The sequence below is a fragment of the Anabrus simplex genome, chromosome 2 (assembly GCF_040414725.1).
Source record: "Anabrus simplex isolate iqAnaSimp1 chromosome 2, ASM4041472v1, whole genome shotgun sequence".
NCBI lineage: Eukaryota > Metazoa > Arthropoda > Insecta > Orthoptera > Tettigoniidae > Anabrus > Anabrus simplex.
Genome location: NC_090266.1, coordinates 1,128,975,688 through 1,129,047,776, shown reverse-complemented (window position 1 = coordinate 1,129,047,776; position 72,089 = coordinate 1,128,975,688).

Sequence of the window (72,089 nt, the reverse complement as noted above, 5' to 3'; positions counted from 1 at the left end):
TGTATGGTTAAATCAAGAAAGTATTCGACAAGATGGAATTTCTTTCATGCAACGTAAATATCATTATTTCGCACACTGATAACATTTTTAAATTCACCGAAGTATGTGGCAGAAGATCGGCGTAGATAGATTATCTAGAAAACAATTGAATCATTAGTGTATTAATTATTTCATTGTAACAGACAGAGGTGCATAAGAGGCCATAGAGAATTACTGAGGTGCTTGTTTCCTTCACAGAGCTATTAAACCTATTAAAACCCTCTTATCGTCGCCACTAACAAAAAAAACATAGAAGCAAAGGGAAAGACCTCAAACATTTGACAGATTTCTCTCATGTTATATCCGAAATGGATAACTTGCCTATTCGGTCGGATATAGTCTTGGCCATTCCAATAACATGAGTACGGGACAATACGTGCACCGGTTATAGATTTGAGAAAATTGCTGCCAAATGTTTTCTGAAAGCTACAGTGAAATTCGCAATAGAAGAAATAATTGTATAAAAATATCGAAGTATACCGATATTTTGAGGGTTCTAGGAAAATTTTCATGGTAGTGTAACAGTAAGCCTGCCCAGCCTTCTCTCCCGCATTCATTTCATTCCACGCTCGCCACTCCAATCATCCCTTATGTGGACTTGCCCGCGCCCGCTCCTCGTCGGAAAAATTCTCCTCAGTTATTCGTGGTATGCACAATTTTTCATTCTAATAACGATACTGACCCACTGGATATGACTAATCCAGCAATGGAGCGTCGAATATCCCCCTTCCTCATTTTTTAATTATTCTGATCATCTGCTTTCATATGGCGAAATGTTCTTCATTACGAGATCTTGCTCAAATAACCAACAAAATGCGAAAGCCTTTTTAAATTCTCTTCTAGGATATTATACGGTCAGGACCATATGGTTATGGAGTAATATCTGCTACTTTCTGATTCTTCTGGTTTTTGTTCATTTATAGTAACTTTGGTATTCGTATCACTGTTATGCGCGGAAGTGAGAGAGTTTCGTAAAGGCAGTAATTTTCATTTCCTAGTCGTAAACCGGCTTCATTTTGGGAGAATATCTACGCTGCACGAGCAATACAGTGTATCTGGCAATGCTCGGCTTATCAATTATTTTCATTAAGACTGGTAACGCCTCCCAGCTACATGTTAAGAACAAAATATATGTAGTTAGTAAAACTGTAAGAATAAAAGTTGGGTAATTAAAAACTTCAATAGGAGAGAAGCATATTGAATTTTTGATAACCGGGTGAGTTGGCTATGCGGTTAGGGGCGCGCAGCGGTGAGCTTGCATTCGGGGGATAGTGAGTTCGAACTCCATTGTCGGCGGCCCCGAAGATGTTTTTCCGCACTTTCCCATTTTCACACCAGACAAATGCTGGGACTGTACCATGATTAAGGCTACGGCTATTTCCTCTCAACTCCAACGTATTTCGTGTCCCATCGTCGCCATAAGACCTATCTGTGCCGATGAGACGTAAGGCAGATTCTAAAAAAAAAAGTTGATGAAGACATTTAATTACTTTCCATTTTATTTTAACGTTGTTGAATATGCTTCAAATATAACGGGTACAATATCATTTACAATATACAACTTCATTTGGTTGATATGAAAATGTTTTATTGGCAATCAATTGAATGATATGACTGATATACCGTGCGTTCATATCAAAGCTTCCCTCGTTGAATAAATGTCATTTCTTTTGGTACCTGATTGATGAAGAACAAGTCATCTTTCAAGCGGAAGTTCAAAACCACTGCTAACTGTATTTTTCCTACCAATAGGTGGCCGTATTTTACGGCCGGATGCCCCTGCTGATACTAAACCCATGTCGAGGGAAGTACTGACTACTGCGCGTTTCTATGGCAGATAGCAGTGTGATGTATTATGTGTATATAAAATGATTATGTATGAATGTATTGCATCCGATAGCCTAATATTTAAAATTATGCAGTATGTATGTATGTAAACTGTGTGAGAGCGTGTGAATCTCTGTTGTATGTACAAGGATATAAATACACTACTGCACTTAAACTGCATCACTAAGAAAGATAAGCACAAGACATTTAATGGGAGAAAGTGAAATAATTGCACTTACGGAACATACTTAAATAGGAATTTCGTGGAGCGACCTTACGCAGCAATAACTCCTGCTATATGTTGCCCCATAGAAAATACATCATACTCTGGGAGTTGGTAAGTATGTCATGTAAACATACATTTGTGCAGTACAGAACAGTAAGGTTCATTTTCCTTTACGCACGCGCAGAGGAAAACGAACTCAACGAAAATTGTTCTGATGGACTGTATATCAATACGCGGCTGGAAGGCGTCACCACTCTTAAGGGAAATAATGGATAGGAAGAGCATTGTCACATTCGTGGTTTTGGCATAGCAGCGACGATATTAGATAACTTCTTGGCAGTCACATGAAGCTAAAGTGGGAAACTAAAGTTTCAAATCACTTTCCTACTCGAGTATGTGACATATGGATAAGTGCACCCCCTTGGACCAGTCCTAAATTCGTGCTACTGAGCTCGATAGCTGCAGTCGCTTAAGTGCGGCCAGTATCCAGTATCCGGGAGATAGTAGGTTCGAACCCCACTGTCGGCAGCCCTGAAGATGTTTTTCCGTGGTTTCCCATTTTCACACCAGGCAAACGCTGGGGCTGTACCTTAATTAAGACCACGGCCGCTTCCTTCCCACTCCTAGCTCTTTCCTGTCCCATCGTCGCCGTAAGACCTATCTGTGTCGGTGCGACGTAAAACAACTAGCAAAAAAAACATCGTGCAAGGTCAGGCACTCGAACGTGGGAATACGGCTGTCATCTATGCTGGAGATGGAAGTTAGAGAGCTTGCTGAGTTTCCTGACTGCAACTGCAAACTCATGTCCCCAATTAGGCCATCGCCATGGACAAATGTGATTACTTTTCTTTTGTTTTTCGGTAACTCTGTGGTATGTTGCACTCAGACTGATACGTGGTTGCTATCACCGTGCGAGTTGGCTATGAGGTTTTGGTCCCCTAGCTGTGAGCTTGCATTCAAGATATGGTGGCTTCGATTCCCACCGTCGGCAGCCCTAAAGGTGGATTTCCGTGGTTTCTCATTTTTACACAAGGCAAATGCTGGGGAACCTTAATGACCACTACCTTCGAAGTTCTAGCCATTTCCTTTCCTTGCGTCGCCGAAATTATTCGATGTTTCATTGAGGCGTTAAATCACAAACTAATAATAATAATACGAATAATAATTGTACCGGGAGGTACACATCAACGCCGCGCATTCAAAATAAGCGCCTTAATGAACTCCTCTATCGAACAAAGTGGAAACTAATACAACAGGAACTTAGAACTTTACTCAGAACATTTCAGCACTAAAAAATTGAGTAATTTTGTTATTGTGAAGTTTCCTAAACTGACTGAATTTCTCCTTGTTTTGTTTGCCATTCATCAAGAAGGTGGACGTTTTTCCACAGATGACACCACTAAGAAACTATGATCATGCACCCTGGTGCAAAGTGAAAGAACTTATAATTTAAAGAAGTTTTGTATTACTAGGTTTTTGTAACTGATTGATGTTCATTTATTTTTGGGTTGGCAATATTTCCTTATTATTTCCGCCAGTTTTGAATATAGCCAATCACTCATTTCTGTAATTAATTTTCCACCTATCACAGGCTTCTTGTTCGATTCTGAATGTTACGTTTGAAATCTACCAATAAAATTGAGAGGGTGTGGCTACTTTAGTCTTCTATGACCTCGAACCTTCCCTGAGGGTTTATAAACTGCTGATTTTCACGTTTCCTGGCCAATTGATCGTCGTCTTACTGAGTGTGTGTGCTTAAGCAGGAGGTGGGCGCCCTCTTTCGTCTGCAACCAGAACATCTATAAGGTAATGGCCACATAAATTTATCCTTTCTTGCTACCTCCGCAGTTTAATCCGAGGGAAAGGTCCGACTCTTTAGTATGTAACAACTTTTCTAAAATGTAACTTTCTTCCGGCTAACGTAAAAACTTCATAAAATCTTTAACAATAAACCGGCGATAGAGAGTGAAGTACCCTCTCGAGCTTCCCTTCTTCTTGGTTTGGGGTGACTACGTTTTTCTATAACTGTTTTTCCTCCTGTAATGTGTTAATGTAATTTCTATACGAGTCACCTCAATAGTTTGTGAATAGCCCCTGTTTCATCGGCCTAGAGCCCTTTAGGTTTTTAAGTGTTCATTACTTTGGAGCGCAGTGTGCCTCCATTCACTTTGGTTTCGGGCCATTTACTTAACCTGTTCTTTTCCGCAAAGGCCCTGTAGTTTGGGTACGAGATACCCCTGTTTCAAATTGTAAGTTGGGCCATGGAAGGCCAGAGACTGTAAGATTTTTGGGGTTGTCTCGAGGAGACTGAAAGAAACCGAAGAGCCTGTTAGCTCTTTTTCAAGTTTTGTAATTGTAAAAGTGTGCCTCTGGAAGGCTCGATATTGTAATTTTGGGAGCAAGTGCTCGTGAATTGGGGGATTTCTGCCCTTGAATAATTTGTGCGCTTTTGTAAATTTGAGCTAGGAGCTTAGGAAATGTAAAGCGAGGTGCTTCAATCCCAGGATCTGTTACGACTGCTTATCTTGTCTTTTCCTAGACTTGTATTAAGATTATCACTGTACCTGATGTTTCATTGTTATGAAAAATTGTTAAGTTTGAAGTTCTGAAAATATCACCTTCAGTTTAAGTTTTAAAAATAATTTTAATATTGCAGTTAGACCCATTCAAGTCCGCACCTTCTTTCATCACCTCTGCGTTCCACAGATACCTTGGAATAATAATAATAATAATAATAATAATAATAATAATAATAATAATAATAATAATAATAATAATAATAATAATAAAAGTGTACAACAAGAATCCACTTTCCACCAAGGCCAAACTCCGACACAACAACACTGTTGTTCTCCCAGAGGCACTCTACGCAATTGAAACATCATCATTAAACATCAACATTAGAGACATTGAGAAAATGGAACGACAGATACTGAGGAAAATATTCGGACGCAAGTCTGAAGATGGCATTTTGATGCGGAAGAGCTCGAAGGAACTCTATTCATTGACTAAGCGATTCGCTTCACTTCCACGCAAAAGACGTATGAAATTCTAGCCAGCATTTGGCACGAATGGATGACTCACTACTGACCAAGAAAATCTTTTTCGTTATCAATGGAACACGACAAACCAAAGTCCGCTGGCTAGTAGACTCCCAAAAAGATCTCACAGAAGTCGACATTGACCGACTGGAAACCACAAGGTCTTCCTATAGACAAAAAAGATCAACACCCACAAGTTTGCGCCCAAGAAACTGACGGCAAGAAATTTGAAAATAAAAATAAAAAACTGCGTTGACACAAGAAAGAAGAAGTTTCGGGAAGATGAGAAGAATAAGAAGATCAAGAATACCAATACTAAATAATGGTTCTACGTGCTCCTTAAGGAGCCGAACGCACGTATATAATAATAATAATAATAATAATAATAATAATAATAATAATAATAATAATAATAATAATAATAATAATAATAATAATTCTATCACTTCACATCCTGCAGGCTATGCTTTGTCAAATGTTCCTTCTTTCCTTTTGAAGCTGTAAGTTGAATTGTATCTACAAATTGAGCACATAATATCATGTGAATGAACATGGATGTAAAATGCAACTTAAATGAATTCATTGTGTCTAACGCACAAGCTCATTATAACATACCTGTAAAACACACATTATTAAACAAGGAATAGAAATATAATGCAATACTTATATTGAACTTGTGTGTTCGACAGACTGGTAAGCTTTTAAGTTTCATTAAACTGAGTCGACACTGGAAAGTAAGGCTTCCTTCATAACAAATAAACAAAGTGTTTAGTAGCTCACTGTGTGGAACGGCCACGTGAATTGACTGGTCGTACAAACACCATAGCTTTTGCATTATTTCTATACACGAACACCCTGCATCTTCATTATAAACGCCGGGAACGGCCACAGCCCATTGTATTGCAATGGCTTTGATATTGCTCTGCACTATGCTCCGTAAATCAACTTGGCTGCGGCCGTTTTGTGTGTGTGTATACCTGATCTATACTAGCACGTAGACAACGATCGTGGGCACACTGTATTTCCTCACTAGTACTAGTTGGTCAAATGATCTGTACCCTGAAGATGGATTTCCATGGTTTCGCATTTTCACTCTAGGCAAATCAAGGCCACGATCGATTCCTTCCCACTTCGAACCCTTTCGCTGGCGTTTGGTCACAGGGCTTCCGCGTTCGATTCCCGGCAGGGTCGGTAATTTTAACCATCATTGGTTAATTTCCCTGGCACGTGGGCTGGGTGTGTGTGTTGTCTTCATCATCATTTCATCCTCATCACGACGCGCAGGTCGCCTACATGGGGGTAAAATCAAAATACCTGTACCTGGCGAGCCGAACCCGTCCTGGGATCTTCCGGCACTAAACGCCACACGATATTTCATTTCAGTAAGACCTATCTGTGTCGGTGCGACGTAAAGCAAATCATAAGGAAAGAAAAAGTCACTAGCAGCTCGTGGGCTGAGCCATTAAGTGAAGCTCTTTTGGAAGCAGGGATTCTGTGAGAATCCTCTCCCCCATCCACTAAATTCACATAAATAAATAAATAAATAAATAAATAAATAAATAAATAAATAAATAAATAAATAAATAAATAAATATGTGTGCGGTGTAGTGGTTAGTGTGATTAGCTGCCACCCCCGGAAGCCCAGGTTTGATTCCCGGCTCTGCCACGAAATTTGAAAAGTGGTACGAGGGCTGGAACTGGGTCCATTCAGCCTTTGGAGGTCAACTGAGTAGAAGGTGGTTGAGTTCGATTTCCTGCTCAGCCATCCTGGAAGTAGTTTTCCATGGCTTCCCAATTCTTCTCCAGGCAAATGCCGGAATGGTACCTAACTTAAGGTTACGACCGCTTCCTTCCCCCTTCCTTGTCTATCCCTTCCAACCTTTCCATCCCTCCACGAGGCCCCTATTCAGCATTACAGGTGAGGCCACCTGAGCGAGTTACTGGTCCTCCTCCCAAGTTGTATCGCAGACCAAAAGTCTCACGCTACAGGACACTGCCCTTCAGGCGGTAGAGGTGGATCCTTCACTGAGTTCGAGAGGAAAATCAACCCTGGATGTTAAATGGATTAAGAAAGATATAAATGAAAATAAATAAATAAATAAATAAATAAATAAATAAATAAATAAATAAATAAATAAATAAATAAATAAATAAATAAATAAATACTTCTTCTTCTTCTACCACTTTTCCTACACTACTGGTGCGAACTGTGTTGCACATACGTATTTGGCCTTGTTTTACGGCCGGATGCCCTTCCTGACTCCAAACTTATATGGAAGGGTGTAATCACTATTGCGTGTTTCTGTGGTGGTTGGTAGTGTAGTGTGTTGTCTGAATATGAAGAAGAAGGTTTTGGAACAAACATAAACACTCAGTCCCCAAGCCAGAAGAATTAATCAAACACGATCAAAATCCCCGACGCGGCCGGGAATCGAACCGGGGACCCTACGAACCGAAGGCCTCAACGCTGACCATTCAGCCAATGGGTCGGATAAATGAATACATAAATAAATAAAGTTCAACATTGTTTGAAATTACTCGTTATACAGTCAAGTGCAACGTTACAATGGTATCAGTGTAAAACACGACATACTGCATCATTTTATAGGTTCATTACACGAACACGTCATATTAATATTAAAATGTCACTTATAACAAGACACTAATTAATTTGAACCGGTCTTTCTTTTAACTTCTCTGCACAATATGACATTTTAACATACACTGTACTTGTAAATACTACCGTAACACTCTGCTCGAAGACAATAACGGACTTAAAGTACCGGTACTGCGGGTTCAATGAGATATTTACAACGGGGAAGGAGACAAGACACGGCTTAAAATGTAACCGCTGCTCCCTTCTTGGCCGTGTCAATGAACGACACTGCGATATGCTTCTGAATCACCTAGGAAAGTCTGGAAATAGAGAGGCACTTCGACCTGAACGTCGCTTTAGCCGAGCATAAACTCGTAAACATACACCTATCCACCGCGGCTTTGGAAGGAGCTTCAGCATGCAGGCCGAAGACAAGATAGGTATGAAATAAGAACAGTTTTAGCAGTACAACAGTAAATATGCTAGTAGTATCCCAACCCGCCATAGGGACTGCACAACGAAGAATACTAAGTTGAAATGGGGTTGAAAGTGTAAAAATTACGCTAATTTAGTATTTAAATATGTATATAAGTAGGAGATGCAGCACATCAACCCTTTAAACGTCTGTGGCTAAATATTTAGTCACCTGAAATTTCCTTGAGTGGTAAAATTTTATTTTTTATTAGAATAGCATTATTTGTAGCAGGGGTAACTGTTGGTTGGAAGTAATTTGATTTTGTATTTTTTTTTGCGTGTGTAAACGCTTTCAAACGAATTTCAGAACCTGATGGTTTAACATTTAGCCACTGTTCATTTCTACTGACAACAGTCTGGGGGCTAAATATGTGCACTATTAGCCACTAGCCTCACATGGATTTTTGACAATAGTTAAAATTCATTATACATATATGAAATTATGAATATCGGGATAAAATATAGCAATCACTCCAGAAACACTCAATGTAATAGCAACAAACTAAGAATATACACAAAATGTGATACTGCTGGATATGCAAGAACTCATTGTCTAAATATTTAGTCATTTTCGTCCTAAATGGCAGCACAATGCAAGAAATAACACACAGAACAGAAAGTGGCCAAATATTAAGCCACTGAACGTCTGCAGACACCACAAAATTCAATAAGGCTCATTATCAATGGCTTCTGTCAAGCGTATTCAAATTTATTGAAGAGTCTAGATATTTAACCACTGTTCATGTACGCAAATTAAACATAAAATAGCATCCGGGAGACAGTGGGTTCGAGCACCACTGTCGGCAACCCTGAGGATGGTTTTCCGTGGTTTCCCATTTTCACACCAGGCGAATGCTGGGGCTGTACCTTAATTAAGTCCACGCCACTTGATTCCCATTCCTAGGCCATTCCTGTCCCATCGTCGCCATGAGAGCTATCTGTGTCGGTGCGACGTAAAGCAAATAGAAAAAAAAAACATAAAATTATGTGAGCGTTAAAGGTTTAACGTCATTCCAGCGGTCTCCACTGCAAATAATTATTTAATTACTCTGCGTGAACTTTTTTTTTTTTACAATTGGATTTACGTCGCACCAACACAGATAGGTCTTACGGCGATGATGGGATAGGAATGGGCTAGGAGTGGGAAAGAATTGCCGTGCCTTTAATCAAGTTGCAGCCCCAGCATTTGCCTGGTGTGAAAAATGGAAAACAACGGAAAACTATTTTCAGGGCTGCCGACAGTGGGGTTCCAATCCACTGGCTTCCGAATCCAAGCTTACAGCAGCGCGCCCCTAACCGCACGGCCAACTCGCTCGGTCCGAGTGAACTAATGGAGTTCTTAACACTTTTAATGCTGGTTCTGTTCCAGTATAATTTAATGGCAGCAGAAAGTTGTGATAATCTATGTTTTGAATTATTTTTCTCAGTGATCTTAAAGTCCGCCCCTGTGGTGTAGTGGTTAGCGTGATTAGCTGCCACCCCCGGCGGCCCGGATTCGATTCCCGGCTCTGCCACGAAATGTCAAAAGTGGTATGAGGGCTGGAACGGGATCCACTCAGCCTCGGGAGGTCAACTGAGTAGAGGTGGGTTCGATTCCCACCTCAGCCATCCTGGAAGTGGTTTTCCGTGGTTTCCCACTTCTCCTCCAGGTGAATGCCGGGATGGTACCTAACATAAGGCCACGGCCGCTTCCTTCCCTCTTCCTTGCCTATCCCTTCCAATCTTCCCATCCCTCCACAAGGCCCCTGTTCAGCATAGCACGTGAGGCCGCCTGGGCGAGGTACTGGTCATTCTCCCCAGTTGTATCCCCGACCAAGAGTCTGAAGCACCAGGACACTGCCCTTGAGGCGGTAGAGGTGGGATCCCTCGCTGTATCCGATTGAAAAGCCGACCCTGGAGGGTAAACAGCAGATGATGATGATGATGATGATGATGATGATGATCTTAAAGCCCATTACACTCTTCATAAATTTACAATTGAAATAAATTAGTTCTACACATTTATCTATGCCTTTGCTGGCATAACCTAGTGATTACAGTGCACTACGTCTTCTGGTATAGGCTAGAGCAATTTTGTTACTTTCATAGATCTGTCTCTGTCTTATCCTTGGCTTTGGCAATATGAAAGTGACTGAGGTATGAGCGATGCTAGTAATGCCAATCCTTATGCAGCCAGTCCCTACTATGAATGGTGTGAAAATGTTACTCATAGGGTCGGTTGGTGTGTGCATTTCAGTGGGCTTGGCAGACTAATATGTAACTGCAACTTCTGGCTCGGTGAGGAAAGCAACGGGAAACTACCTCACTCATTTCCCTAGTACGCCTCTTCAGTGATGCCTAGGCCATCTATGACAGCTGATGGCAGAGATGTTGAGGATCCCACCAGCCGCATCGCTGACGGACTGAACATAGATATATACACACACTTATCTACTTGACGCATCAGAGAACGCTCTAAAAATGGAAATGGCGTATGGCTTTTAGTGCCGGGAGTGTCCGAGGACTGTTCGGCGCGTCAGGTCCAGGTCTTTTGATATGACTCCCGTAGCCGACGTGCGCGTCGTGATGAGGATGAATTGATGATGAAGACGAGACATAAACCCAGTCCCCGTGTCAGTGGAATTAACTAATTATGGTTAAAATTCCCGACCCTGCCTGGAATGTAACCCAGGACCCCTGTGACCGAAGGCCAGCACGCTAACGTTTAGCCATGGAGGGGAATAATCATCACAAGGTGATTCGTGGATAAAGTTTTCGTGTTGGTCTATAATTCGTCGCTGTTCAGCCAAAAAGTCATATCTCACAATGTTCTTCCTACCCGTTATTTTCCTTAAGACTGGTCACGCCTTCCAATCACATATGGATATGCAGTCCATCAGAACAATTTTCGTTGTGTTCATTTTCGTATACTAATGTGTAGAGAAAAATGAACCTTAAGTACATAATACTTTAGGAGTGCGTAAATAAGCCATGCAAACATACATTCCTAGAGTGCGATACGGTAAGCTTCATTCCTTTACAGGAAAGTATAGGAATATGAACACAACGAATATTGTTCTGATGTTCTAAATATCCGCATGTAGCTGGAAGGCGTGACCAGTCTTAAGGAAAATAATGGACAGAAAAAGCATTGTGAGAATTGACCTTTTGCCCGAATAGTGAAGAAATCGTTTCTATCTCCATCTATCTTGATGAAGAATAAAAATATCGTGAATTATGCCTTACTTCTAGAATTGCTTTAAGTTGTTCTCATACGAGCAGATGGTTAAATAAGCAGCTAATCATTCCTCAGTAGCTGTAGTTTGCGATAATGTGTACGCCGTACATAATATTTTAGTGAATCTAGTACCGTTTTTTTCTTTTTTTTTTTTTTTTTTTTTGCTTTTTAATTAATTTGTGTGAGAAATAGTCAATGACACCGGACTCATCGCAATATTTGCTAGAAACACAAATGGAAGTGTACGATGATAAATCTTTCAACTATGGCCGACTGTGGAATTCTAAGTTAGCACTCTCCTGAAGATAAACACACCAACCACTGTACCGTTGGTGAAGAAACCAAACCTCGAATGTCACAATGATCTTCCTATCCATTATGCTCCTTAAGACTGGTCACGCCTCCCAGCCATATATGGACATGCAGTCAATCAGAGCAATGTTCGTTGTGTTCATTTTCCTCTGTGAAAGTTTTAAGGAAAATTAACCTTCAATAGATTATACTGCAGGCGTGAGTAAATTCGTCGCGCAAACATACATTCCTACAGAACGGTACGGTAGGGTTCATTTTACTTTACACGTAAAATAATGGTAGGAAGAGCACTGTGACATATGAGTTTTGGTTTCTTCAACACATAAGTAAGTAAGTAAGTAAGTAAGTAAGTAAGTAAGTAAGTAAGTAAGTAAGTAAGTAAGTAAGTAATACCTAATACATTTTAACGTCCTTGCATTGAAAGAACAGTAACGATGTCATTGGATTTACATCCCACTGACTACTTATTTCACGGATTTCGGAGACTCTGAGGTCCCGGAATTTAGTTACGCAGGGGTTCTTTAACGTGCCAGTAAATCTACCGACACGGGGTTGATGTTGATGTATTTGAGCCAGGATTGATCCTGCCATGTTCAACTCAGAAGGTCAGAGCTCATCCTACCGTCCGAGCCACTCAGCCCGACTATATTGAGTGATTCCAGTCTGCACAACGATGAAAATGAAAATACAAATCCGCAGCCTGTTTTCAGTCATTCGACCAGGTCAGGAATGGAATTGATGAAGCCCTCATCTAGCAGCGAGGATCGGAACTGTGCCGGCTGCCGCAGCCAGTCGCACTCCTCTGGTGCAATGATTAATGAATAACAGATGAAATGAAATGTATTGGGGAGTGTTGCTGGAATGATAGATGACAGAAAAACCGGAGTACCCGGAGAAGAACCTGTCCCGCCTTCACTTTGTCCAGCACAAATCTCACATGGTGTGATCGAGATTTGAACCACGGAACCCAGCGGTCTACATAACGATATCCTTGTTTAATTTTGGAGATGAATCACTAAATAAGGTTCCTAACAGGACGAATATAACCATTCTTCTGGTTCAATGTTCGAAACGTTCTTGTGGAATACACCGCGTTACACAGAGCCATGCTGCAGACATTCACGAACGGCTAGCCACAAGGAAGAGGATCAGAAGATAATGAAAATGAGGCCTTGTGGGTTTTGGTCTCGGCAAGTCTTTCTCCTCGAGACTTTCAGCTATCTCCTTCCTCTATACTGTCCCCACAAAATTCCTTCGAAAACCAATAAGTGCAGATTAAGCATCCATTTGAAAGAGCTAATGGTAAAACTAGTTTACTCTGAACTGATACCCACTGTGTTCCAGCTGAGTTATTCACTATGAATTCCTCAAATTCCGTGGCTGAGTTAACTTTTAAGCCATGAAACACTGAAAATATGAAAAGCATAGTCATGAGCAAACTTAATTATAAATATTTCATCAAGGATATAAAAAATATAGGGATAATTAAAATAAATTGACTGAGAGAGTTGGCTACTCGGTATTTTTAACGTAGGTGCTGGCTTGCGTTCGGGAGATATTGGATTCGAGCCCTGCTGTCGACAACCCCGAAGAACTTTTCCGCGGTTTCTCATTTTCACACCAGGCTGCAACTTAATTGAGGCTTTAGTCACATCCTTCCCATTCCTAGACCTGTCCAATCCCATTGTTCCCATAAGACCTGTGTGTGTCAGTGAGACGTAAAATAAATAGTGGAGTGAATTTGAGAAAGTTGGAAATTTATACACAGGCCTATGATAATCTAGTAATTCGTTGTCATCCTGCTGTTAGAATTGCGGGTTCATTTCCAGCTAGTCAATGTCAATTGAGAATGTTTAAATGCGACCTCTTCGTATCGTTCGTTTGCAATACGTTGAAGGACTGCTGCGAATAAAAATTTGAACACCCCGGCGTCTCGGAGCAAATGATGGCATGTCAAATAACTAGCTTAGTATCAATGTTGATTTTTACGTCCCATTATCTATTGTTAAGGTTTTTGGAGTTGGCGAAGTGCTGGAATTTGTTCCGCAGAAGTTCTTTTACGTGCTGGTGAATCTGCCGATACGAAACTGGGGTTTTTGAGTTCTTTCAAATACAACAGGACTGATCCGGGTTCGATCTCACCACCTTGACCTCAAAAGACCAGTGCTGTACCGCCTGAGCTATTCATTCCGGCCCTTGTATGTATATGTAACTGACTGGGAAGGAAAAAATTCAATGTCCTATATTTCAGGCACTTTTGAGCACTCGCATTAATTTGAAGTGTTAAAATTGGAAGGCTAAATAGGTAATATCTAACTCACTTCTCCTTTGAACATGTTCTCTACTGAGACAGAACCACAAAATCAACGTTTGATTAACGCCTCAATTCAGTAGGTAGGAAGCTGTTAATTTGACCATAAAGTTTTTGACTTTCTTTTGCATGGAAATTGTACAAATGTTTCCTACGCATTTAACAAGCGTATAAATTCACGTATTTGTTTTATACGACAACAGTTTGTAATGCCATCCGCTAAAAAACGATTGGCTTGGTAGCGAGGAAGTAATGTTACTAGTATTTGACGACGTCCAAATTACAAATTATTCTCGTTTTTTTCTTTCCGAGAATTCTAAAGAGAACTTAAATACCTTGGTTAATGCTACATGAGGTGTTACAGCTGTCACGTGGAAGATGGAGGGGCAGTCCATACTGACCCTACGCTACGTATTATTTTGGTAGACCATATGGCACACACTAAAATCATGTGAGTAACGTATGACACGTAATATTTAACACCTCGCGATGAATATTAGGCTGGGCCGGAGATATGGTTGTCTTTATCGAACACTAGCTGAGGTACCCATTCTTCGTACGGAGTTATGAGGGAGGACTGAACTGGTGGACTGATAATTGTAACGGAGGTACACCCGCACCGCGTATTCAAATTAAGTGCCTTGGAAAATGCCATCTGAATCTAAACCTTGCAACAACTAGTACAAGAAGTTTCAATATTTCTCAACATATATCGCTACTCTGAACTTATGTTGTGACCTCCCATGTAAAGATGAAGTATTAAAATTCTAGATACATTTTGTATGTAATGATTTCCTAAACTGGAATGTTTACTGTTTGTCTTTGTTGATCAGAAGTTATCAACAATTTCTGTCTCTTCCCGCCAACTTAAGGCGTTGGCCAAATGGAAATTTTGTACAATTATTTATTCACGAATGACAAAATTTTGATCTTTATTTGATTATCCAATGGGAATTGGGGGGGTGTGTCGGGCCCTTGGCTCAGAGTTTTCTGGAACCTGCCCCTCTACTATAAAAGCTGGAACTTTTCGGACCAGGTTGTTTTTGGGACCGTTTCAGTCTACAGTCTAGTGTGTATTCGTAACAGAGGCGGGGGCGCCTCGTTCATCTTCAGGAGGTCCGCCAGCTATCCAGTTTTAAATGCGATAGTCTTTGACAGCTAACTCGAGGGGAAGGTTTCAAATCCTTAGTAATGTAACTTTCTTTTGTAAAATGTACATTTGAAACTCTAAATGTAAATTTCAAACTAGTCGAAAGAACTTCACCGAAATCAGGAAATAGAGAGTGAGGTACCCTCTCGTATTCCCTCTCAACTTGATTTTGAGATGACTATGAATTTGTAAATTTTCTATCATGTAATTGTCTGTAACTTAGATATTTTTTCTCCATCTGGTCACTGCTGTTGTATAGGCTTAGCCTCTGTAACGTCGGGCCAGAAGCCCAAATAGGGTTTATGCATTTAATGTAAATTTTAAGGATAGCAAGTTTTCGCCTCCTTACCATTTTGGTTTTTGGGCCAGTAATTTAACCTTTTGTTTTACCAAAGGCCACGCAGAATGGGTACTTGTTACCCCTGTTTAATTCCATTTCAATTATTTCTTGTTAAAGGTATCGGACTGTTGAGCAGTTAAGACAGTGAACACTGCTTAATTTTGTTTAATGTTAGTTGTGCCTTTGATAGGCCTGGAAAGTTTGAATTTTCGGAAATAGATTCCTAAGTGTAAACTGATAGAGCAAAGATGCTCTAACTTTTGGTGTAAAAGAAATTGGGAGATCCGTTTCCTTGACTATTGATTTAAAGGAACAGTAGTGCTCAGGTAAAAATTGTGATTGGGAGCTTCAAGCTCAGTCTTTAAAATTGTTATATGATTATTTTCGACCTCTCTAAAAGTGTTCCCCGTGGTGTAGGGGTAGCGTGCTTGCCTCTTACCCAGATGCTCCGGGTTCAATTCCCGGCGAGGTCAGGGATTTTTACCTGGACCTGAGGGCTGGTTCGAGGTCCACTCAGCCTACGTGATTAGAATTGAGGAGCTATCTGACGGTGAGATGGCGGCCCCGGTCTAGAAAGCCAAGAATAACGGCTGAGAGGATTCGTCGTGCTGACCACACGACACCTCGTAATCTGCAGGCCTTCGGGCTGAGCAGCGGTCGCTTGTTAGGCTAAGGCCCTTCAAGGGCTGTAGTGCCATGGGGTTTGGTTTGGTTCTAAAAGTGTTCTTCAAGCTTACGAACTAACTTTTGTAACTAATTGTTAATTACTTGGCAAAATATTAAGATTTTATTAGAAGAAAAGCGGAAAGGTTAAGAAAAGAAACAAAACTGCAAATTTTACAGTCTTAATTCAACCTTTCCTTTTGCGTATATCCACCCATTCATGCTCGCAACTTCTTTTACCTCTGTGATCCACAAAACACGGTAATAATTACAATAATATCTTCACGTACCACTAACTAATTTTACGGTTTTTGGGGATGCTGAGTTGGTGGAATTTACTCACGCAGAACTTCTTTTACATTCCAGTAAAACTACCGACACGAGGCTGACGTATTTGAATACTTTCAAATACCACCGAACTGAGCCAGGATCGAACCTGCCAGGTTGGTAACAGAAGGCGAGTGTCACAACCCGGCCGTTGTTGAATGAAGATTAAACACAAGTATATGTGTGTTGTAAATCACGTTCTTGATAATGACGCAAAATTAAATGTGAATTATAAAAGGACTAAACCTACACAATATTAAAAATACTTAAAACATGGAATAAAAATAAAATACGGGGACGATGCTAATGAAAATGGCTGAAGAAATTAACTACAGCCTACAGCAGTTTTCAAATATCGATAAGACTCGTCCATGTGGTGTACTGGTGAGTGTGATTAGCGGCAACCCCCAGAGGTCCGCTTTCGTTTCCCGGCTCTGCCAAGATATTTTAAAAGTGGTATGAGGGATGAAACCAGGTACACTCAGCCTCGGGAGGTCAAATGAGTAGAGGGGCTTTCGATTCCCGCCTCAGCCATCCTCGAAGTAGTTTTCATTCGCTTCCAACTTATCATCCAGGCAACTGCCATGACGCTATCTAACTTACGGCCATGGCCGTATCCATCCATGTTCCTTGTCTATCCCTTCTAAATGTCCCATCCCCTAACAAGGCCCTTCTTCAACATAGCAGATGAGGACGCCTGGGCGAGGTACTAGTCCTCCTCTACAGTTGTATCCCCCACCCAAAGTCTCACGCTCCAGGGCACCGCCCTGGAAGCGGTAGTGGTTGATTCCTCGCTTAGTCTGAGGTAAAAAGCAACCCTGGAGCGTAAAAGAATTAAGAAAGGAAGATGTTTAGCAATCTCAACAATACAACGGTAGCCTTTAAACATTTTCAATAATAAAATAATATTATTGGCTTTACGTCGCATTAACTACATTCACGGTTTTAGGAGACGCCGAGGTGCCTGAATTTAGTACCGCAGAAGTTCTTTTACGGGCCAATAAATCTACCGGCACGAACCTGACGTATATGGGCACTTTCAATTGCCACCGGACTGAGCCAGGATCGAACCTGTCCAGTTGGGGGGGGGGGTCAGAAGGCGAGCGCCTCAAAGGTCTGAGCCACTCAGCCAGGTTCAAAAGTTTTCCGCAGATGGGCGCGCTCATTCTTCAGCCGGCCTGTTAACAAACGAACAAGGACTTTACCCGAATGATGACAGAAATGGCTTCACGTAACCTTCACTTAGTGAAAATGAGATACGCCCAACCATATTCCAGTTATTTTCATTGATGAAGGGTAAAAAATGTCCAAATATGGGACATAACCCTACAAAATTCCCCACTAGTTAGAAACGGTGAAATATATCAAAATCAAAAGTATCCCTTGCGCGACTTAGGATTTCAATGGATATTCTCACTAAATTTCAGCTAAGTCGATCCAGTAGTTTTCGAGCCTATCTGGAACAAACAAACACCATCTCATTTTTATTAATACAGTAGTATTGAGCCCATAATTCTACCTTGCTGAAATGTCAACTACAAGATGGAGTTCATCCATATTTTTATTGCAAGCTCACCTCCTCTTCCGTGGCGTGACAACTCACAGCGGGAGGCGACCCACCTAAACATCGAACGTGGTCGGAACATTTCAGAAGACCTTGGGTAATTAATAATGAGATTCTGGCTGATAACCCTGATTGTGAAAGATTTCGGCACTGTCATTAACAAAGAAATGAGTAATTAAGATTTTTGGGAAATATATGTGATGAAGCTAAATTTCACAGGGTGGATGTGTGCTTAATTAGGCTCGGAGAGAAGGTAGCATCTATCTTCGGCGAGTGGAACAAACGTGTCAAGGACATAGGCCAAAAATGCGCGGGAACCATCGTGCACGTAATTAATTACGCCCGTTAATGAAACAGGAAAATTCAGAGAAAAACATCGCCTTGACTTGAAAAATAGGTCGAATTTCTGGGCTGATTCTCAAAGAAATCGGTCTAGACGTCATCAAATGGAATGATTGCACAACAGTAGATAACGCCACTCAGAGCGTCCTTAGAGAAGGCATAAATACTCCCTCCTCAAGCAAGAGACGCAGTCATCATCTAATTGTCCGAGAGGGTGAACCTACGTCGCATGACATTTAGAAGACGACTTAAATTGGGTGAAATATACTTGGAGAGAGCCTCCGTGGCTCAGACGGCAGCGCGTTGGCCTCTCACCGCTGGATACCGAGGTTCAAATCCCGGTCGCTCCATGTGAGATTTGTGCTGGACAAAGCGGAGGCGGGACAGGTTTTTCTCCGGGTATTCCGGTTTTCCCTGTCATCTTTCATTCCAGCAACACTCTCCATTCTCATTTCATAGCATCTATCAGTCATTAATAAATCACTTTGGGAGTGGCGACCCCATCGTACTAATAGCCAATATATGATTCATTCATACATCCCTGACCCGGTCAATGACTGGAAAACAGGTTGTAGGTTTTCATTTTCATACTTGGAGAATCTCTAAAGCCAGTTGGCTCGAGGGATGAATACCTCTCCAAGTGGTAATTGTGAGCGAAAACAACTTAGATATTGAAACATTGTATTTACGAAATACATTCCTGTCGGGGGAAAATCATAAGTTAAATAATTGTAGGATTCCTGAACTTCTGCGTAGGGAGACAGCAGATTCATAGATAGTTCTTTGAATAATTGCGGACAAGGTTATTTTGATAATCGGTAAGGGAGGACTGTTGTAGTCTGGCAGAGATAAGCTTTTTCTCACGGCCATTCACATCCGTGGAACACCTTGGAGGAAAAGGAGTTGGAAATTTCCACGAACTGCATCAGTTGAATTCTCGACACGAGGCTGGGCAGCTTAATTGTTGTATATGTGTACAGAATAAAATTTATTGTTAAGTTTCATAAAGGAAATCGATGTGAATTCCTTCAAGACCAGTGTAGAATCAATGTATTTATAAGGTAGTATTTACGGAAAGAATGTTTCCTGCAATTATGAGGGTCTAAGTCAGATGTGGCTGGCGTAAGATGGAGCCGAGATAATGCCACGCCAAGCGGCACAATTACAGGTCGGTATAATTGAAATATTATGTTTTGTAGTTAGAAATGTAAGTACTTGTACCTTTAAATTAGTTCATTAATAAATGATAACATCGCATTGTGTATGTGGTGTGTGTAAAGTTAAGTATGGTGCGATGACGATGATGTGACATGTCCTTTTACCATTGTGGAAGCAAATTATCTGTTATTTATGTCAGCGCGCGACACATTAAACTGGTTTAAATTTCCTTAAAAATATAAAATTGAAGTTAAGTATTGATATGAAAATCAATGACATAATTTTCGAGCCGGTAAAGTTGTAATAATCATAACGATAAAATAAACGTTATTGATGTGATAATGTCAAACAATAACGTATCCAATAATAATAATAATAATAATAATAATAATAATAATTCACGTCAAGAAATAATTGAGATGAAATAACAATAATGCATTCAGCAGTTAGGTACGCGAGGTTTACGGCTTGTATCAAAATCCAGTGAAGTATGATGAAATTTAAACTTTGTGACACCGTGTAATTGTGATACAGAAAATCAAGCCATGTTACTTTCCTCCTGAGGTCCGGAAAATTTTTCGAGAAATTAATTGTGAGATCATTATAAAGTTGTTTGATCATGGGATCGCTTGTATTCCAAAAGTTTCAAGCAAGAAGAAAATTAATTGTAATGGAAGTGAAATATTATGAGAATAATTAGGAAGATGTTAAAGGCAGAGTAAGCCTGAGTTTTATGAGTGATGCAAAATAAGTAGGACGCCGAGAATAAGAGGCCCCGTAGGTCGGCGGAGAGGATTTTTTGTGACATGTTGTATAGGTTCAGGTGTAATATTTCAGAGACAGGCTGTATAAGAGGAAAGACGTCCTGTAGCTATCCAGAACGATTGAAGAACGTAAAGGTTGTCAAATCCAAGTGAGTGCGTTGTAACTCCTATTTTAGTACAAATTGATGTTCTCCCATTATTACTATTTTATGTAAGAAAATGTAAGAAATGGAATTGAAAACAACCATGGTTTCTGCAGTTTGGAAGAAAATCATGAATTGTGCCTTTATTACGGAAAACATGCGTGCGATAAACAAACACTCCAGTCGTGAAGAAAGAACCCAAGAACTCAAGGTCACAGTTCTAAAGTCTCATCAAAGAGGTCTGTTGAGTATCATCATCTCCAGAAATACCTTCTACAGCAATATTATTTCATTCAAAGGGTGATTAGGCGATGAGCTAAAATTTCAGCGCGAGGCTATTGGGCTTTAGGTCGTTCTTGCCCGGACGGAAGTTGTGTTCTTTATGATGCAACTCGTGGATGACAGATTGGAATTGGGAGAATATAGTTTTAAAGAAATCACATCACAGGGCAGACTCCTCCAAAATACGCTGCTGAAAATGAAATAACTTCTGCTGGCAGGTAACTAAGAAAAAAATTAAAATCGGTGGATAAATTCGCGTTCCCGCCGAGCAAGCTACTTGCAGCCGCGGATCTCGACGCACCGCCCACCAAACGGGTTAATAATACGATGCATATTTATGCTCATATTCCCTATGGGATTTTGAGTGTGCTGAAGAATTAACTATCGTTAACGAAGACGACGAGTGTAATGGCATAGTTCAAATATAACGAGGTCAAGTCAGAAAGTGTCAGAAAGTGACCACGGAAATTTAACTTCATGTCTTTATTTGTCGAGATCAGGAAAATAGTAAACAAGTGACGGTGGTAAATCATTATGAATTCAACATGGAAAAAACCCTGAAAGATGAATACAAATCTAACATGGATGAAGCCATAAAAAGTTATAACATAGATAAAAACAATTAAAAGAAAGACAGCGAATAAAGCCTTCTCTTAACCAAACCTGACCCTCACACATGCTGGTGGCTGTACAGTGTCCAATAAATTAAACCGCAACAGCAAATACCATGAATTTGGTTCCATAAAAAAGGTTAAGTGAATGAGCAATCCGAATGACACGTAAATGATCATTCGCGCATGTTTCGCATGGGAGAGTAAAATACTTCCAGGCTATTAACGATGCTTTCTTATTATTCTTGCTTCTATTACCGCCTTTTTTACGTTATGGCGAGGTCACGTGTGCAGACTGCGTATTATTTTTTCGCATAGTAATTTTCACTCTGAGAGCTGATGTCTCCTGAAGAGATTTTCTACTGGACTGACCTTATATTTGCCATAAATATGCAATTTATGTCCAAACTGGCAACGATTTACGAGTATTCTCTCAGAATATATTATTAATAACATCTGATTTTGTTATGCAGAATACATAATAATAATAATAATAATAATAATAATAATAATAATAATAATAATAATAATAATAATAATAATAATAACAACAATAGCCTATTGTTGTGGACAATAACTGGTAAAACGTTGTTGTGATTTTATACTTTATGGCCTAGCCGGCTTTTCGTTTTATGTAACTGAAACAGGGACGTGGCCAGGGGTGTGGTTTACTAGGGGTTAGAAAACCCCCATGTAATTTTTACAAAAGTAAAATAAATTGAAACTGACAATAAACTAAATAAACGTTCAGAGACAGCAGATCTGTAATACGTTTGTATCAGTGTCCTTATAACGACAAGTCATTCGTGAACCTCCATTGTGTTATACCATTATTTTTTACTACAACACCCGCACCTCCATTGGACGATCGTGGCCACGCTATTGAAATAAATGTTGGCATTTAAAAAAAATCCCTGTCAAGGTCTATTATTATTATTATTAAAAATAAATGGTAAATATTGTCTTCATGCAGAACAAATAATAATAATAATAATAAAATAATAATAATAATAATAATAATAATAATAATAATAATAATAATAATAATAGGACTAACATTAATACCTACTTGTAAAACTAGGTTGTAATATTATATTTTATGTTTAGCCCACCTGATAGCCATGATCATTAAGGTGTAGGTTGAAATCTGTGGTCTGACAGCATGGTTAGCCCGTTCGAGTCCCATTCGTCGAAACTTTTCCACCATCAGAATGTTGGCCTACTTGGTAGGAAAGATACGAATCACTGGATTGCGTGCCAAAACTTCTCCACAGTTCTCACTTGGAGTGAGGGGATATGACGTTGTTGATGGTGATTCGTCCGCCGTGAAGTAATTAGCAGACCCTTTAGTATTATCCGACAGGAGATGGATACGTGCCGATACCGGGTTTCACCCCCTCCCTACCCCATTATTATCATTTTCTTCTTATATTGCTTTTCCCACACTTGTGGGGTCATGGGTGCTAACTGTGTCGCACGTGTGGATACGGCCCTATTTTACGGTTGGATGCTCTTCCTGACGCCAACCTTATATGGAAGGATGTAATCACTATTGCGTGTTTCTGTGGTGGTTGGTAGTGTAGTGTGTTGTCTGAATATGAAGAGAAAAGTGTTGGAACAAACACAAACAACCAGTTCACGAATCAGAAGTATTAACCAAACACGATTAAAATCCCCGAGAATCGAACCCGGGACCCTCTGAACCGAAGGTCTCAACGCTGATCATTCAGCCAATGAGTCGGACTCATCATCATCATCATCATCATCATCATCATCATCATCATCATCATCATCATCATCTATTTGTACTTACGATTTAACTTGCTGTTCATATCGATTGCCACGACTCATCTCTTATCAAAATTATGTATTTCATGCCCTACTTCCTATGATTTTCTTTCTATATGTCACTTGCTTTAACAGACATCAGTTTTTAAGACTAGAGTTATTTCAATTGTATATACTAATTCTTAATTTCTTTGATCCTTTTTTATTTCTACGTTTATTTTTATCTATTTTTATATATTAAGTATTTTAGGTCATAAGTCCACTTTGAACTTGAAAAAGTATTAATGTGCTGTAAATTCCGATTGCTGCTTTACTACATAATAGTGTTGTGTATTTTGATTTTTAGATATTAAATTCTTCCTGACATTTATTATTTTTAATAAATAATGTATAGTGACTTAGCCACCTGTAGTTGGAGAAAACACACTATTGGTGGTATGAAACAAATATGGTATGAATAAATCATTCCACATCCAGAACCGCAGGTCGCCTACGAGCGTCAAATAGAGAGACCTGCACCGGTGTCCTCGGACACTCCCGGCACTGATATGAAATGGCGTATTGCTTTCAGCGCCGGGAGTGTCCGAGGACACGTTCGGCTCGCCAGGTGCAGGTCCGTAGATTTGACGCTCGTAGGCAACCTGCGCGTCGTAATGAGGATAAAATGATGATGAAGGCGACACATACCCAGCCCGTGTGCCGGTGGAATTAACCAATTATGGTTAAAATTCCGGACCTTGCCATGAATCGAACCCGGGACCGCTCTTACTAAAGGCCAGCACGCTAAACATTTAGCCATGGATCGGACTAGTCCCGGTATTTACTGCCATACAATAAATATATAACTTCATGCTTTCAGCAGTTCTTTGTTTTCATGTAATTGAAGTACTCATATATACGCTATTGTTGATTATTCGATATTGTGTCTAATATTATGAACAAAAATTGGTCAAAAATGTGTCTTGATATTTTTACCACACGTACTTCTTATCAAAATTATGTATTTCATGCCCTACTTCCTATGATTTTCTTTTTTTATGTCACTTGCTTTAACTGACATCAGTTTAAGACTAGAGTTATTTCATTTGTATATACTAATTCTTAATTGCTTTGATGCACTCGCCGGTTGCTTGCTTTATGTAGTTCAAATTCACGTTGGCGATTATGTAAGATTATTCTGTCAGAATATAATATCATTGTATTGTTATGATTACTATGCACAGCCCAGAGCCCTGACGGACATTGGCCTACCAAGTGACCACTACTCTTCCCGAAGGCCTGCAGATTACGAGATGACGTTTGGTCAGCACGACGGATCCTCTCGACCGTTATTCTTGTCTTTGTAGACCGGGGCCGCTACCTCGCCATCAGGTAGTTCTTCAATTGTAATCACGTAAGTCGTATGGTTATCGAACTAGCCGTCGGACCCAGGTAAATATCCCTGACCTGGCCAAAATCTATCTCATGGTCACCGGGTGAGAGGCAGGCACGCTATCATTGGGCTATTTGTCATAAGTCTGTACAGAGTTCTCCTCCATTTTCAGAGACACTATACATAGGTGTACATAAATGCCTGAATGAGTTTTTTTAAATGAATGATTCCATGACCGAATGAAATTGTCATGCATGCATGAATAAATGAATGAACACTTCTCTTCCAGTCACGGATAGCCACCAACTGAGGAGAGAGCATTCGGTTCGCAGGATAAATGCATGGATGGGATTATGCATAACTACTGCCCGGTCGTGTTATCCACCCCTGGTGAGAAAAGGAGCCACCTTAAATTGGGCTATATGGTGCACAACAATTTATAAATTATTTATATTAAAATCATACACTTAACACTCACCGAATGTTCTGTTTTACGTCATTGAAGTTCATTTTGGCGTTTATTTAAAAGTATAGTGTCAGATTTGTATATTATTATTGTTATTTTTTTACCAAAATGATACATTAACAATCATGATGATAACTGATGATAACTCTAATCAATATTTCATCTTTGCTAGTTAATAATGTTCCCTTTGTTCTTGTATTTGTCTTACCACAAGTTATCAGAGCGAGGACGTGAAACTATACATCCAAGTATTACCGAAAACAGTTCATAGATGGCGTTAGCACTTCTACGGAGTTGATACTGGAGTAAGGAGAATCGGTTCCAGAGTAAGCAGTCGCGAAACTTCGTGACTCCTTTCACAACGCATCCATTCGCTGGGCTGTCTATATGGACGTCGTGCCTCCGGTGTTTTTAACTTCGCCCATATGTTCTCTATAACGTACAGGTCCGGTGATTTCGGAGGCCGATCTAAACCCGTGATTTCGGACGTCTTTCGAAGCAACGTCTGAACGACGTCGGCTTGATGGTCCGGTTGGTTATTCTGCTGGAAAACAAATGCTTGGGGTTAACATTTAGGGGCGAAAGGAAGCAAAATTTTCTCCTAACTATCAATATATTTAAGAGCGGTTAACCGGCTCTCAATGTGCTTCAACATGCCAAGGGCCGTCGCGAGAGATCCAGCCTCTGTATCACACGCCAAAGCATTCCGACGTTTCGGCTTTCAGTGAATACCAGTCCCTCGGTCTGCGCCAACGTCTAAAAAGTGCCTTGCATCCCCTGCGTATGCACGGTGTCCACTATATGAGACTTCGACAATCCATTTATCTTCTATTATATTCTTCTACACCTTCCAGGAATCGCGGTAGGAAACATTTTGGACAAGTAACTTGCGCAGTTATACGACGGGATGCCCCTCCCGACGCCAAACCTATGCAAAGTGATGTATACACTATTGTGTGCTTCTGTTGTGACTGGCATTGCGGTGTGCTGTGCGAATACAAATATCCAGTCCCTGAGTCATGAGAATTAACAGGACTTGATTAAAAACACCGACCTGGCCACAATGCAGACCATTCGGCCGAGAAGTCGAACTTTGACAATTCACGTATATCATTAGTTATTTCTAGTGCTGCATATATAAAGCATGTGTACATAAGCTCACCGGACCAAACTGTAGTCACTCTAGTGCGCACACACAGATGTATCGTTATTTCTGCACAGATGGCGAAGCGAACGAATCTCTTGATCAACCGCACCCACACTACCTTTAAGTGAGCAATGGGCAGTAGTGATCTGCGAGACAACGATGTATCGTGCGGACAGTGTACGTCAACACGGGTGGATGTAAGGATGTGACAGATTGGCAAAAATGGGCAATCGTGCTTGGCCGTGCCCTTGGCCATAAGGAGCGTGAAGTTGCTGAATTTGTTGGAGTCTCGCATCAGACTGTTCAACGTGTCTGCAAGCAGTGGTGTACTACACGAGGCCACGAAACATGACGTCAGAAATGTGGTTGGAAAATGATCCTGACACAGAAGGACCGGAGACGCGTTTCACGGCCTGTGCATCAAAATCGCTTCCAAACCCGACAGGAATTGCTGCAGTCAGTGAATGAAGGTCCACTCCAACCTGTTAGCGAGAGATCATTGCGACAGGAACTGCATGCAATGAACAATTGTAGTCGGTCACCTCGCAAGAGGCCATTGCTCATACAGGCAAATAAAGCTGCATGTCTTCAATGGGCTAGAAATCATCGAACGTGGACAGTAGCTGCCTGGCGGAACGTAATATGGTCTAACGAGTCTCTTTTTGCCTATATGTTAATGACGCCTGTCATCGAGTGCAACGAAGACCAAATGAACCATTTCATACAGGATGTGTACAAGGTCAGGTTCAAGCCGGTGGTAGGTGTGTGACGTTTTGGGGGTGTATTATGGATTGGGACTGCTCACTGTGGTGACCACTAACATGAACCAACATGTTCATTTAAACATTCTGGATGATCAGGTGTTTCCTTTCAGTCAAAATCTGCATAATGAGTATGCTACTAATATCTGGATTTTTCAAGATGACAACAGCAAAATTTCATCAGGCTGGAAGCACATGTGGCTGGTTTTATGAACACTCCCCACCTCATTATGTCTCGATTGGCCTACAAAATCACCTAACTTGATCCTCGCTGAATATCAGTGGGACATGTTGGAACAACGGGTGAAACGCCGACATCAGCGTGCCCTCGATCAAATCCTCAGTGAGTGGTTTAACCTGGATGCCACATACTTGCACAACCTTGTGGATTCACTTCCTAACCGAATCCAGGCGGATATTAAGACCAGAGGCGGAGCTACACTGTATTAAATGATGCTTGTAATGAATTTTCCAGAAGTAACTAATTTTTTGTCCGGTGAGCTTTTCTCCCTTCATTCCCTTAATTACTCCCAGCCATTTACGCTCACGTATCATTCCTCTTGTTCCTCTCCCATTGTTATATTTTCTCCAGTAGCTTCCGTGGCTCAGGCGACAGCCCGCCGTCCGGGCACCGCTGAGTTCCGTGGTTCAAATCACGGTCACTCCATGTGAGATTTGTGCTGGACAAAGGGGAGGAGGGACAGCTTCTTATCGGGTACTCCGATTTTCGCTGCCATCTTACATTCCAGCAACACTGTCCAATAACGTTTCATCTGTCAGTCATTAATCGTTGCCCCAGAGGAGTGCGACAGGCTTCGTGACCCGGAACAATTCCTATCCTGGTCGCTAGACGGGGACTTCATTCATTACGTTCCTAACCCGGTCAATTGACTGGAAACATGTTTTGTATTTTCCTCCATTCTTGTTAGTCGGACGACTTATTTTCTATTTTCTCTTGATATTTCACTCTGCCTATTTTTCCAACTCACTGCCAAGGGAACATTATACTTCCATTCAAATACGACACCATGAACTAGAGATCCGTGTACAGTGATGCATATTGAGTCGTCTACTGACGAATAAAAATACCAATTTATGAAATGTGGTACGATGAAATCAATAATAATCATTTTTTTTAATTAGTGTGGCTCTTGCTAGCTTGGAGCAGCACTTTTAAGGCAGTTCCTCCGATGTGGGCGGGCAGCATCTGCCGTGTATAGGAAATTGTGTGTTTATGTTGTGGAGGATAGCGTTACGTGTGTTGTATGAGTTGCAGGAATGTTAGAGACAGCACGAAACTCCATTCCGCGAGAAAAGGGAATTAATCATTTGAGGTTAAAATCTCCGTCCCGGCCGGGAATCGAACTCGGGGTCTTCTGAACCGAAAGCCACTACAATGTAAACTTAAAAGCTTTCCAGTCTGCCGAATACACAATTTCAATATAAATATTACTCTATAATATAACTGTAAAACAACCACGTTTTTAAATAAGGAATAAATACACACTATGCTGACGATTCAGCCAAGAGTCCCATAATAATAATAATAATAATAATAATAATAATAATAATAATAATAATAATAATAATAATAATAATAATAGAGCCTCTCACCGCTGGATACCGTGGTTTAAATCCCGGTCACTCCATGTGAGATTTGTGCTGGACAAAGAAGAGGCGGGACAGGATTTTCTCCGGGTACTCCGGTTTTCCCTGTCATCTTTCAGTCCAGCAACATTCTCCATTCTCATTTGATATAAATCACTTTGGGAGTGGCGACCCCATCGTAATAACAGTGTATATCTGATTCATTCATTACATCCCTGACCCCGTCAAAGACTGGAAAACAGGTTGTAGGTTTTCATTTCAATAATAATAATAATAATAATAATAATAATAATAATAATAATAATAATAATAATAATAATAATAATGGCCAGTGCTACCTCTCAACGTTTATGTGTGGCCGGTGGAGCATCCAGATTCGGTCTTGATCTTTCTCCTTCTATGCGTTGGTCGTTTGAAATTTCCACCCTACTCATCGAAAGTCGGACACGGTAAACTCAGGTCCACAACGTAAGAACATCCCTTATAACCTGTACGTCAGTTTCGTGTTAACATTTTCGTGAGTAGTTATGGTCACTGCAGTCGCACTCTCGTTAATCGAACCGACAGTTACTGAAAGAGGGTGGATTAGACCGCTGACGTATATCTTTCTTATAAAAGGTTATGGCGTCCAACGTTTATTCTGCAAGGACCTATCAATGTAATGAATGCCTCCATCATCCTTGATTTGTTACTAACTCTGTGGCCTCGTTTATTTCCACACCTCTTCCTTTTAAAATTTAGGTGTAAAAAACGTTAACTAGGTTACCTGCTCCTTCTTGCCCTCAACGGCCTAGTGCAATATTTTCCTAGGTAACGGATGCTCCTCTCCTACATCCGTTCATACGCACAGCTTAATCCACTTCAGTAAATCCTAAATTAACCTTCCGAAAATCCTCCTGTCATCGCGTTGATCTACTTTTACCAATTACTTCTTGATTTTGTATAACTAATTCTCAGTCTATACAGCTTTCATTCCCGTACTGAAAAGTCAGCCTCAATGCAGAGCGATGTGGAGATGATTTTGGAGAAAGAACTTTCCCTAGTGAACGTGTAGTATGCTTACAAGGGTCCCATAAATTATAAGATGTAGCCAGTATGGTGTACTTAAATTTTACAGTTTATAAGTATCCTCCAAACTGGAAGTGGATTGGACCAGCGACATTCACTTCAAGTGACTAGCTCGCTAGATTTTGAGTATCGTCCGTGATCAACCGAAATTAACGGGGCAAGGTTGGGGGAAGAAGCCATGGAAAGAAAATCTTACACAACTGAGCTACAAAAATTCTCCGTCGTCTGGAATCGAAGTAATCAACAAAAACTGTGTAGATACCGTCAGGGTTCTCGTATGTGGAGCAATGCCATATATACTGACTGTTCCAGAACTGACCAATAATGTTATTTTAACATTCCTGCTTTATAACAACAATATTGAAAAGAATGTGTGGTCTGTGGTAACGTGGTATTGTTCATGATAATGAAGTGAAATTAGCAGAATCATTTGCTAGAAAACACATGTACACCGCATAACTACATCAATTAGTAATAACATTTGGTTCGTGATTGGTTGTTTTAAGTGAATACACACTCTAATTAATAACAAGTACTTAAACACACTCTGAGTAAAGCCACAAAACACTTTCGCTATAGAGACAAATTTCAATCATCAGTATTTCTGCTCCATTCGACGTTCCTTCACATAAAGCACTAATTCTCCTTGACGTATTGGTTCAAAGTAAAAGCTAAAACATACTGTGATGGAAGTAAACATTACAACTTGCATTACGTCGCACAGACATAGGTACTATTTGTTTTACGGCCAAAATGCGATAGGAAAGGGCTAGGTGTGGGAAAGAAGCAACCGAGGACTTAACTGAGGTACAGCCCAAACATTTGCGTGGTGGAAAAATGGGAAATCACGGAAAACCATCATCACGGCTGCCAACAATTGGGTAAGAAGCACTATCTCTCGAAGAAAAGCCGAGAGCTAAGTGACTCAAACCGCGCAGGGAAGAATAAGAGGAACAGTATGGTATAGTATGCGATTATCTCACTCCTACAACCTCATTGCCGGGAGCTAAATACGACAAAATAAGTGAAATGCTGGTCTCACGAAGATTACTTTTTTATATACACGGCATATGACTAAGTATAATGACTTTAAAATGTCTCAATTTTTTTTAAAGTTTTGTTTAGGTTAAACTAGTATCAGACACTTAATAGTATCTGAGAGAAGATAAAAGCTAAACCAAACCAAACCAAACCAAACCCCATGGCCCTACGGCATTTGAAGTGCCTTGGTCTACCAAGCGACCGCTGCTCATCCCGAAGACACGACGAATCCTCTCGGCCGTTATTCTTGACTTTCTAGACCGGGAGAGAAGATAATGTTAATAATATTATTCTTTTCACGTCCCACGAACTACTAATACAGTTTTCAGACGCTCCGAGGTGTCGGAATTTTGACCTGCAGGTGTTCCTTTACGTGCCAGTGAATCTACCGCCACAAAGCTGACATATATGACAACCTTCAGATACCACCGACTTGAGCCAGAATCGAGCCTGTCAACCTGGGATCAGAAAGCTATTTGCTCAACCCAAACGATTTGGACTATCAGGTACAACTAACATTACCCTACATACCATGGACGAGTTGAACTATCGGCTAGACCTAACATTACATACCCGGGACGAGTTGGACTATCGTTTACACCTATCAATACATACTCGTGATGAGTTGGACTATCGTTTACACCTGAAATTACATACCATGGACGAGTTAGACCATCGAATACATCTAATATTACATACTCGGGACGAGGTGGACTATCGTTTACACCTAAAATTACATACCATGGACGAGTTGGACTATCGGTTAGAACTAATATTATATACCCGGGACAAGGTGGACTATCGTTTACACCTAAAATTACATACCATGGACGAGTTGGACTATCGGTTAGAACTAATATTATATACCCGGGACGAGGTGGACTATCGTTTACACCTAAAATTACACACCATGGACAAGTTGGACTATCGACTACATCTAATATTACACACCCGGGACGAGTTGGACTATCGTTTACACCTAACAGTACACACCCGGAACGACTTGCACTATCGGTTTAACCTTGCAAGGCGGTCAACTTCGGGACGAGGCAGGCTGTGCACACATATGATAGTCCTCGGCTTGGCAATGACCTGATATACATAGAATTGGGGATGTCCTGCAGGAATAGAAGTCAAGCTAATTTCAAAAGGTCGATTACGTGATGGATACTAATAGTCCAATACACGCACTGGGAACGATTTATTGTCGTATACCGTAACAATCCTTACTACGTATAATGCTTTCCGTAGGCTCGACTCGTTTGTTGAATAAGTTACTCTTTAGTTTCGTCTTTCGTAACAATTGCATTTCGTCTATAACAGCTGTTAATCCGGTCTTATTATTTTTTAATCTTCCTGAAGTCATTTGCGTGCAAATTACAAACATTGAACTGACAGTAAGTAGGTTCATGCTTTATCTGAGGAATTTGAATCATTGTACGAGTATAATGCACTTGGTGCATGTGTAAATCCAATAATATTAGTAAGTATTTAAAAGCCTCAAGTACTATTGCTTTTATGTGTTTTGTTTCTTTACAGTTTGCTTTACGTCTCACCATCACATGAAGGACTTATGGCGACGATGGGATAGGAAGCTGTTGTGGCCTTAATTAAGGTAAAACTCCAGCATTTGCCTGGTATGGAAAGCGGAAAGCACGGAAACTATTAGTTTTAAGAAATGTCAACAAATTTTGCTACTTTAACAGAAGCATAAATATTTTCGATAGTCCTAGAAAATCTCTACTGCTAGATCTACGTTTGTTTGACACTTGTATAACATTCAGTGGCATTTATTTGTGTCTACTGAAGAATATTCTGAAACAAATTTGGAGAGTTCTCTGTCTGTACACGGTGTCCTTGAAACTCGTTCCAATATCTACAGAGGAAGCACCACACAACAATCGAAAGCAAAATGGTCCTAGGAAAATCGGTCGCAAACCTATTATCTTCAGAGTTATGGTCCAATACCACTCCTATCATTGATGAAGATGTTCCTGTTATTTATGGAAGGCCGTATGCAACAAATGATGGAAATACGTTCCTACCTAAACATTGATCATGAACCTACTGGCGTGTCGTGTTGTGGTCTTATTATGAGCGATTGATTGATCCCATAGGGCCAATCCTTGGACTGACCGTTCATCTGACCTTAACCTTCTGGAGCCTTGGCTTTTGGCTTTGGGGACATGTAAATACCATAGTGAATGCGGTCCCAATGAATGATGTGGATACATTATGAGAACGCGTGTTCAGTGCCTGTGATGCAATCCGGCTACAGACAGGCGTGTTCCAACAAATGCGTGATTCCGTGCGACGCAAGGTGGAAGGCTTGGCGGTTGTATGTTGTGAGGAGTAGATCAAATACATGGTGATCATTGATGTAGTGGCAGCGGACGATAACTCCTAAGATACTGGGTTAATGTTTAATGTATATTCGTTTGTTGCGTGCTGTCTGCCATGTAAATATTGGGACCTTTTCCAAGAACATCATGTATTTCAAAATTCACTGACTTTCTCCATCGGATATATTTTGAGTTTTCTCGTTGGAAGTAGGTGATCTCCACAACAATTATAGCTATCAAGAAACTTAATACCTCTTATAGCTAGGAAAAAACTTTTCTCAGCTCTACTTCCCACATGTGTGTGGATTCGAACTTTGGCCACGATTGAATGCACTGCCAATCGCCACGCGCTGATTCTATTCAGTATATTACCCAGAGTCTCCGAAATTTGAACCTGAAGCACTCGATTTGATAAACCACTGATCCAGTGCGTCTGTAACTTTTCGTTTTTCCTGGTGGCTTAACGTCGCGCCAACTCAGGCAGATTTCGGCGATGGTCAGAGAGATCCTTTGTTTTCTATCGCACTTACACAGGCACGTTTTTGGCGATGATAAAACAACAAAAGGGTAGGACTGCGATGTTATTTGAATGTAAGGTACACTTGCCTTGTGTGAAAATGGGACAACTCGGATAACCTCCTAGAGGGCTGCCGACGATGGGATCCGAACCCACCATCTTCTGAATGAAAGCTTACAGCTACGTCACCCTAACCGAACAGCCAAATCGCTCGGTAACACGGCAGTATCTACCGATTCGGCATCATTGTTGATTTGAATAATACACCACTGATTCCCTTCTGCTTTCGTATACTTCTTAACGTATTATTCGAATGAGTAGGATGACTTAAGCAGAGTGGTTTCAGACATCGTTCGAGATGATATGCGACTCTGAAAAGCAGCGCGAGTGGGATAGGTAGCCTGCGGCAAGAGGTCAAGAAGTGCACCTACTGTGACCATGAACTAAATTTCAAGGAATCTATACTTCTTGACATGAGCAGCTTTAGAATATTTTACCAAGACCCACCAGCAGCTGACCAGTAACTCGATGATTGATCGTGTACATGCTCGTAAATTACAATATCAGGTACGGTAATGTGTACAAATTTGTAATTCAATCGTCAATCCAAGCCACATGTATCGGAAGTCAATTGCAATCGCGATCGCAGCTTCCGCTAACTCCCTCGTGATGATGCACAACCCTGTACATTCAACAAGCTCTGTGATCTCATCTAGTTCTATGCCTCGTATCTTGAGATTATTCAAAACTGAATCTGGCGATCGTCTCATAGTTCTTCCCCAGCTTTTCGAACCCACCATAGCAGACTTTATCTTCATACTGGGCAAACTATATTCCTGCATTCACTTCTGATTTGCCTGGTTCAAACGATCGGCTTGTTCCATTCATAACTCAGCCTTTCTCTTTTCACTGCAAGTGCACTGCGAACTTAAACGTCGCACTATAATATTGAAAGCTTTCGGCGGTGGGAGTCTACTCGTCCATCCTATTTGAATTCCCTATTTCATGTCTGATTCTACTTAGTTAATAAACATCACGCTAACCCATCGAAGGTTTTTGGTGACCTAAGTATGGGAAAGCGATAGGATTGGGTAGGTAGCATCCGCGGCCTTAATTAAGCTACAGCCCCAGCATTTGCCTAGTATACAAATGGGAAACCACGGAAAAACATTTTCAAGGCTGCCGACCACCTGTTTGTATCAGCTATCTTTCCTGTTACATTCTTTTCCGTTACTCCCAGATTATGAATAACAAATCCCTTGTCTTAACAATCTCTCATTCCCGCGCGACAAAATCGGCTTGAATGAAGTGTGAAGTAAGGCTGGCCCCGGCCCGTGAATTTGATTCCTCGTTGTAAAAACAATTTTTCACAACTATAAAATAAGTGTATTGCCTTTTCTACACCAAGATTCCATTTTATTTACTTTACAATTTTCTGGAGGAATATGCATCCTAAGTATTTGAAGTGACGAATTGTTGTGCTGGTGCGTTTCCAACTAACCCTTCAATGCTTTTCTACAGTGTGAGTCCTAGTCGAGTTGTCGGTTAGTTCCCAGTGCCGTGGCTGGGCGAGTGCATGATGCAATAGCCGCCTGAATCAAATAACTCGCCCAGCGATGCCAATATCTCAAGTAATCTGCGACAAACTCCCGAACAGCAGACAGTGGGATTGTTTCTTATACAGCGTGTCCACAATTAAACTGACGTTATTCAGCGCTATTCTTGCCTTTTCCTGAGACCCTACCGCTGGTTACAGCGCCATATTTCTACCCGGTGTCTAGACTTGAACTAACAATGTTTGTGCCATAATTTGCGATCGAATTGCTTAGTTAGCATATCTACGAAATTTTAAACACCTACGATCATTACAGCCTACCTTGTGACGCACTGAACACGCTCAATTTAATTGTCGACACCCGGTTTATCAGTAATTGATCGGTTTGTGAATGAGGTGTTGAACAGTTTATTTTAGTGCGCTGTATATTTTTAAAAGGGGCTGCCTGACAGAGGCGGTAAAGGCGTACTCGTTTCGCCCGGAAAGACGTGGGTTCGAATCCCCGTTAGGAAGTCGTAAAATTTAAGAAATGAGATTTCCACTTCCGGAGATGCATATGGCCTTGAGGTTCACTCAACCTACAGCAGAAATGAGTACCAGGTTATTTCCTGGGGCAAAGGCGGCCGGGTAGAGCTAACCACTCTAGCCCATCAAGTGCCGAGGTTGCGGATAGTGGATGCCTTTACCTTCCACCCCTCCAAGGGATTTAATGGCCTGTACGGAGATGACTTTCCTTTGCTTTGTATACCTTTAAATGCAATTTTCACCGAAAGGTTTAAAATTCATGAGGTTGTATTACATAGAATCGGAATATCATTTTCTACAGGTGGAGGGAGAGCAGCCGGCCCCGTGGTGTAAGGGTAGCGTGCCTGCCTCTTACCCGGAGGCCCCGGGTTCGATTCCCGGCCAGGTCAAGGATTTTTACCTGGACCTGAGGGCTGGTTCGAGGTCCACTCAGCCTACGTGATTAGAATTGAGGAGCTATTTGACGGTGAGATGGCGGCCCAGGTCTAGAAAGCCAAGAATAACGGCCGAGAGGATTTGTCGTGCTGACCACACGACACCTCGTAATCTGCAGGCCTTCGCGCTGAGCAGCGGTTGCTTGGTAGGCCAAGGCCCTTCAAGGGCTGTAGTGCCATGGGGTTTGGTTTTTTTTTTTTTTTTGGAGGGAGAGCATTTCCAACACTTACTGTATCGGGGTGTGTTTTATTGTTTTTCAGTCTGATCTTCCGTTCATTGAAGTTGATACGTTTCCTACGGGCTTACGAAACCCGTGTGACGGCGACCCGCTGTTGTTTACCGACATGAGGCGAGCAGGAAGGGCGACAACCCGAGCAGGACTTGTCCTGTATTTCTTCCCAACTGACACCACTCCACTCCTCGAAATGTTCGTTCATTTTCATATAATGAGGGGGTGCCTAGCCAACGCAGTAAAGGTGCACTCAGCTCACCCGGAAGCATGAGGGTTCGATTCTCAGTCAAGAAGTCGAAAAATTTGAAGACGAGGTTTCTGAGAGCCACGTGGCATTGAGATTCACTAATTGAAAATGAAAACCTACAACCTGTTTTTCTGTCATAGACCGGGTCAGAGATGTAATGAATAAACCATATATAGGCTATTAGTACGATGGGGTCGCCACTCCCAAAGTTATATTAATGACTAAAAGATGCTATGAAATGATAATGGAGAGTGTTGCTGGAATGAAAGATAACAGGGAAAACCGGCGTACGCGGAGAAAAACCTGTCCCGCCTCCGCTTTGTCCAGCACAAATCTCACATGAGTGACCGGGATTTGAACCATGGTACTCAGCGGTCAGAGGCCGACGCGCTGTCGTCTGAGCCACGGAGGCTACTTTGAGGTTCACTAAGTCTTCTCCAAAATTAGTATCAGGTTCATTTATAGGGGTAAAGACGAATGGATAGTTTATATAGCTAACCATTATTCTCCCACTCAGTACCAAGGTTACGGAGCGAGGAATCTTTCACTACCGACTGTGCTGGCCGCGCGGTTAGGGTCGCGTATCTGTGAGCTTGTATTCGGGGGATGGTAGGTTCGAATACAACCGTCTCTGGATATTATGATAAAATCTATGGGACCGGGCGAGTTAGCCGTGCGCGTAGAGGCGCGCGGCTGTGAGCTTGCATCCGGGAGATAGGTTCGAATCCCACTATCGGCAGCCCTGAAAATGGTTTTCCGTGGTTTCCCATTTTCACACCAGGCAAATTCTGGGGCTGTACCTTAATTAAGGCCACGGCCGCTTCCTTCCAACTTCTAGGCCTTTCCTATCCCATCGTCGCCATAAGACCTATCTGTGTCGGTGCGACGTAAAGCCCCTAGCAAAAAAAATCTATGGACATAACAAATGCAAATAAACATAAGATAACTTCTGGTCACTCCAACTACGTTGTAACACGTAAAGGCCATCAATGATTGACACGCGTAGTTATCATGCCATAAAACATTATGTTATAAACATTCAGCTTTCTCATTTTATTTTAAAAAGGTAAAAGTAGGACAAAAAACGCAATTTCTTCTCCTCCAATCCCTTTCAAACAGCTTGCGCTTAATTATATTTTAAAAAACACTCCCCAGCGTATGGGTAATGATACAGAAAGTCTATGTGACGTCGGGTTGGGGCGAGACTCAAAATCCGCTCCCGGAAAATTGTACCAAAGGGAAGGGTATTTAATAGCCATTCCGACGTACAGTCATGCAACGCATAATATATTCCTCTCCGTTAAATTCCCTAGCGGGGGTAGGATTAAACCCAGACATATGCTAACCGTGCTCCCGCATAGCCCAATTGACAGAAATAGCACTATTCCCCACGGAACAGTCTGGCAATGGCAAAACACAACAGCGTAGCTAATTCGCAAAATTCATAGGTGTAATACTATCGCATCTTTGGTGAGGTTTGCAATAAATGGTGGATCATATTTGCTAGTAAACGTTCAACTTAATACAAATAACTTCAATATACTTAGTGCACTAGTGGAGCTGAGTTGCTCAGGCGGTAAACTGCCAGCCTTTTGAACTCAAGTCGGCCGGTTCGATCCCGGCTTAGTCGGATGGTATAGGAGGTGCTTAAGTACATCAGCATCGTGTAGGTAGATGTATCGACACGTGGAACGAAATTCCGGCACCACGGCATCTCTGAATACCGTAATAGTTGTTAGTAGACCGCTAAATTAACAACATAAATAACCTTAACTCGAAAACGGTATTCACAACAATCACTTTACCCTAGAAGTCTCTTATTTCGTTATGATATGCAGTAAATAAATAATGGCGTATGGCCTCTTGAGAGGCCTGGTGCGGGTCTTTTTCTCGTAGACGGCCTAATAGGCGACCTGCATGTGTGCGAAGATAAGGGCCCTATATAGGATTATTTCTAATGCTGAATACGTCACACACACCCAGCCCCCGAGCCATTGTAATTAACTAATTAAGGTTAAAATCCCAGACCCGGCCGGAAATCGAACCCGGGACCCTCTGGACCAAAGGCTAGCACGCTAACCATTTAGCCATGGAGCCGGACATGATATGCAGTGACTCTCAACGATATGGAAAAGAGGTACCGTACCTAATCTTTTGTGTTGCTTTGTTGGACCTTTATATTACTATAGAGGTTCAACTTGATGATCATGATGATTGTTGTTTAAAGGGCCAAACCGCTAGGTCATCGGTCCCTAATGGTACGAGCTGCTACGATATGAAAAGATTAAAGTACTTCAAAATTTATCCACTGAACAGAATCTAAAATAAAGTATGATGAGAAAGTGACTATGAAATCAAGACAATCAGTGGATCCAATTCACAATGCCTTCTTTTCTGAGATGATGCTTGCCATAAAAAATGGGTCCAAAGTTCAGGTCACCGGCACCTCTAGATAGTACTAATCACTGGTAAAGCAGAACCATGGTGTTCCTCATACAGTGGCACTAATCACAAGAAACCTAGTGGTACCAATCATAGGCAATGCAAACCCACGGCTTATCGCATATTATGGTATCACCCACAGGCAACACAGACCCATGGTGTTCCTCGTATAATACTACTACTCTCAGGCTACGCATACCTGTGGTGTTCCTCACATAAATGTACTAATCACAGACAACAGCTAAGCCCGTGGTGTTTCTCCCATAGTGGTGCTAATCAGAGGCAACGTAGACCCGTGGTGTTCTTCACATGTTGGCACTAATCGGAAGTAACGTCGACACATGGTAACGTGATTAATGGAAATAAATGCTCGATATAACGTGATAGTATGGGGATTTTCACTACTGTGTTAGTCTGCAGGTTATAGCTCAACCATGATACGTAGAATGATAATACGAAAGAAGATTAGGGAAGGAGAAAATAACTAGAAATATGATAAAATGAAGCTTGTTGTGACTCGTTGGTTAAATGATCAGTGTATTGGTCTTCGGTCCAGAGGGCCTCGGGTTCTGATTCCAGGCAGGATCGGGTACTCACTTAGACAACCAGTTCTGTTACTATTATATTACGAGTTTTACCTCATACCATGATTTATTTGCATAATAAAGTACAACGATGCTTGTGAAGTATCCACTTAGACCAATATTGTTTAATATACACTGACTGACAGAGCAAATGCAACACCAAGAAAGAGTAGTTCGAAAGGGATGAAAGTTGGGGAAAAAACAGAGACGGCACGGACGAATAATTGATGTTTATTTCAAACCGATATGCAGGTTACACAATGCGCACGGCATCGACTCAGTAGGATGTAGGACCACCGTGAGCGGCGATGCACGCAGAAACACGTCGAGGTACAGAGTCAATAAGAGTGCGGATGGTGTCCTGAGGGATGGTTCTCCATTCTCTGTCAACAATTTGCCACAGTTGGTCGTCCGTACGAGGCTGGGGCAGAGTTTGCAAACGGCGTCCAATGAGATCCCACACGTGTTCGATTGGTGAGAGATCCGGAGAGTACGCTGGCCACGGAAGCATCTGTACACCTCGTAGAGCCTGTTGGGAGATGCGAGCAGTGTGTGGGCGGGCATTATCCTGCTGAAACAGAGCATTGGGCAGCCCCTGAAGGTACGGGAGTGCCACCGGCCGCAGCACATGCTGCACGTAGCGGTGGGCATTTAACGTGCCTTGAATACGCACTAGAGGTGACGTGGAATCATACGCAATAGCGCCCCAAACCATGATGCCGCGTTGTCTAGCGGTAGGGCGCTCCACAGTTACTGCCGGATTTGACCTTTCTCCACGCCGACGCCACACTCGACTGCGGTGACTATCACTGACAGAACAGAAGCGTGACTCATCGGAGAACACGACGTTCCGCCATTCCCTCATCCAAGTCGCTCTAGCCCGGCACCATGCCAGGCGTGCACGTCTATGCTGTGGAGTCAATGGTAGTCTTCTGAGCGGCGCCGGGAGTGCAGGCCTCCTTCAACCAATCGACGGGAAATTGTTCTGGTCGATATTGGAACAGCCAGGGTGTCTTGCACATGCTGAAGAATGGCGGTTGACGTGGCGTGCGGGGCTGCCACCGCTTGGCGGCGGATGCGCCGATCCTCGCGTGCTGACGTCACTCGGGCTGCGCCTGGACCCCTCGCACGTGCCACATGTCCCTGCGCCAACCATCTTCGCCACAGGCGCTGCACCGTGGACACATCCCTATGGGTATCGGCTGCGATTTGACGAAGCGACCAACCTGCCCTTCTCAGCCCGATCACCATACCCCTCGTAAAGTCGTCTGTCTGCTGGAAATGCCTCCGTTGACGGCGGCCTGGCATTCTTAGCTATACACGTGTCCTGTGGCACACGACAACACGTTCTACAATGACTGTCGGCTGAGAAATCACGGTACGAAGTGGGCCATTCGCCAACGCAGTGTCCCATTTATCGTTCGCTACGTGCACAGCACAGCGGCGCATTTCACATCGTGAGCATACCTCAGTGACGTCAGTCTACCCTGCAATTGGCATAAAGTTCTGACCACTCCTTCTTGGTGTTGCATTTGCTCTGTCAGTCAGTGTACTTCGTGATCCTGATGTTGTGAGGCCATATTAAGGAATATTGATAATCCGGCTTTTCCGTGGTTTACTGAGGTGTAGGAAGGTATCGATGGGTGGACAGAGAAATGATCAAGTATAATTCTAAACTCTAGAATTTTAAATTTTATTTCTTTCCTTTTTTTCTAAATGAAAATTGGATTAAAATACCAAATAACAGTTGAATAGTGAAAAGTAAGCTCTTAATCTCTATGATTTGACAACCCTAAAATAATCAGGTACATAATAAATTACAGAGTGAGCTTGAAGCTCCAAAGATACAAATTTGTTTTTGCTTTACGTCGCACCGACACAGATATGTCTAATGGCGACGATGGAACAGGAAAGGTCTAAGACTGGGAAGGAAGCGGCCGTGGCCGTAATTAAGGTACAGCCCCAGCATTTACCTGGTGTGAAAATGGGAAACCACGGAAAAACATCTTCAGGGCTGCCGACAGTGGGTTTCGAACCTACTATCTCCCGGATACTGGCCGCACTTAAGCGACTGCAGCTATCGAGCTCGGTACAAATCTTCAAAAGTGCGTCTTTGCTCCATATTATTACCTTCATAAAAGACTGTTCTACAAAACATATTCCAATCTAGCCTCCCCAAGGCACAACCTGAATTTTACATAGGTCAAGTACAAACAGTTTCACTGTCTTACTTGCTGTCTTAAGTTACATTTAAATAGGAGAATAAATAAGAATGGTCGACTTTAACAGAGGCAATGAGTGCCCATTCTACATGGCGTTAGTGAAAAAGAAAATGTTAGGAGGCGGGCGCTTGCACTCCTTTGAAATTCGCTTGAAAATTCTTAAAACCCCATGTGGGCTTCTGCCGAATTTACAGAGGCTAATCCCATACTACAGAGGTGACTAGATGGAGAGAAAATTTTAAATTGCAAAAGAAGGAGATACATTTTGAAGTTTACGAAGTAACAGTCGCCCCAATACCAAGTTCAATGGGAATTTAAAGGAGCGTTCACACTCTTTATTCCCTAAGTAAGAATGAAGTATCCAGTATTCGGGAGATAGTAGGTTCGAACCCCACTGTCGGCAGCCGTGAAAATGGTTTTCTCCCGTTTGCCATTTTTACACCAGGCAAATGCTGGAGCTGTACCTTAATTAAGGCCATGGCCGCTTTCTTCCCACTCCTAGCCCTTTCCTGTCCCATTGTCGCTAGAAGACATATGTGTGTCGGTGCGACGTAAAGCAACTAGTCAAAAAAGACTTGTTTGGAACTTTACATTGAAAGATTTAAATTTACATTACGAAAGAAAATTTGAAGCCTTCCCCTCATATTAACAATCTGAAATGATTACATGATTAAAAGATATCTGCAATTACCTTGAGCAGGTGGGCCTTCCCATGCCTCTTCTACGAACACACACTAAACCTCTTGATTGGAGCGATTGAAACGACAACATGGCCCAAAATGTAGCAGATTTTTATAGCGAAGAGGAAGGTTCGAGAACTCTCTGGGCCGAAGCCTTGTACACACCCACGATTTTGATTGGTTTCCAAATTAAATATAGAAATTTTTGTTTGGCTAAAACTGTAAGCACGAGGGAAGAGATAGAAGTGCTAGTAACCTTAGAACACTAAAAACAATGTACAAAAAACTCAGTTTAGAAAAGTTATAAATACTAAAATTCTCTAGAAAATTAATTGCCCATCCTCTCACCAGAGGGGGCACGTAAGTCTACAGTAGAGACTTCTGAAGATAAACGTTCAAACTTCTTCCACTACACAGTTGAAGTACACGTTACAGATGGCCTTCTACGAGGCGCTCAGTTTAAATGAACGGAGTTGGTGTACCTAAGGTACAATTGAAATAAGGGAATTATTATAATGCTTGTGGTCATGATGACCAGTAATAGATGTTTTCCTCCTCGAGGCATAAACTAAGCAGATTGTGTTTCTCTTTGTCATTTCAATTCTTCTTATTCTTATTCTTATTCTTCCTCTTTCCAGGCCTATTTCCCAGTTATCGGGGTTGGCATTAATTTGGATTAAGCGTACAGCTGTAAGATTGCATTCGGGTGATGGTGGGTTCGAAACCCACCACCGGCAGCCCTGAGAATGGTATTCCTCAATTTCCACATCAGCTTGTACCTTAATTACGTCCACGGTCGCTACCTTCCCAATCCTAACCCTTTCCCGTCCTTACATCACCAAAATCCTACAATGAGTTAGCGTAATGTAAAACTACGGGCCTAGTAAAGTAGAATCAGGCATGAAATACGAAATTCAAATAGGATGGACGAGTAGACTTCTGTATTGATAAAACGAATAATAATAATAATAATAATAATAATAATAATAATAATAATAATAATAATAATAAAAAATATAATATACCAGCAAAAAACTGGAAAATTTAATTTACAGGATGAACTGAACCTTACCAACTCATCTGGATCAAAATATCATACTCAACAGTTCTGGACGTAGATTCCTGAGTCTCCCACTTCAGCGTCACATGGAAACCAGGTTAGTATAAAACATATTTACCATGGCTGCATCGTCGCAATACAAGATTTAAGTAAGGTAGAAGTGCACGCACTATTACAGACAACAATGGAGCTGATTGTCTGCAGACTTCATATAGGCCTACACACAGGAATGGTCTCGACCACATGATGTTCTAAACATTTGCACGAAGAAACAAAAATAAGGTCTTTTTTTTTTTCAAGTTGTTGACTGGGATCATAAAACCAGGCAGAGATGAATTAATTGTTAGTAAGGGTGTGCTAATAAAAATTCAATTTACGTAAGGGTGACTGGGACATGGCGCATATGGAGCTCCTACGATTCCATTGTTCTTCATAAACGATCTTCTTTCAGTTTAAAAGCGGCGATATTCTAATTAAGAAAGGAGGTTATTGAAATAAACGCGAGTCGGGAGATACATGTGTCTGTTAATATTGTTTTCACCTTTACTTACAATCACGCTAGCACATATATTTTTAATTGGTATTGACCCTGAGAATTTTCTTTCTCTTGTTACAAATCCTAACACAGGTTTGGAATATTGTGAGAAGGAGCCGTAATTTTGTTCTCATTGTTTAGTTACGTTTTTATATATAACAGGATAGAAATAATCATGATTCCGGTTATTTGTCTGAATGGTCTACTTAGTGACCCTCGGTTGACAGGGCCTTAGGTTCGATTCATTGCCACGCGTGCGATTTTAACCACGTTTGCCTAATTCCTCCATCTCGGAGTCTGGTTGTTTTTGATCGTCTAATATATATTTCCATAGAACACAGCATACGGTATAGCAGAAACACGCAACACAGAATAAATCCTTCCTCACGGGATGGGAATCCGGTCGTGAAATTACGCTAAATTCACATTTTCTAGTGGTTAAACGTCGTGCTAACGCATCAAAGGTTTTCGGCGACGGAGGAATGGAAAATGTCAGGGATTGGGGAGGTAGTGGACGTGGCCTTAATTAGAGTACACAGTTGCCTGATGTGAAAATGTGTAACCACGGCAAAGCAACTTCAGGAGAGCCGACAGCGGGTCTCGAACCCACCATCTCCCGAGTGCAATCTCACTGCTGTGCACTTAATCCAAATTAATGCCGACCCCGATAACTGGAAAGTAGGCCAGGAAATAATAATAATAAGAAGAAGTAGTAAAAGAAGAACGGAATGACGGAGAGAAATACAATCAACTTAATTTATGTCCGACTCGTTGGCTGAATGGTCAGCGTACTGGCCTTCGGTTCAGAGGGTCCCGGGTTCGATTCCCGACCGGGTCGGGGATTTTAACCTTAATTGGTTAATTCCATTGGCCCGGGACCTGGGTGTTTGTGCTGTCCCCAACATCCCTGCAACTCACACACCACACATAACACTATCCTCCACCACAATAACACGCAGTTACCAAAATATGGCAGATGCCGCCCACCCTCATCGGAGGGTCTGCCTTACAAGGGCTGCAATCGGCTAGTAATAGCCACACGAAATTAATTAACTTAATTTATGCCTCAAGGAAGAAATCGTCTATTACTGGTCGTCATGACCACAAGCATTGCAATATTTTCCCTGATAACTTTTCAGTATTCCATAATATAGCTTCACAATATCATGATTGCGAAAGTCCATTTAACAATGTTGGACAAAGTAGATATTTCACAAGCATCTTTGTACTTCATCGATGTGAATATAGCATGCAAGTAAATCGTGTTATGATGTAAAACTCCTAATATTATGAAACCTTTAGTAACAGGGCTGGTTGGCTCAGAGAGCTGCAGCACGGCCAGTAATGATTACTAGCTCTCTACTCGGAAGGAGTTTCCATGGTTTCTCACTTCACCTCTTGGCAAATGCCAAGATGATGCCTTTCTCAAAGCCATGACCGCTTTCTTTCCATTCATAGGCCGTACAATTATACTTATACCCACAGACAACACCCTCCACAGCAGTATAAGTACACCAATCCCATTGGATGTACCGGGAAAGCAGCTACATAACTTGAGAGCCAAACATATCCTGGGATACTTGCAGCCATACCCTGAAATAAAAATAGAAACTTACTATTATTAAACTGTGAATTGAACTCACTCCTGTGGTACGATAAGTGAAGTCCCAGGCAGACAACAAACAGCACGTATGAAGTAATACAACTGTACGTTTTGTAAAATTTGCTATAATAACCGTCGCATGTGGAATGTTTTATGTTATTATTGACTTGTTTAATAACAAAGGATGATCGAAAAGGAATTCCCATACTTTAAGAAATTGCTGCTTCAAGTAGAATAAACCTATTGAAACTATTGTTGTCCTAAACTGAAGAGGAAAGATGGGAATTTTTGCATATCTTAATACATTTCCAGATGTTCAACATTCGTGGCACGGCAGAAATCGAGTCGATAATTAATGTCTTGCCCCGTACGCTGGTGCATGTCGCAGAGATGGCAGCGGCAATCTTTACTCTGAGATGCATTAGGTCACGTAAAACTTAATGCAGAATACTTTGGATAGTAGTCATAGATATTCCTAATTGCAAACTCCACTGCACAATACATTTCTTGGGACTTCTAACAAACGACATGCGATTTAGCTCAGCATTACCCTCTGATGTTCTTGGCCGGCCTGGTGATTTTCCTTTGGTTACACATTGAATGGTTTTATTGTCCGACGCATTGCGACACTGTGAGTACGTTTGATTTGATTTCCGCAAACTAAAGCACGCACTGAGCTTTCTGCTCGGTGGTCCACATCAGAGTCCTGCAGAGAGGTCCGCCACGCAGCACTTTAAACCCACGGGCTCCGGCAGCCCAGACCGTGCAGTGTCGTTCCCTTCTGACGCGGCCGCTTACTGGCCAACAGCACTGGTCTCATACAGCCCACCGCAGTCTACCGCACTGGGCGGGCGCAGTAGAATAACCTTGACTACTTCCCAGTAATAACGCGTGTGCCATGTACAACGAAACGCACACTTCTATTCGGATCACTCACTATATGAATTCCCGTACGCTAATAACGTATTCCAAAGTAGGCTAATCGCATCTTGAAATAAAACGACTGAGATTTCTCCTACATTGCAATAATAATAATAATAATAATAATAATAATAATAATAATAATAATAATAACGAATAGAAATAACACGAAGCATATTCATAGGAGTTCATTCGCGTTTAACTCAAAATAAAATACAACCTGAAATGACGTGCAATATGCCAACAACAAAAACAAATTTGAACATAACTTTTATTTAGTGTGCGTAGTTTATTGGTCATTGATAATGGTGGTGGAATGGAATTACTGTGATTGAGAAGAAGACCATCAACTTTGTCTGGGTGTAGAAAAGACCATCGTGCGTTGAGACTGAAGCCCGCTGAACTGAAATTTCTCCCTGAAGCTGAACTTCATGCTTGCATACCTATTTCTTTCTTAGCGATCTGGTGAAATTTTTGATAGCTTCGTCCATTTGTTCTCCAATACAACGCAATATCTTCTTCCAGTACACAATTTTACTTCAAATATCTTTCCACCTCATCCGTTGGAATAGGACCATCATCAACGTCAGTCCACGAAGCAAACTTTATTACTTTGGCAGGTTGTGGCATAAACGTGGAGTCTGATGACTCGGAAACATTAGAATGCTCGTCATTCATGCACACCTCGTTCATCATAAGGTTTTTTATCTAATCAGAAAAAGACAAAATCAGCCCGAATCCTTTAATGTGTAGCCTACCGAAAGTTCACGGCAGATCGTACAGCATACAAAATTAACGTCTTTCCCATCACCGTCAACTACAGGCTTGAGTACCGACCAAATACGACTTTTAAGTTTAGGATTAGGTTCGGAAGTCTTGTATTGTGCGGTTTCTAGTTCGTTTCTTCCTTCTTTTTATTACTTCACATTTTTTGCCAAGGTATCTTTTCTTTTGGAAGTACAGTCCACATTCGTTTCCGATAACAGGAAAGACGGGGATGTCAAACTGAAAACTACAGCAAAGGTGATCGTCTCCACTCGAAAGGTAATGCAATGCACTCCGCTGACACGCAGTGCACTGTACACATTCAAGCAGTCAGCCCAGTTCAAGGGCTGGGCAGCTATGCAGGACTCTGGTCCATATCGTACAGGCCTCTACACACCACACGTACCAGACGCGTGATTCAGAGTAACGGTTACATCACCCGGTCAAGGTCATACAACGACTAGAGGCAGCGGTTAATTTTTTTACAATCGTGTTTCTTCTTCGTTTTAATTCCATGGTCGTCACCATAAGACCCAGGTTTATAAGAAAGTTTCAGCAAATACAGTAGAGACAATATGCGACACTTCCGGATTTAGCCTTGTTAAAATGGGGAACAAGTCGCAAGTGGCGCTTCTAGTGGATTGACCTGAAAATTCGCGCTAAATTCAAATATCAATGGAAATATATATACGAAAATGGATGAATAAATTACGTCTAGAAAGAAAGTGTTACTAAGATATTAACTTCAAATTTGCTAAAGCAATTCTGGATAAATGAATGAAGAATTATTTAACAGGTTATTATTTAAAGACTGAAATTAGACATATAATCAAGATGTGAATTGGACTGCTGTGAAAGGGCTTGATGTTTCATTTATGCATTACTTTTTTTAGCTTTAGAATTCCTGCCTGAACGATCACAGCTAGATTTTTCTTTTTTCTCATTTAAAAGCATTGTATCATCATATCAAAACACTTGTAAAAAAATATCGGCACATTCCTTACACACATGATTCAATGACTTTACATGTAAGAGCTGGACAATTTTCCTTTTAACTTGAAGCCTACTAACAGAAAGAAAATCTATAAATTTATCCTCAAAAACATTCGGACTTTCCCTATAAGCAATACTTGCCATAATGCCATTATATTAGGGTAAAGCAAATTTGCATCATCATATTGTTTCAACAAAATATGTACATTTCTTAAATCACCCTTATTTTCTTTAGTGCTTGACAACGCATTACGGCATTTCAAATGGGGTAACTTGGAACACAACCAGCCACACTCATATGCATATGTATTTTCCTGAATTAAACCAAACCCACAGATCACACCTACAACAACACATCGGTATTGAAGGTTAACTGCTGCACTATACAATAAAATATGCGTATTATATTTTAAGCCAGTTAAAATATGGGTCGAGCAGATCAGAAGATTATGAAGTACTATAAGAATCTCTTTGTCACTGTAAGAATATATGCAAACACAATATTACTTAAATTTTCTTGTCACGAGGGATACGGAAGAAAGACAGCGCATTCTTCTCTACTTCATAGTTACTGCAGCCAAACACAGCACATACCTTTCCCCTCATGTTGAGAGGAGATATCAAGGAATGACTCACGCTGCTATTTAATTATGTCAATTCACTGAAAACGCATAAATGACACCAATAATTTCACACACAAATACACTTGCTCTTATGACAGAATCAGTAGTTCTCAGGTCAGTCCGCTAGAGAGAGGTCTAATACCTGTCCCTCGATATCTCGCTGAGTGTCGTGTATTGTCTCTACTGTATTTGGTTTCAGTAATACAATCGATTCGTGGTGGTGGTCATTGTCCTGAAGAATGAAGGTATCGGTAAAATGAAGTGAAATACCACACAAGGCATAAACATGAGATTACCCAAGATTTCGCAAACTTAATACCATCGGGGTTAAGAAAAGGAACAATATTTAACCAAAGGAGGTCAGGTAGGGGGGCTAGAATTGAGGAGCCTTACACATGTCGAAGAAAGAAAGACTCGTTTAGGGACATGGTTGTCGTCACATCGCGCTCCCGTCAGCGAAAAACTGGTTGGAGGTAATAAACAGCCTATGGTGACCACGTTATCTCCACCAATGTAGCTATAAGCAAGTAGAATGTGTTGCTGCCACTGTATTGAATACATTTGATAAGGTCATATACTCTACGTATATGATTTCATGTTACTTCCGTCTGGCTTACCTCCTGGAGTAACAATAGGAAACTGAGTCTGCCAGGATTAGTGCTACCGTGTTCCTTCACGAGTTATCTTAATTGCGCGGGCTAGCATGGCGAATAGCAATAGCTGGTTTGTTTAGCGATGGATATGTGACATTTAAAACCATTATCTGTTGGACGCCAAAACAAGGCTTCGTGCATTGGATATTAAAATAGACTTTCGAGAAATAAAATGAGGAATATTGAAAGATGAGGATAACGAGGCTGGGAAATAGGAAGCGGTGAATCTGCTTGTCGTAACGTGAAAGACATATTATACGCTGTAGATCCCTTAAGTTATCATTATTTGCCTTCAAGTACCAAGTGGAACGACAAAGTATTTACATCACCAACTCAGCAGAATGTCAGTAATATACCGTCTCTTCGCATGTGAATAACGTACTATTAACGTCAAGGAGACGAATTTATGAATGGTAAATCATCTTAAAAATTTCTTTCTAAATCTTAGACGGAGACCTGTAGTTTATTTTAAAAGCCATGTAGGCAGCCAATAGGGGGTTTATATGATGTATATACGACGCATATTACAAAAGTTTTGCAGTAATAGGACACAGTAAACAAGATCCATAATTTATTATGTCGTTCAATTGGATCACCTTATGTCGCTGTTGCTCGCTCAGCACTATCCGGCGGACACTTGCAGGGCAATTAATTGGTAAAATACTGCGGACGTGTAAAAACGTCCAAAATACGAACGTCTAGATCAAAGTTCTATATAACGTGTTTCGCTATATTTTACGGAACAATAAGCCTAGCACATGGCATGGCCAGTCAAATTAAAGATTCTTGATTTGATTGCACCTAGGTGAATCCTATGTGAACATCAATGCCTCAGACTTGACACCATGTAGTAGTCAATACTGTAAAGCGTGCTAAAAGAAAAGAGACAATGAACACAAAATGACAGAGTGTTATGGTAGATAACCGATGACTTAAAATTAACTGCTGGATCATTTGCCTTGAGGAAGTACGGTAAATATCATCATACTCAAGAGAGCTGAGATTCAGAACTCTTCCAACGTTGTAGTTTCTTAGTTCTACTACACAGTGGACCTTGCTGTTCGGTTCTGACGATGGTTCTAAGATAAGAGGTTCCCTTATGTACTGGTTGAGTAGATGAAGACATCATGAGCTTCTTGCAGCATCCTACTCTGCTTCTCCGCATGCGGTAACTATTGTACCAGTATATTCGATACCAGCTAAGGAAGGAGGTTTGGCAGTGAACGATGTTATGTGTGAAGAAATTATACGGAATGCAAGCACAACGCGAAACACCATATTTGGTATTTACAGTAAAGAAATGAACATTATACTAATAATGATGAACAAAACAAAGCAATATATTTCGTATTCAGATCAAAGGCTTAAGAAGAAGTTACCCTTCGATATATTGCTATACCTTTAACCTTTGTGGAGCAAAGTGTGTTATGTTATATTATATTGAATCGTGTCCTATGAAGCCATCTGGGTGTAAACATACTTAGAAAATAGTTTATACAAGTATCTAAGTTAAAAACGAATCTAGCTGCAGCAGTTTCATTGTTATTAATACATGAAATTATATACAGGGTGCTCGGAAAGGACTGAATCGGGAATATGGTCGTTCGAGCGTTGGTCATACTAATAAGTAATATGAAAATATCACGTCGATATCTCACTCCACTGTCACTTTATCAGTTGATGAATTTAGGTTATCAGATCGCTTCGCGGGCGACTTCAGATGGGCTATACGAGGCGGTGTTGCTAAATCTACACGTGGCTTATGACCGGCGTGAGAGCGCCAATAGAAGAAATAAAATTATTCAGGGGAGGGACTTGAACAAGTACCTCTCTGCTGATAGGCCCAACCCATAGCAAACACACTACAGTGGCATTGGCTGAAACTGCACGGTGTGTCAGTGTTTGATGCTCATTTCTCGGCGTGGCTCTCAAGCCCGACCAAGCCATGTGCAGATTTAACAACACCGCATCGTAAAGCCCATTTGAATTCTCCCGCGAAGCGATCTGATTGGTGAACGTCACAAGCTGATAAAATGACAACGGCGCGAGATATTGACGTAATATTTCAAATTACCTATCAGTATGACCACCCCTCTAACGCTCGTATACTCGGTTCATTGTTTCCGACCATTTTGTACATATTACTTCTTTTCTGCATGTGTATTAAAGCAGATTTTCCACGCCAAGACAATTGCAGGTACGTAAAGAGTAAATTACCTTGGCAGCCCAGATGATAATCACACTCAATTTACAATGTAAATTTAAATTTGAAAGATACTTATTTCCATAAGTGATCTTTTTTGGCTATTTGTTTTACGTCGCACCGACACAGATATGTCTTATGGCGACGATGGGACAGGAAAGGCCTAGGAATCGGAAGGAAGCGGCCGTGGCCTTAGTTAAGGTACAGCCCTAGCATTTGCCTGGTGAGAAAATGGGAAACCCCGGAAAACCACCATCAGGGCTGCCGACAGTGGGGCTCGAACCCACTATCTCCCGAATACTGGATGAAGCGTTTTTAACATTTTTTTCTTTCTTCTTCGTTTCAGGCTACTTACTAAATTCTCGAGCATAATACGAAATGTATTATAGATGTAAATGTAACATCTCTAGATTTATAGCGCATTTATAATTGTGTGCCTCACGAACACTTCACCAGTATCCAGTAATCGGGAGATAGTGGGTTCGAGCCACGGCCGCTTCCTTCCCCTTCCTAGGCCTTTCCTATCCCATCGTCACATAAGTCCTATCTGTGTCGGTGCGACGTAAAGCAAATAGCAAAAAAAAAGACCTATCTGTGTCAGTGCGACGTAAAGCAAATAGCAAAAAAGTAAAAAAGAACACTTCACCACAGTAAAAGGAAATGTCTTCCCTTAGTCAGGATTAATTAACGGAGTCGAAGGTCTGTTCTGTTCAGAAGGTTCAGAGGGACCAGCCAGCAGTCTAAAATCCTCCACTGATTGAACAGATCTCTGATACCTGAGCTCCATTTGTCGTTACACTACGTTTGCATCATATTGTAAGGACAAGGGAAAAATTAGCTGACGACGTTTGGAGTAGAAGTTTATTGCAATGTAGCTCACTCTGCGTACCAATTCGTACCAGTTAAATTCCTAGTAATGGTGGTGGGCAAAGAGCTGATAACTCTGCCACAAGCAAAGGCAAGATTTTGAATATTAGAGATCCTAACATTTGATGTTGCTAGTCCCACTGTGTTTCTACTTTAATCGACAACCACTAAGGATCATCATCATCATCATCGTGCTTACCTTCTACCTCTCGAAAGATCCCCATGATTTGCAGCAAGTAATGTTCGGTGTGTTTCTTCTAATAAATTCACTTGGGTCCGCTTTGCATGTCGAAATCATCACGGATCCTATATCTCGAAGTATACAATAATTATTACTGCCAGACATTCGACTTATTACTTTTAATAGTCCATCGCAAAACACGAAGTACAAAATCACACTAACGGGTCGAATTCCTCTTGATCATTGAACAAGCATCAGAATTATGATTACCAACGAAAGTACGAATATAATGAACGATTCGCAAGAGATGCGAAGCTCCACTGCTCTGTACTACATGTCAACGTCAATCTGGTCCCTGTCAGAATAATACTTCGATAAAACATTCTTCAGGGGTTTGTGTGTTAACGGCACATTAGGCGGAAGGCAATCAGTTACAGTAAACATATGGTAGAGTGCTCCTCGAGAAAGCAGCGGAAGGCAACCAAATACAGTAAAAATATCGTAATTTTTTTAAGTAATCCCATCTTAATCGCGAATTTAGCTGAAGAAAATCAAATATAGTAAAACCCCGCACAACGCCCTTTAAAGGATCCCGTGTTAACCATGCATTAAGTGGAAGAAAACGAAATACAGTAAAATGCTCTCGAAGTGATCGTGTATTAAACACTTGTTAAACGGAAGACGACCAAATACGTACTGTAAACAAGATACTGAGGCCGATCACCTTCAATGTTAGGCCCCTTTAAACAACAAGCATCATCATTATCATCATCATCATCATTGACAAGATACTAAACATGTTAATTTTCTAGCGTAAAAATTGAAATATTGCATACAAAATTCTGCCCGACTCATTGGCTGAATGGTCAGCGTTGAGGACTTCAGTTCAGAGGATCCAGGGTTCGATTCATCGCCGGATCGGGGATTTTAATCGCGTCAAATTAATATTTCTGACTCGAGGACTGGGTGTTTACGTTTTCCCAACACTTTTCTCTTCATATTCAGATACCGCACTACACAACCAACCACCACAGAAATATGCAATAGTAACTATTTATCTCCATATAAGGTTGGCGTTGGAAAGGGAATCCGGCCGTAAAACGGGGACAAATCCCATTGTGGGGAAGCAGTTCAGAGCCGCGGCTGTACACATGTGGGAAGCCTGGTGGAAGAAGGGAAGAAAATTGCTTACACATGTTGCGAATGCTAAATCTACTGCATGGCAAGGTATTATAGAGTATTTACGTTTTACAACATTAGACCTGTTAATGATAAAGCCCTACTATGCTTAATAATTATCGGAAAGTAAATTAATTACTTCTTTTCTCACTCGTGCGCTAGTTGCAACAACGACTAACAATTCCTGTGCAATTTAGAAGCACTGATAAATAATCGTATCATTCGGATCGTAGCCAGGACATTTTTCCACGTGCAAACTGGTTCAACTGATGTCCTCTTGATCCCCTTCCACATCAGCTGTGGAATCGTCATGATTGTTTACGACGTTTTCTAATTCCAGAAACCGATCGCTTAGAGAAGAGTGGCAGATTTCACGTCCCCACTGCCTCTGCCTTGCAGGCACTGCAGGACAATTCACTTGCGTTAAATTTGTTTGAGACTTCTCATTATCCCTTGAACCATGGAGTATAGTTTGCTTGTTGAACATGGAAGCAACAAATTGAGTTCAACTCCTATCAGCTCCACATTTTTATGTTTGCTAGGTCAATCATCCTTGAACTACAGAATATTGCTTTCTTCTTTCACAATTTCATTGTTCAAAGCTTTTAACCCTCAACCGTAGTCGTAAATACTTCGCACACAAGTTGCGAAGTCCTGTTGGGTAAAATATGTAAAAATAATCACCTTCTACCACGATTTCTTTCTTATTTTCCTATATTTTTTACTCCTTAATACAACATAAAATGCAACAGGTTTATAAAATATAGTTTCACCGTTTTGAAAGTAATATGTTCATGTTACACTCGAAATCCACATCAAACTTTGCACTCCTGGACACACATAGAATTAACTAAAGGGAGTTCCTTTTTGAAAACTTGTACATTGAAATTTAATTGTATACGTGTCTGTACATACCAATCATACTTTTTGTATAAGCAACCACTACGTATTCACGTGATAGGTACGGGGTTATGGTACTGTATTAATCTATGGAGAAGCAAGCCGTAAAACAAATTGATACACAACGCTCATACAGTGTGTGGTAAAAAGAATGGCAATTTTTAATCGTGCGCCATTGTTGGTTACGACGATCTAAACCAATGGCTGGCACAATTCGGCTCCAGCTCAGACAGGTAAAGGAGCAGAGTACGTGCTCTGAAGGAAGATACAACCTAGCAGCAGCTTGCACGGCTCTCAGTTACAACTAGTGAGGGGCACGTATCTAAACAGATGTAAACTCTTAACAGTTTTAATGACTCTTGCAATTCAGTCCATTAGATTATGGTGAGGAAATAAAGTAAGTCATTTTGTATGCAAACGCCTTGTGCTACGTAAACACGTTTCATTATTTTCATTTTATTAGGTTATGTGTAAGAAATAATTCACCGGGCGAGTTGGCCGTGCGTGTAGAGGCGCGCGGCTGTGAGCTTGCATCCGGGAGATAGTAGGTTCGAATCCCACTATCGCCAGCCCTGAAAATGGTTTTCCGTGGTTTCCCATTTTGACACCAGGCAAATGCTGGGGCTGTACCTTAATTAAGGCCACAGCCGCTTCCTTCCAACTCCCAGACCTTTCCTATCCCATCGTCGCCATAAAACCTATCTGTGTCGGTGCGACGTAAAGCCCCTAGCAAAAAGAAATAAAATTAATTTGACACGTGATAACTACAGTAAATGATCCTTTGACTGCTACATGTACTCATAAAAATACTGCAGACCAAAATAAAAGCTTGATTAGGAATACATCATAAACAATGAACGACAAAAAACTAAACTATTGTACTGTGTGAACATAATACACTCAGTTAGGGATATTGTTGTGGCTATACTTCAGTCTTGACTCCTCTTGTATGCCGTCTAGTCCTCACAGCACAAACTACATTGGCGGACAGTGGATCACTTTAATTTGAGAGCAAAACTGCATTTAATTAGCTTACATATATTATTCTTCATTCCTATAACATATTATTACAAAATGAAGTTAACCAGTGCTCTGCATAATTCATACTTATTATTGAAGTTATTTTAAGTTTATCCAAACAGTTCTTAGATTCTGTAACTTATTAAACTATCATTACCTTAAATTAATATTGCACTACACTCTGCAAACTTATGAACATACCACCGAGAGTTTTCTTGATGACACTCTAAACTTATCTTGCCTTAGTACTGGATGTTACCGCCTCTAGCGATGATTACGTCCTCCACCCTTCGCGGCATGCTAGCTAGGAAGACCTGGACCGTTTCCTCGGAGATGAGTGCCCACTCTGCCAGTAGCATTGCCCACATTTCGTTGAGGATATCAAAGTTGTGACGCTTGATATTTCGGCCAAGCATATCCCCCAGGTATTCAGTGGGATTGAGGTCTGGACTACGAGCTGGCCAATCGAGGGTTTGTACCTGACGTCGCGTAGATATTCCGTCAGGCAGCGAGCGGCATGCGGGCATGCATTATCATGCATCAGGATGAAATTTTCACAACTTAGATAGCATAGGGTTTTACATGCTCTATTAACATCTCCATTATATAACAGTGTGCATTTAGAGCACCTCCATTAATGAAAAGAATTTCCGTTCGGGCCTCAAAGCTGATATCGGTCCACCATACCATGATGAAACCCCCCCCCCCAATAAATGGTGACCCCTCGGAGATGTTGCAAGTCAAAAATCACTCCCCGCGATTTCTCCACCCTCCTTCTCTATCGTTATGTGACCGAAGGCATAATCGTGACTGAACTGCGAACAGTACCATTGACCACTCCTTGACAGTCCAAATCCTATGTTGACGTGCAAACTGTAATCGAGCTGCTCATTGCTGGGGGGGGGGGTAAGCTACGGATCAGTTTCAGGTCTTCTTGAAGTCAAACTGCTTTCTTGGGGTCTTCATCGGACAGTCCGCGCAGTCACAGTGACATTTCTTACTGCCTCGAGTCGATTCCTGGCTTGGGAGGCGTTAGTTTGTATTAGAAGTCAGCTGCTCTGGGCTCTTCCCGCACTCATACCGTTAGCTCAAGCAGCGGGGCTTTCTCCTTACCCACATATGATATGGACAGTGGGAGTTTATGCCATTGCGTAGTACAGTTTAAAGCATTATCTCTCCCCCACAAGACACGACCTTGGCAGTCAGTATAGACAGCTGGTCGAATGAACATCGCGCGTTTTCCTCGAATTACTTTTCACATGTGCGGATAGTGTCATAACAACGCAGCATTGTTTTCCGCTATATTTTGAACTCGGGCGGAATGAACAGGTTCCATCGCGGAAGACGATTACGGGTTGGGTAAGGCAGTTCACGGCAACGTAGAAGGCTACGTTTGGTTCGCAGCCCGGTGAACGTTACAAGAGAAAGATCTGCATTCGTGCTAAGTCCCTCGCGATTAGTTTGTCGGAATACGCAAGCGCTCATCGTACTGAACAGAACTTAGGGACAGATGTTGCACTTGGATGTTAAGTTCCAACCTAGCAAGGTGTAAGTGATACAAAAATTACTGCCCAGTGATTTAGAGGCACGTCAAATTTTCAGTTCACAGCCTCTGGAGATGATAAACACTCAACCGGATATTCTAACCTATCTGTAGATGTCTGAAAAGCCTCTAAAGTTTTGATCCTGGTGGTGCCATGAATTGGACCCAATACCTTCTGGAAATGAGTCCGGTGCTCTATCTGGCAAGCCAAACAGGTGACAGCAATTTGTATCGGTAAGATATTCAGCGTAGGTCAATTTACAGTCACAATTCAAGAAAGAACATCTATCAAAATTAACAAAAAAATTCAAAGTCATTTGTCAACGTATGATAACATCAGAGCTTTTATACGACTTTCTCTCGAAATCCTCACACGCTAGAAGTCACAAACTACTTCCTAAAATTATACTTACTATGTAATGGAAGCTCCATGGATACTTGAGTCACACTTTGAGACTTACCTGGAAACAATAAAAAGGAGCCAATGTTGAATACAATATGAACAAAGAAGGATCACAATATATATTAAATTACATATACCACAATATCATATTTCTCTTCATTCATTACTCTGTGGGAGCCTTTCAGGGTGATAGAAGTCAGTCATGGAGAGTTGCGGGATTGGAATAGAACCAAAGACTTGGAATGCAATGTTAATTTGTTACAGCACGGTTGTACATACATATATACATACGTAGTGAAGCCGTTAAATACCATGTTCATAAATACGTCGGGAAGCCTACTAAGTTATGTGTGCCCTTTTCCGCATCAATTAGTGAAGTATTTGGTTGCAAATAACATTTTATATCTTGCAGAGTTCGACTCTGGGCGAGTTCGGAAGCTGACACTCTAATTAATCTTAAGTACAGACAAACAAACCAGTCTATGGACTGATGACTCAAACAACAACAGAGCTGAGCTCTGGGTATAGCGTAACCTTGGTATTAGCCTCTGTAACGTGCAAAAGAATTGACGATATGATGTGAGGCTTAGGATGCTGCTTGCGTCAGAAGGCTTGACTAATTTACAGGGTTTCAACCTAAGAACTGTATATTGCATTCACTTCCCTGTTTATTTCGTTGATACCACCCACCGATTTCGCGGACTCACCAATAATAATAATAACATTGATAATTCACCACAAGCCCAGGGAAACTACATAAGAAGGATCAATAAACTTCGCATAATTTGCGGTGTCCAATGATGTAGAAATGTACTTTACTTTTCAACGCAGTTTTAATAACGCCAATTACGGCAGCATCACAGTGTTAAATACAAGATAGCCCTTGGGTGGTTCTTAACTCAGAGCTCGGGAGCCACGCCACCCCCACCGCGCGCGCCTAAAATACAAAAGATTCATTCGTAATTACTCTGAAACGCACGATGAGATTTTAATGAAAATAATATAGTAGATAGTGTGTAAAGAGCTACAAATTGAGTATCCATTCGACTTTTGAAGATGAATACTAACGGAGCGAATATGTGAAAGTGGGGGGCGTACCCTTTCCCTAGCGAACTCCTCGAGTCGGCTATTTAATGAGCTTCACATTGCATATTTCAGCTTATTCTATGTCATGGCTTGTGCGAGTAAAATCACAGTGCAGAATAAGTGCATCGCATAAGTGTGTCTTCTTTGGGCACACATGTATAATCATTGTGTGATAGGTGCGTGTGGTATCAACAGTATTACGTGTGCTCAGTACACTTCTTGTGATGGAATTAATATGAGAGATTATTTCACTTGAAGTGAAGAAGTAGATTTTGTGTGTGTATAGCTGAATCATCAGGGACGTCGTTAGTGATGAATAGGGCTTGAATAGACAATACTCGCTATTTCGGGGTAGTTTACCTCCAGCCTACCTCCAGGTTTGAGGCTAGTCAGGAAATAGCCACAAACCCCTCCAGCTCGTTTGTGAGTGCGGTCATTTCTCAGAAGCGAGTAGCCTTCAAGATGAAACTAAAAACACAGGCTCTTATCCGTAAACCATAACACAGACACTACTAGGACATGGAAAACAGCTGGGCTGAATATTTTTGCAACTTCGGCCGTTCGGTTGGCTGCTATTAAGCTTTGCTCGTTTATATGACAGACGTGTTACGGCCGTGATCATTGATATTTGGAAGCTCCTTTATAAATAAACACGTTATTTCGTTTTCGGTACTCTTCACTTAAGGGGGGAGGGTGAAAAGAAATAAATTAAATTGAATTCTTTTTACGGAGATACTTATATCTCGAAAAGTGAATGTTCTAGAGGTGAAAATTGGTATTTAGAATCTACGTTAAATGAAGAAACACACATTTTGGAGCGGGGAACGGGAATCAACTTAATTGGGAGTGAGAGGTGAAAAAGTTGAATTATTTTTATGCCGATAGTTATATCTCAAAAACACAAGATTTTGGAATCTACTTTCCATGTAAAGAAACACGTATTCTTTTGTTTTCGGAAAATCCAGTTAAAGGGGGTGAATGAATTTAAGAATTTGTTGTTTTCTTTAATGAGTGTACTTATATCTCAAAAACTAAAGATGTTACATACATGAAAATTCTTATTTGGAATCTCCTTTAAAAATAAAGAAAAATGTATTTTCTTGTTTTCGGAAAATTGACTTACCGGGGGGGGGGGGGTGGAGGGGATGTTGAAAATTAGTAAAGGAGTTGAATTATGTTTATGAAATGATGATGCAGATGACACACTCAGCCCCCGTGCCAACGAAAAATTCCCGACCCAGTCGGGAATCGAACCCGGTACCCCTGTGACCAAAGGCCAGCACGCTAACCATTTAGCCATGGAGCCGGACCAGAAGTGAAAGTTGGTATTTTGAATCTCCTTTAAAAATAAAGAAACACGTGAATATTGAATTTTCACGACCACTTTGTAATCGAAACCAACTTTCAACCTATTAGGTCGTGTTACGTACATTTAATGCATGTTGAATAAATGTTAGGTACAGAACAAAAATGGCCAACCGGACACCAGTGCGATCCGAACCCACAACCTCCCGATTTCGCGTCGGTTGCTCTGCGACTGGTGTCCGGTTGGCCATTTTTGTTCTGTACTTAACATCCCTTCAACACGTACTAAATGTACGTAACACGACCTAATAGGTTGAAAGTTGGTTCCGTTTTCGAAAGAAACACGTATTTATTGTTTTTGGAACGTCCAGTTAGGGGGAGATGGGTGGAAAGAAGTGAGGAAGAAGGTGAATTCCTTTTATGACGATACTTACATCTCAAAAAATTGAAGATGTTACTGCCCTGGCTTTGTTATTATGATGCAGTTGAGCAATGAGTTACTACAGTTACCACGTATGGGTGGAGTTATTACCTGGTACAACTTGTTATACCGGGTGGTCTACCAGCCCCTTGCGATTCAGTTTGATGCATCCCTTCACATTTACTACAATTCTGAAAACCATCGGTCTCTCTCCGTAACCCGGGTTAATATAACGAGCTGTGTGTTTACGGGCTTTAAAGCAACAGGAATCGTGAGCGCCACTATTAATTCATTATGAGTACCTCGAATGAAGCCGTAATACGTGTACAGATATGCAAAATACGTACTTTAAAACAGGAGATGGACGCACAGATCGGGAGCACGGTACTGTATAGGCTGGGAAGTGAGCACCGTAAGTCAAATGTCGCAGTAGCTCACGTGGCAAGCGGGATGGGAGATATGTGATATTGGACAGTGCTAGAAGTAGGAGGTTAGGTGGCCACATAATAATTTTTTAAACAGCCAGTTACCCGGGATATGGTAACGTTGCATACCTGATAGCTTTCAAGGACCGATTTGTTTATTTAATAATGTTATTTGTCTACGTCCCACTAACTACTCTTTTACGGTTTTCGGAGACGCCATTTGTTTATTTGACCCTGTAAAAGACCGTATGTATCGTTGCACTAGGTATGGTGCTGGCTTGGACGAGGATGAAGAGGTGATGGTCTGTGGCCAGTTAGCTACGTCATACATGTTCCAAGCTTCGTTCACTGCAGGTAGGGCAAAGTGTGCCCCATTGGAATGGTAACAACATGCGATGGCAGGTAGGTATGTAGCTGCGCGAACTCCCCTCCATCGAAGCAATTCACAACACAAAATATATTCACTGCCTCGAGATGTATTCCAGCGACGAGTATGTGGATATATTATTATCTCTGGAGAAGCTAGACAGATTACATACCACGCACAACGCCTGTACCAAGAACGCTATCAGGATAGACGACAGCCGACGGGCATGGAATTTCGGAATGTGGAAAGACGCCTGCGGTATACTGCAACCCTGAGTAGGACACGGTCTGTTCAAGATCATCGCGTGACATCTGCTGACAATGAAGAGGTCATTTTAGACGCTATCCGGCGTATCCCTCATACTATCACACGGGCCATTGCAAAGGGGAAGAACATCAGCCGAGAGTCTGTTATGCGGACATTGCATACCTACCGGTTTCACCCGTACCATCTACACTTACACCAGGAGCTCCATGGTCATGATTTAGATGCCAGGGTGGCGTTCTTCCAATGGATCCTACAGCATGTGGACACTGATCCTGCTTTTCTAGAGACTCTCTTATTCACGGAAAAAGCACGATTCCACAACAATGGAACCACTAATCGCCATAATATGCATTACTGGAGTGTGGATAATCCACATTGGGTGTGACAGACAGCTTTTCAGATACAGTGGGGCGTGAAAGTATGGTGTGGAATCATGGGTGATCACCTCATCAGTCCCCACTTACTTGAAGGCCATCTGACCAGCCAACGCTATCTGCGCTTTCTCCAAGATGAACTACCACTGTTTTTGGAACATGTGCCACACCTTGACCGCTGTAAGATGTGGTTTCAACATGAGAGAACTCCATCACACGCGGCAATGGTCGTACAGAGCCATCCCAATGCGAGGTGTCCTGTTAAATGGATAGGAAGGAGAGGACCTGTCCCCTGGCCCGCCAGATAGCCCGATCTTACGCCCCTAGATTTCTTTCTGCGGGGTCATGTAAAACAACTGGTGTTTGCACAGGAGCCGGCCAGTACTTGTCAACTTAGACAGCTCATCACCGAGGCATGCCGATCCGTTTCGCCAGAGATGTTACAACGGGCCAGACGATCCTTACAACACCTCTCGCAGCTCTCTATCGATCATGGAGGTCGTCAGTTCGAGCAGGTGCTGCGTTAAACGACGTGGATAACTGAAATCCTGTCAAATGATTCCTAGCCCCGATAAACCCAACTCCATACCAACGGCCCTTCTGAGGGCCAAATAAACAAATCAGTCTGTGAAAAATACCGGTATTAAGTATACAATCTTGCCACATCCCAAGGCAACTGGCTGAAAGAAAATACTTGCATGGGACTTGAACCTTCTAACCCTCGAGCACTGTCAACTATCACACATCCTACCGCGCGCTATCCATGTGAGCTACTGCGACACTTGACCTACGGCGCTCACTTCTCAGCGTATACTGACCACAGACCATCATTTCCACATCCTCGTCCAAGCCAGCACCATACCCAATGCAACGATGCATACGATCTTTTACAGAGTCAAATAAACAAATCAGTCCTTGGAATCTATCAAGTATGCAACTTTACCACATCCCGGGCAACTGGCTAGTAAAAATTCTTATGTGGGATTCGAACCTCCTACCTCGAGCACTGTCCACTATCACATATATCCCCTCCCGCTTGCCATGTGAGCGACTGCGACACTTGACCTATGGCGCCCACTTCCCAGCCGATACCGTACCGTGCTCCCGGTCTGTGCGTCCACCTCCTGTTTTAAGGTAAGTGTTTTGCGTGTTTTACGGGTTCATTCGAGGTACTCATAACGAATTAACAGTGGCGCTCACGATTCCTGCTGTCTTCTAGGCCGTCGACACACATCTCGCTGTATTACCCAGGTTTAGGGAGACGGGCCGATATCTTTCAGAATTGTAGTAAATGTGAAGGGATGCATGAAACTGGATCGCAAGGGGCTGGTGGACCACCCGGTATAATACGCATGATCACCTAAAACTGGAACACAGATTTCATTTCAGCATTACATTTATGTGAAGATGAAATACATGCGTCTAGCAAGAGAAGCTATTTATCCGAGGAGGCAGAAGGAGACTTGTGTGGACATTTGTACTGACCTCAATGTATGATGTTATTGTCTATGTTGTAGGTTTTCTTCCTTATTTCAAGTTAGATTGGTTTGTTGTTTGTACGCTTCTTTACATAGTCGAGTACTGGTTGAGATTGTTTTATTACGTAGGACAATCAGTAACGAAGCCAGTGTTTATCGACCATGTCTGTTTATTGTTTAACTATTATTTTGCTTTAGTATTATTTGACTTGTATGTAGGAAGTTTGCTATATGATTTTAAGAGGAATAATGTCCGAGGACAGTGAGAATTGCCACGAGCGAAATGCAAGCAAAGAAGCAAGAGAATGAAAGCGATGTAAAATTTGATTGTGTATATTAGGAACCCGTCTCCAAACGTTTTAACTCTATGTTTGAAGTAATTTAAATTTTCACTGATTGAAATTGACACACTTAAAGTTGAATAATTCGCATTTATATTTAAAACATCGGTTAAGACACCTGTAAAAATATATGTTGTGGAATTGAGGCAGCCACTTTAATTTTTGAGATTTAGACTGCATTGGAGTATGTCGCGCCAATTCCTGTACATTATTTGTATGTTGGGTATTCAGCCCGAAGGCTGGTTTGATACTCTGCAGCTCCGCCAACAGCTGTCATAAATAGCCTAGGCGTCACTGAAGAGGCGTACTAGGGAAATGAGGAGTGAGGTAGTTTCCCGTTGCTTTCCTCACCGAGCCAGCTGTTGCTATTACAGATCAGTCTGCCAAGCCCACTGAAATGCATGCACCAATCGACCCTATGAGCGATATTTTCACACCATTCATAACAGGGATTGGCTGCATAAGGAATGGTACTACTTTTTTTTTTTGCTAGGGGCTTTACGTCGCACCGACACAGATAGGTCTTATGGCGACGATGGGATAGGAAAGGTGTAGGAGTTGGAAGGAAGCGGCCGTGGCCTTAATTAAGGTACAGCTCCAGCATTTGCCTGGTGTGAAAATGGGAAAGCACGGAAAACCATCTTCAGGGCTGCCGATAGTGGGATTCGAACCTACTATCTCCCGGATGCAAGCTCACAGCCACGTGCCTCTACGCGCACGGCCAACTTGCCCGGTGAATGGTACTACTAGCATCACTCATACCTCAGTCACTTTCATATTGTCAAAGCCAAGGATGAGACTGAGACAGGTCAATGAAAGTAACAAATTTGATATAGCCCATACCAGAAGACATAGTGCACTGTAAACACTACATCTCGCCAGCAAAGGCATTGTACATTATTGAAAAGAAAATATCCGTACCAGCAATCTTGAGATTAAAGATATGAATCCCCTTGCGTCGTATGGTAATGTAATTCAATTATCCACACACATTGTATTATTCTTTTTTTTTTGCTAGGGGCTTTACGTCGCACCGACACAGATAGGTCTTATGGCGACGATGTATTATTCTTCAATATTTTTCAAGTAAATATGGGGCATATACCCATGAAAATCTATATATATGAAATAAGAGTTTTGTCTGTAAATTGCTCAGAATTTGAAAAGAATGGTATTTCTGTATCGGTCATATCCATAGTAAGAAGGAAATGCACTTTTTACTTTTCCGTGATGTCTGTCTGTCTGTACACGCATCACGAGAAAACGGCTGAAGAGAATTTAATGAAAATCGTCATGTGAAGACGGGGGATGAGCCGCTAGAATCTAGGCTATAAATCATCTTACTCACGCTGAGTGAAATGGTAGTTTAGGAGAAGGCCTAAAATTTAATTCTCAAATATGTATATTATTAGTGGTCCTATCGATAAATACTACATAACTAAAGTTATATAGAATTAAATTTCCGATCATATATGTCATACATTGTACCGTACCGGCTTTGATAACACAGATATTCATAAACTTGTATTTTTGTTGCTAAGTCCATATCAACGCCGAGCCACGAGAAAATGGGTTAACAGTATTTAATGAAAGTCGGTATATAAAGTTGGGGAATAAGAAAATACAGACTAAGTTATAAACAATTTTATTCGGCCTGTATGAAATTGTACTTTAGGGGGAAGGCTCCTAAAATTTATTTTTTAAATACCTATGTTATTGGTCCTATCGAAAAGTACTGCATAACAAGTTATAGAGAATACAATGTCCGACCATTTATGTTTTATTCAATTTCACCGTACCGACTATGATAAAAGTGGTATTTCAAAGTCGGAAGAAAACTTATTGTGAAGGCCTACAATATTGAGAGTGCATAACATTGATCAACAATAACATTGTATTGACCATTGTTTGTGGTGATGTTCTTTGTCTCTTATGCTGCCGCTCAACTCTGATAGATGGGATTACTGCTGCGTACCGACTATAACAGCCTGACGGAATATTGGCGGGAAAGAGCTGGGGAAATTTCTTCTTTAGCATGTCACTCCTCTGGTTCATACATTTTCTGATACCGGTCTGCTGGTACGTAACTCACTGGTTCATCATAGTATTCCAGCTATTCGATCCCTACTCTGACGTGCTGGTTTGAATGAGCAGTGTGCACTGTGAAGGCAAAGGTTCACGTAGTAGTAGTAGTAGTAGTAGTAGTAGTAGTAGTAGTAGTAGTAACTCAAAATTCAACCCTGAAAAGAGCCATTTCTCAAAAAGGGCCTCTTTCTCTTCGCTTTTATTAAATTCTACATTCCATTCAAAATTAGCAGTGAAGAGGGAGGTTTCTCCTCTGGCTTGGAGGAAGAATTTGCCTCCAAGTCAGATAGATTTTTCCGCCGCCAATGTAGTGAACTGAGATTTTCCGACTCATTGGGTTCTCCTAGGAAACAGATTATTAAAACGGCATAGTTTTTGCCCTGGGAATCTTCATTATTCCCCCCCTCCCCCCCCCCCCAAAAAAAAAGACTGCGTTCACGTATCACGGCTGTCTGCGGCCTGGTTGTTCCAGCTCTGAAACTTTGGACTGTTAGATCGGCAGCGTAGTGTTGTTCGTTAAAAGTGATAAAATGTGTGGTTTATGATTTGATCGAGTATTTCATGTGAAATCATTGCTTTTACTCGCGCCATTCCTACTGACGTCATTCTAATGACCTATGTTCATTTCAGTTGGAGAAACCACTAAGACAGTCTTTCTGAGGATGTATAAAGGCAGATGGAGACGGAGTGTCTGCCGTTATAGAGAAAACCCTGACCTGATTGTTAACGATGGTAGGCAAGCGGGCCTACTAATACAATGAAAATTCCCTAACGCAGTCTTCGTATGAGAAAAGATGTTTTGTGTTTTATCCGTCGCGTTTCTAGGGTAACAGAGAGATCTATGCAATTTAATACAGTCTTGCTCACAACGTGTACTCAACCTAACCTACAATTCTGTATACAATCTAGAACTCCGTAGCGAAGCACGGGTAAATCAGCTAGTTTAACATAAATTATCATTTATAGCTAGTCATATTCCCTCCTCCCATCCCATACCATATATATTTGACACTTGATACCACGATGAAAATTATATTAAGGATGGACATACCCAGCAACCTGTCTTCTACTCCAACGCCCGTGATATACATAGTGATCAAAAACAACGTAATCCGGGTATGTGAGCGTTGAATGTTTGTCATACTGGTAAATAACTGGAAATGAATAATTAGATATCTGTCGCCGTTGTCATTTTATCAGCTGTTGAAATTAGCCAATCAGATCGCTTCGCAGGTGACTTGAGATTGGCTTTGCGAGACAGTCTTACTAAATCTGTACGGGCCAATGACAGGCTTGAGGACACTAAAGAAGAAATAAATTTCTGCAGTGAAAGGACTTCAACAAGGACCTCCCTGCTGATAGGCCCGACCCATAGCAAGCACACTACGGTGGCTTTGGTTAAACCCCACGGTGTATTAGGGTTTGATGCTCATTTCTCGGCGTGGCCCTCAAACCCGACCAAGCCATGTGCAGATTTAGCAACACCGCCTCGTAAGCCCCTTTGAAATTCGCCCACGAAGCGATCTGGTTAACTAACTTCAGCAGCTGATAAAAAGACAATGGGGCGAGATGCTGACGTAATTTTTTCATATTACTTATCATTGTGACCAACCCTCTAACGCTCATATACACGGTTCACGTACCGAGCTCGATAGCTTCAGTCGCTTAAGTGCGGCCAGTATCCAGTATTCGGGAGATAGTAGGTTCGAACCCCACTGTGGGCAGGCTTGAAAATGGTTTTCCGTGCTTTCCCATTTTCACACCAGGTAAATGCTGGAGCTGGACCTTAATTAAGGCCACGGCCGCTTCCTTCCAACTCCTAGCCCTTCCCTCTCCCATCGTCGGCATAAGACCTATCTGTGTCGGTGCGACGTAAAGCAACTAGCAAAAAAGATATAATATACATACTCATATAGTACCATGCTTCTTGATAACGTGATCATAACCAGCGCTCCTCCACTTCAACGTGGAATTCGGACTACGGGAACGTGACTACTCTTACAAAAAAACGGGATCGTGACTACTCATACAAAAAAGACACACCCACATTGGCTGGCAGCGGTGGTTTTGGAGAGTTTGGCCACCACCTCATTGCGACGGTGACGAAAGACTTCGTTTGCTTGGGTATAATGCCATAGGGTAGCGTCGGTAGTTAGATACTTCTGTTTCGAGGCAACATAATGTAGTAGGGCGGTGGTCCAGGGCCTAATGGACAAGACGGCTACCGCAGGAACTAAAACTACCTCAGGGTCTTGCACCTGGTAACCCAAGACATGTAGCGGTGGAAATTACTTGCTGATGAGGTCAGCTCTTTTATTGGGCCGAAGATTTTAACTGTGCGTGGTTAATTCCTGCACCTCGGGGACTGGTAGTTGGGACTAAAAGGATATATGGTTGCTATGCATTGCTCTCCTGGGATACCTGGTACAGGGCTACTGGGTAAGATAGCTGCTATACATTGGTGCCATTCTTAGGATCTCATAACTTGTAACCAAGTACCTTTAGCTGAGTCTGGCATTTTAAAATTTATTTAATACTAAATGTTAATTTTATTTCTTACTTGAAATTTAGCCTCTCTAACCTGTTCTGAATAGGAAAATTGGGCTTTCGTTTCGGGCCTGGTCGGGAAATTTAACTCTTCTGACTCGGGGACTGGCTGTGTGTACAGTCCCCAATTTTCCTGGAATTCATACACCACACAAAACACTATACTCTGGCACAGATAACACAAAGTTCCTAATACATGACAGATGTTGCCCGTCCTCTTCGGAGGGTCTGCCTTACAAAGGCTGTACAGTTTCAGTTGGAAATTGTTGATAATGACCAACGTTTATACAACAGATCTGGGAAGGAGAGTTTCAATGGATAAAGCTTGCTCGGTGACGAGGAACTTCTCACGATCATGGCGTGGTATGATGGTCCAATTACGTGTGATTGTTGAATCGCCTGCATTTTCGGAGTTGAAACACTAGGGGGAACAGAGGGCCAGGAGGTATGTAGATGCTGCTTGCTTTGCAAGTTCGCGGGACTAACTTTACTTTCCAGCACATTTTGACTACGAATAAACATTATATTGCTAGTAACAGGGATACAGAAGGGCTATGGAGTCAGGCGTTGTGTGTGTGTGTGTGTGTGTGTGTGTGTGTGTGTGTGTGTGTGTGTGTGTGTGTGTGTGTGTGTGTGTGAAAGGGAGATAGGGGCCATAACAGCTGAAAAATGAAACATGCAAGACTATTTCCTCGATGGCACTTTGTAATAATAATAATAATAATAATAATAATAATAATAATAATAATAATAATAATAATAATAATAATAATAATAATAATAATAATCTGAGACATTGTGACAGTGAAATGCAGTCCCAGTGGATTTTTTGTGAATCATGTTTGAGGGTCTGCCTAGCCGAGGTTAGTATCTCAAAAGTTAATTCCATACGGGAGCTATTCAGGTGGTCAGTATGCCTAGGTTTTAACATCTCGAACTTGTTATGCTAGCTTTCACTCTGCCTGTATGTCGTCATCATTTCTGCAAGCAGTATGAATATGCTCCCATAAGCCAGCGTACGCTGCTAGTATTATTTAATATTGTAATGAAGGTCTGAAAATGTGATCTTTTAACCCTTTTAAGAACAGTCGCAATTAATGTTATCATCTGATCTCTGTAAGACAATTACGGTCATCAGCCCCTTGCGCTTAAATAATAGTATTTGATATTACCTCATAGCTTATGTTTATCTTGATACCAGTAACTAATGCTCTTTCCTGATTTTTGCAGAATAATTATTATCGTCACCCTGTTGCACTTAAAATAATGTCGATAACATCTCATAGCTTATCGTCGCTGTTACAGCAAAATTTCGTATCTCCCAATGCCCTTAATATCCACTGTTCTCCTTAAGACTGGTTATGCCTCCCAGCCAGATACGGATATGCTGTCCATCACTACAATTTTAGCAAACATGATTGAGCCCAGCACCAAGTCCCCTAGCCATAGGAATTAACCACAGAATTTAAAATCCTCGGTCTAGTTGGGAATCTAGCCCCCGTTTCCCTATTTAGAGGAGGTAAACGGGGTAACTAAAAGAGTGGAGCTCAGAAAAAAGAGAAGTAATCACAGCTAGAGGTTCTAGATTCAGGTTGTAGGACCCTGAGTAAATTTCAGTTGAGCGTAGATGCCAACTTGTCCGGCTCCATGGCTAAATGGTTAGCGTGCTGGCCTTTGGTGACTGGGGTCCCGCGTTCGATTCCAGGCCAGGTCTGGGATTTTAACTTCGTCTGGTTAATTTCTCCGGCTCGGGGGTTTGTTGTTTGTGTTCGTCTTAAAAATGTATAAAGTCAATTCATCAAAGTCAATTTGAATTAATAATCAGAACATATAAAATTGTCAATTCATAATTAATTATCGGAGACATACAAAATTGTAGCCGGCTAAATGGTCGTTAAGGCCGAAAGCCAAAATTTAAAAAGAAGAAACTAAAAATAAGCCATCTTGTCAATTAATCCTTCGCCCACCAGTCTACTGCTTTATACGCTTGACTAGCTTCCGATACCACCCTACAGCATTGTAACCAAGCAAGCGAGGACGCACCTCACCGCCTCAATCAGGAGGCGGCCACACTCCCCATAAACAACTACTGCTGGCCACAACCACCTTGATGAGAAGTTAGTTGCTATGTCACTCGGCTATCGTTCCCTGTAATGGTATTTATTTAGGTTCCAGTTCAAGGAATTCGCCCTGGGTTTTGAAACAATTTACGGCCCAATAATTTTGTTGGAGTGAGTGTACAATCGCGGTAAAATACCACTCTTACGATAGCCAATAACAATGAACTGACAAGAACATCCAAATTTTCTAATCACACAGCATTCGTTGTAATTTAGGACTGATGAGGAATAAAGTACACTGTGCGTTAGATAAAGGCAAGAAATAACGCAGGCACAAATACTGCTAAAAGTGTCAGTATAAATGAGAATAGTATAAGAAAGGGCAGGAAGAATATCTTTATTGAATACAAACCATTCTAATGTGATCCATCCATGCGCCCGTCTGTTCGTCCATACGGAATACACAGCTGTGATCCTGCATTCGGAAAATGGTGGGTTTGAACCACAACATCGGCAAGCCTGACGATATTTTCCATGGTGTTCCATTTTCACATCATCTTGTATATTAATTAGGGTCTTGGCTTCATTTCTAGTACCAGCTCTTTCCTTTCCCATAGCCCCCGTAAACCTAATCTGAGTCAGTGCAACTAGGAGAAAGATAAAGAAATACATACATACACAATGTTGTTTGAATTTTGTACCGGCTGTTTACGTGATATAAGAGAATGCATTATCCTACAATATTTACGATACTACATTGTCGCTGTCTGTCTGTCTGTTAGGTCATCAGCCCAGAGGCTGGTTGCATCCTCAAATAGAACCACCAAAGGTTATGCAGTTATAAAGAAACCGCAAAAACCAATGGCAGCACTAAAATGAGGCGTACTAGGCAGGGCGAGGAGTGAGGTAGTTTGCCATTGCTTTCCTCACTGGGTCAGAAAGTGCTATTGCAGCACGACTGACCCTATGAGCGACACCTTTCATAACACTCAGATGCACTAGTCGTGCTCTGAATGTCATTACTCAGCACCACCCATACCACAGCAGCTTCCATATTGTCACAGCCATGGATGAGACTGGGACTTCAGTGGAAGCTACACTTTACTCTGGCCTGTGCCAATAGATGGATACAAAAGTACTGTATCCATCATGAAATGGCAGCAGGCAAAACACTGTCGCTGTGAATGCGTAAATAAGTCTTAGTCTGGAATGAATGTGATGGATGGAGACCTTGGACTACGAATAGCTGGCGTTAAAATTTCCCCTGACAATTCACAAATGGTGTCAGAAGAAGAAATAGAATATATTATCATATCCATACAGATAATAGCCAGTCCATTGATCGGATCGTTTGTAATAATACAAAAGCACTAACTGGTGTTTATCTCAATTAACGTCTGACTTTATTACGGGATTTCATGATGACATAACGGTTCAACAACTCCATGAAGAGCAGTTTTCCCTC